At 45.1% G+C, this 72089-nt stretch overlaps 2 protein-coding genes and 1 long non-coding RNA gene across 3 annotated transcripts; 1 reads left to right on the forward strand and 2 right to left on the reverse strand.

Moving 5' to 3' along the window:
• Window positions 1-15001: 15001 nt before the first annotated feature.
• On the reverse strand, window positions 15002-18980 carry LOC140223663 (uncharacterized). Its single transcript, XR_011899035.1, has 2 exons — window positions 15732-18980; window positions 15002-15542 (listed from the first exon to the last, which is right to left on the reverse strand). It is a non-coding gene; the product is annotated as an uncharacterized lncRNA (long non-coding RNA).
• A 4329-nt stretch (window positions 18981-23309) lies between these two features.
• On the reverse strand, window positions 23310-29950 carry LOC117866345 (protein NPG1). Its single transcript, XM_072295730.1, has 3 exons — window positions 28739-29950; window positions 24699-24954; window positions 23310-24619 (listed from the first exon to the last, which is right to left on the reverse strand). The coding sequence occupies exons 1-3, from the start codon at window positions 28943-28945 to the stop codon at window positions 23358-23360; spliced, it is 1725 nt and encodes a 574-aa protein (XP_072151831.1). The 5' UTR covers window positions 28946-29950; the 3' UTR covers window positions 23310-23357.
• An 8-nt stretch (window positions 29951-29958) lies between these two features.
• LOC140223662 (myosin-2-like) lies at window positions 29959-31339 on the forward strand. Its single transcript, XM_072295731.1, has 3 exons — window positions 29959-30186; window positions 30279-30503; window positions 30628-31339. Exons 1-3 carry the CDS (start codon window positions 29959-29961, stop codon window positions 31150-31152), a joined length of 978 nt encoding a protein of 325 aa, XP_072151832.1. The 3' UTR covers window positions 31153-31339.
• The last annotated feature ends 40750 nt before the right edge of the window (window positions 31340-72089 follow it).

The raw sequence follows: 72089 nt of genomic DNA on the forward strand, positions 1-72089 counted from the left end.
GCATGCGTTCGTTGCGAAAAAATCCACCCGAGTTTCGCTACCCGGCAATAGTGCATTCGGGTGCCGAAATGCACCCGTTTTGCATCGTTTTTCGTGCCGGAACCGAATGCCCAAAAACACTCCCAAACATGTTCTAGTGCATATTTAGGAAGATTGCATGCGTTCGTTGCGAAAAAATCCACCCGAGTTTCGCTACCCGGCAATACTGCATTCGGGTGCCGAAATGCACCAGTTTTGCATCCTTTTTCATGCCGGAACCGAATGCCCAAAAACACTCCCAAACATGTTCTAGTGCATATTTAGGAAGATTGCATGCGTTCGTTGCGAAAAAATCCACCCGAGTTTCGCTACCCGGCAATAGTGCATTCGGGTGCCGAAATGCACCCGTTTTGCATCGTTTTTCGTGCCGGAACCGAATGCCCAAAAACACTCCCAAACATGTTTTAGTGCATATTTAGGAAGATTGCATGCGTTCGTTGCGAAAAAATCCACCCGAGTTTCGCTACCCGGCAATAGTGCATTCGGGTGCCGAAATGCACCCGTTTTGCATCGTTTTTCGTGCCGGAACCGAATGCCCAAAAACACTCCCAAACATGTTCTAGTGCATATTTAGGAAGATCGCATGCGTTCGTTGCGAAAAAATCCACCCGAGTTTCGCTACCCGGCAATACTGCATTCGGGTGCCGAAATGCACCCGTTTTGCATCATTTTTCGTGCCGGAACCGAATGCCCAAAAACACTCCCAAACATGTTCTAGTGCATATTTAGGAAGATTGCATGCGTTCGTTGCGAAAAAATTCACCCGAGTTTCGCTACCCGGCAATAGTGCATTCGGGTGCCGAAATGCACCCGTTTTGCATCATTTTTCGTGCCGGAACCGAATGCCCAAAAACACTCCCAAACATGTTCTAGTGCATATTTAGGAAGATTGCATGCGTTCGTTGCGAAAAAATCCACCCGAGTTTCGCTGCCCGGCAATAGTGCATTCGCGTGCCGAAATGCACCCGTTTTGCATCATTTTTCGTGCCGGAACCGAATGCCCAAAAACACTCCCAAATATGTTCTAGTGCATATTTAGGAAGATTGCATGCGTTCGTTGCGAAAAAATCCACCCGAGTTTCGCTACCCGGCAATACTGCATTCGGGTGTCGAAATGCACCCGTTTTGCATCGTTTTTGGTGCCGGAACCAAATGCACAAAAACACTCCCAAACATGTTCTAGTGCATATTTAGGAAGATTGCATGCGTTCGTTGCGAAAAAATCCACTCGAGTTTCGCTACCCGGCAATAGTACATTCGGCTGCCGAAATGCACCCGTTTTGCATCATTTTTCGTGCTGAAACCGAATGCCCAAAAACACTCCCAAACATGTTCTAGTGCATATTTAGGAAGATGGCATGCGTTCGTTGCGAAAAAATCCACCCGAGTTTCGCTACCCGGCAATAGTGCATTCGGGTGCCGAAATGCACCCGTTTTGCATCGTTTTTCGTGCCGGAACCGAATGCCCAAAAACACTCCCAAACATGTTCTAGTGCATATTTAGGAAGATTGCATGCGTTCGTTGCGAAAAAATCCACCCGAGTTTCGCTACCCGGCAATACTGCATTCGGGTGTCGAAATGCACCCGTTTTGCATCGTTTTTCGTGCCGGAACCGAATGCCCAAAAACACTCCCAAACATGTTCTAGTGCATATTTAGGAAGATCGCATGCGTTCGTTGCGAAAAAATCCACCCGAGTTTCGCTACCCGGCAATACTGTATTCGGGTGTCGACATGCACCCGTTTTGCATCGTTTTTCGTGCCGGAACCAAATGCACAAAAACACTCCCAAACATGTTCTAGTGCATATTTAGGAAGATTGCATGCGTTCGTTGCGAAAAAATCCACCCGAGTTTCGCTACCCGGCAATAGTGCATTCGGGTGCCGAAATGCACCCGTTTTGCATCATTTTTCGTGCAAGAACCGAATGGCCAAAAACACTCCCAAACATGTTCTAGTGCATATTTACGAAGATTGCATGCGTTCGTTGCGAAAAAATCCACCCGAGTTTCGCTACCCGGCAATAGTGCATTCGGGTGCCGAAATGCACCCGTTTTGCATCATTTTTCGTGCCGGAACCGAATGCCCAAAAACACTCCCAAATATGTTCTAGTGCATATTTAGGAATATTGCATGCGTTCGTTGCGAAAAAATCCACCCGAGTTTCGCTACCCGGCAATACTGTATTCGGGTGTCGACATGCACCCGTTTTGCATCGTTTTTCGTGCCGGAACCAAATGCACAAAAACACTCCCAAACATGTTCTAGTGCATATTTAGGAAGATTGCATGCGTTCGTTGCGAAAAAATCCACCCGAGTTTCGCTACGCGGTAATAGTGCATTCGGGTGCCGAAATGCACCCGTTTTGCATCATTTTTCGTGCCGGAACCGAATGCCCAAAAACACTCCCAAACATGTCCTAGTGCATATTTAGGAAGATTGCATGCGTTCGTTGCGAAAAAATCCACCCGAGTTTCGCTACCCGGCAATAGTGCATTCGGGTGCCGAAATGCACCCGTTTTGCATCGTTTTTCGTGCCGGAACCGAATGCCCAAAAACACTCCCAAACATGTTCTAGTGCATATTTAGGAAGATTGCATGCGTTCGTTGCGAAAAAATCCACCCGAGTTTCGCTACCCGGCAATACTGCATTCGGGTGCCGAAATGCACCAGTTTTGCATCCTTTTTCATGCCGGAACCGAATGCCCAAAAACACTCCCAAACATGTTCTAGTGCATATTTAGGAAGATTGCATGCGTTCGTTGCGAAAAAATCCACCCGAGTTTCGCTACCCGGCAATAGTGCATTCGGGTGCCGAAATGCACCCGTTTTGCATCGTTTTTCGTGCCGGAACCGAATGCCCAAAAACACTCCCAAACATGTTTTAGTGCATATTTAGGAAGATTGCATGCGTTCGTTGCGAAAAAATCCACCCGAGTTTCGCTACCCGGCAATAGTGCATTCGGGTGCCGAAATGCACCCGTTTTGCATCGTTTTTCGTGCCGGAACCGAATGCCCAAAAACACTCCCAAACATGTTCTAGTGCATATTTAGGAAGATCGCATGCGTTCGTTGCGAAAAAATCCACCCGAGTTTCGCTACCCGGCAATACTGCATTCGGGTGCCGAAATGCACCCGTTTTGCATCATTTTTCGTGCCGGAACCGAATGCCCAAAAACACTCCCAAACATGTTCTAGTGCATATTTAGGAAGATTGCATGCGTTCGTTGCGAAAAAATTCACCCGAGTTTCGCTACCCGGCAATAGTGCATTCGGGTGCCGAAATGCACCCGTTTTGCATCATTTTTCGTGCCGGAACCGAATGCCCAAAAACACTCCCAAACATGTTCTAGTGCATATTTAGGAAGATTGCATGCGTTCGTTGCGAAAAAATCCACCCGAGTTTCGCTGCCCGGCAATAGTGCATTCGCGTGCCGAAATGCACCCGTTTTGCATCATTTTTCGTGCCGGAACCGAATGCCCAAAAACACTCCCAAATATGTTCTAGTGCATATTTAGGAAGATTGCATGCGTTCGTTGCGAAAAAATCCACCCGAGTTTCGCTACCCGGCAATACTGCATTCGGGTGTCGAAATGCACCCGTTTTGCATCGTTTTTGGTGCCGGAACCAAATGCACAAAAACACTCCCAAACATGTTCTAGTGCATATTTAGGAAGATTGCATGCGTTCGTTGCGAAAAAATCCACCCGAGTTTCGCTACCCGGCAATAGTACATTCGGCTGCCGAAATGCACCCGTTTTGCATCATTTTTCGTGCTGAAACCGAATGCCCAAAAACACTCCCAAACATGTTCTAGTGCATATTTAGGAAGATGGCATGCGTTCGTTGCGAAAAAATCCACCCGAGTTTCGCTACCCGGCAATAGTGCATTCGGGTGCCGAAATGCACCCGTTTTGCATCGTTTTTCGTGCCGGAACCGAATGCCCAAAAACACTCCCAAACATGTTCTAGTACATATTTAGGAAGATTGCATGCGTTCGTTGCGAAAAAATCCACCCGAGTTTCGCTACCCGTCAATACTGCATTCGGGTGCCGAAATGCACCCGTTTTGCATCGTTTTTCGTGCCAGAACCGAATGCCCAAAAACACTCCCAAACATGTTCTAGTGCATATTTAGGAAGAATGCATGCGTTCGTTGCGAAAAAATCCACCCGAGTTTCGCTACCCGGCAATAGTACATTCGGGTGCCGAAATGCACCCGTTTTGCATCATTTTTCGTGCCGGAACCGAATGCCCAAAAACACTCCCAAACATGTTCTAGTGCATATTTAGGAAGATTGCGTGCGTTCGTTGCGAAAAAATCCACCCGAGTTTCGCTACCCGGCAATAGTGCATTCGTGTGCCGAAATGCACCCGTTTTGCATCGTTTTTCGTGCCGGAACCGAATGCCCAAAAACACTCCCAAACATGTTCTAGTGCATATTTAGGAAGATTGCATGCGTTCGTTGCGAAAAAATCCACCCGAGTTTCGCTACCCGGCAATAGTGCATTCGCGTGCCGAAATGCACCCGTTTTGCATCATTTTTCGTGCCGGAACCGAATGCCCAAAAACACTCCCAAATATGTTCTAGTGCATATTTAGGAAGATGGCATGCGTTCGTTGCGAAAAAATCCACCCGAGTTTCGCTACCCGGCAATAGTGCATTCGGGTGCCGAAATGCACCCGTTTTGCATCGTTTTTCGTGCCGGAACCGAATGCCCAAAAACACTCCCAAACATGTTCTAGTGCATATTTAGGAAGATTGCATGCGTTCGTTGCGAAAAAATCCACCCGAGTTTCGCTACCCGGCAATAGTGCATTCGCGTGCCGAAATGCACCCGTTTTGCATCATTTTTCGTACCGGAACCGAATGCCCAAAAACACTCCCAAATATGTTCTAGTGCATATTTAGGAAGATGGCATGCGTTCGTTGCGAAAAAATCCACCCGAGTTTCGCTACCCGGCAATAGTGCATTCGGGTGCCGAAATGCACCCGTTTTGCATCGTTTTTCGTGCCGGAACCGAATGCCCAAAAACACTCCCAAACATGTTCTAGTGCATATTTAGGAAGATTGCATGCGTTCGTTGCGAAAAAATCCACCCGAGTTTCGCTACCCGTCAATACTGCATTCGGGTGCCGAAATGCACCCGTTTTGCATCGTTTTTCGTGCCAGAACCGAATGCCCAAAAACACTCCCAAACATGTTCTAGTGCATATTTAGGAAGAATGCATGCGTTCGTTGCGAAAAAATCCACCCGAGTTTCGCTACCCGGCAATAGTACATTCGGGTGCCGAAATGCACCCGTTTTGCATCATTTTTCGTGCCGGAACCGAATGCCCAAAAACACTCCCAAACATGTTCTAGTGCATATTTAGGAAGATTGCATGCGTTCGTTGCGAAAAAATCCACCCGAGTTTCGCTACCCGGCAATAGTGCATTCGTGTGCCGAAATGCACCCGTTTTGCATCGTTTTTCGTGCCGGAACCGAATGCCCAAAAACACTCCCAAACATGTTCTAGTGCATATTTAGGAAGATTGCATGCGTTCGTTGCGAAAAAATCCACCCGAGTTTCGCTACCCGGCAATAGTGCATTCGCGTGCCGAAATGCACCCGTTTTGCATCATTTTTCGTGCCGGAACCGAATGCCCAAAAACACTCCCAAATATGTTCTAGTGCATATTTAGGAAGATTGCATGCGTTCGTTGCGAAAAAATCCACCCGAGTTTCGCTACCCGGCAATACTGCATTCGGGTGTCGAAATGCACCCGTTTTGCATCGTTTTTGGTGCCGGAACCAAATGCACAAAAACACTCCCAAACATGTTCTAGTGCATATTTAGGAAGATTGCATGCGTTCGTTGCGAAAAAATCCACCCGAGTTTCGCTACCCGGCAATAGTACATTCGGCTGCCGAAATGCACCCGTTTTGCATCATTTTTCGTGCTGAAACCGAATGCCCAAAAACACTCCCAAACATGTTCTAGTGCATATTTAGGAAGATGGCATGCGTTCGTTGCGAAAAAATCCACCCGAGTTTCGCTACCCGGCAATAGTGCATTCGGGTGCCGAAATGCACCCGTTTTGCATCGTTTTTCGTGCCGGAACCGAATGCCCAAAAACACTCCCAAACATGTTCTAGTGCATATTTAGGAAGATTGCATGCGTTCGTTGCGAAAAAATCCACCCGAGTTTCGCTACCCGTCAATACTGCATTCGGGTGCCGAAATGCACCCGTTTTGCATCGTTTTTCGTGCCAGAACCGAATGCCCAAAAACACTCCCAAACATGTTCTAGTGCATATTTAGGAAGAATGCATGCGTTCGTTGCGAAAAAATCCACCCGAGTTTCGCTACCCGGCAATAGTACATTCGGGTGCCGAAATGCACCCGTTTTGCATCATTTTTCGTGCCGGAACCGAATGCCCAAAAACACTCCCAAACATGTTCTAGTGCATATTTAGGAAGATTGCGTGCGTTCGTTGCGAAAAAATCCACCCGAGTTTCGCTACCCGGCAATAGTGCATTCGTGTGCCGAAATGCACCCGTTTTGCATCGTTTTTCGTGCCGGAACCGAATGCCCAAAAACACTCCCAAACATGTTCTAGTGCATATTTAGGAAGATTGCATGCGTTCGTTGCGAAAAAATCCACCCGAGTTTCGCTACCCGGCAATAGTGCATTCGCGTGCCGAAATGCACCCGTTTTGCATCATTTTTCGTGCCGGAACCGAATGCCCAAAAACACTCCCAAATATGTTCTAGTGCATATTTAGGAAGATGGCATGCGTTCGTTGCGAAAAAATCCACCCGAGTTTCGCTACCCGGCAATAGTGCATTCGGGTGCCGAAATGCACCCGTTTTGCATCGTTTTTCGTGCCGGAACCGAATGCCCAAAAACACTCCCAAACATGTTCTAGTGCATATTTAGGAAGATTGCATGCGTTCGTTGCGAAAAAATCCACCCGAGTTTCGCTACCCGGCAATAGTGCATTCGCGTGCCGAAATGCACCCGTTTTGCATCATTTTTCGTGCCGGAACCGAATGCCCAAAAACACTCCCAAATATGTTCTAGTGCATATTTAGGAAGATGGCATGCGTTCGTTGCGAAAAAATCCACCCGAGTTTCGCTACCCGGCAATAGTGCATTCGGGTGCCGAAATGCACCCGTTTTGCATCGTTTTTCGTGCCGGAACCGAATGCCCAAAAACACTCCCAAACATGTTCTAGTGCATATTTAGGAAGATTGCATGCGTTCGTTGCGAAAAAATCCACCCGAGTTTCGCTACCCGTCAATACTGCATTCGGGTGCCGAAATGCACCCGTTTTGCATCGTTTTTCGTGCCAGAACCGAATGCCCAAAAACACTCCCAAACATGTTCTAGTGCATATTTAGGAAGAATGCATGCGTTCGTTGCGAAAAAATCCACCCGAGTTTCGCTACCCGGCAATAGTACATTCGGGTGCCGAAATGCACCCGTTTTGCATCATTTTTCGTGCCGGAACCGAATGCCCAAAAACACTCCCAAACATGTTCTAGTGCATATTTAGGAAGATTGCATGCGTTCGTTGCGAAAAAATCCACCCGAGTTTCGCTACCCGGCAATAGTGCATTCGTGTGCCGAAATGCACCCGTTTTGCATCGTTTTTCGTGCCGGAACCGAATGCCCAAAAACACTCCCAAACATGTTCTAGTGCATATTTAGGAAGATTGCATGCGTTCGTTGCGAAAAAATCCACCCGAGTTTCGCTACCCGGCAATAGTGCATTCGCGTGCCGAAATGCACCCGTTTTGCATCATTTTTCGTGCCGGAACCGAATGCCCAAAAACACTCCCAAATATGTTCTAGTGCATATTTAGGAAGATTGCATGCGTTCGTTGCGAAAAAATCCACCCGAGTTTCGCTACCCGGCAATACTGCATTCGGGTGTCGAAATGCACCCGTTTTGCATCGTTTTTGGTGCCGGAACCAAATGCACAAAAACACTCCCAAACATGTTCTAGTGCATATTTAGGAAGATTGCATGCGTTCGTTGCGAAAAAATCCACCCGAGTTTCGCTACCCGGCAATAGTACATTCGGCTGCCGAAATGCACCCGTTTTGCATCATTTTTCGTGCTGAAACCGAATGCCCAAAAACACTCCCAAACATGTTCTAGTGCATATTTAGGAAGATGGCATGCGTTCGTTGCGAAAAAATCCACCCGAGTTTCGCTACCCGGCAATAGTGCATTCGGGTGCCGAAATGCACCCGTTTTGCATCGTTTTTCGTGCCGGAACCGAATGCCCAAAAACACTCCCAAACATGTTCTAGTACATATTTAGGAAGATTGCATGCGTTCGTTGCGAAAAAATCCACCCGAGTTTCGCTACCCGTCAATACTGCATTCGGGTGCCGAAATGCACCCGTTTTGCATCGTTTTTCGTGCCAGAACCGAATGCCCAAAAACACTCCCAAACATGTTCTAGTGCATATTTAGGAAGAATGCATGCGTTCGTTGCGAAAAAATCCACCCGAGTTTCGCTACCCGGCAATAGTACATTCGGGTGCCGAAATGCACCCGTTTTGCATCATTTTTCGTGCCGGAACCGAATGCCCAAAAACACTCCCAAACATGTTCTAGTGCATATTTAGGAAGATTGCATGCGTTCGTTGCGAAAAAATCCACCCGAGTTTCGCTACCCGGCAATAGTGCATTCGTGTGCCGAAATGCACCCGTTTTGCATCGTTTTTCGTGCCGGAACCGAATGCCCAAAAACACTCCCAAACATGTCCTAGTGCATATTTAGGAAGATTGCATGCGTTCGTTGCGAAAAAATCCACCCGAGTTTCGCTACCCGGCAATAGTGCATTCGGGTGCCGAAATGCACCCGTTTTGCATCGTTTTTCGTGCCGGAACCGAATGCCCAAAAATACTCCCAAACATGTTCTAGTGCATATTTAGGAAGATTGCATGCGTTCGTTGTGAAAAAATCCACCCGAGTTTCGCTACCCGGCAATACTGCATTCGGGTGCCGAAATGCACCCGTTTTGCATCATTTTTCGTGCCGGAACCGAATGCCCAAAAACACTCCCAAACATGTTCTAGTGCATATTTAGGAAGATTGCATGCGTTCGTTGCGAAAAAATCCACCCGAGTTTCGCTACCCGGCAATAGCACATTCGGCTGCCGAAATGCACCCGTTTTGCATCATTTTTCGTGCTGAAACCGAATGCCCAAAAACACTCCCAAACATGTTCTAGTGCATATTTAGGAAGATGGCATGCGTTCGTTGCGAAAAAATCCACCCGAGTTTCGCTACCCGGCAATAGTGCATTCGGGTGCCGAAATGCACCCGTTTTGCATCGTTTTTCGTGCCGGAACCGAATGCCCAAAAACACTCCCAAACATGTTCTAGTGCATATTTAGGAAGATCGCATGCGTTCGTTGCGAAAAAATCCACCCGAGTTTCGCTACCCGGCAATACTGCATTCGGGTGCCGAAATGCACCCGTTTTGCATCATTTTTCGTGCCGGAACCGAATGCCCAAAAACACTCCCAAACATGTTCTAGTGCATATTTAGGAAGATTGCATGCGTTCGTTGCGAAAAAATTCACCCGAGTTTCGCTACCCGGCAATAGTACATTCGGGTGCCGAAATGCACCCGTTTTGCATCATTTTTCGTGCCGGAACCGAATGCCCAAAAACACTCCCAAACATGTTCTAGTGCATATTTAGGAAGATTGCATGCGTTCGTTGCGAAAAAATCCACCCGAGTTTCGCTACCCGGCAATAATGCATTCGCGTGCCGAAATGCACCCGTTTTGCATCATTTTTCGTGCCGGAACCGAATGCCCAAAAACACTCCCAAATATGTTCTAGTGCATATTTAGGAAGATTGCATGCGTTCGTTGCGAAAAAATCCACCCGAGTTTCGCTACCCGGCAATACTGCATTCGGGTGTCGAAATGCACCCGTTTTGCATCGTTTTTCGTGCCGGAACCAAATGCACAAAAACACTCCCAAACATGTTCTAGTGCATATTTAGGAAGATTGCATGCGTTCGTTGCGAAAAAATCCACCCGAGTTTCGCTACCCGGTAATAGTGCATTCGGGTGCCGAAATGCACCCGTTTTGCATCATTTTTCGTGCCGGAACCGAATGCCCAAAAACACTCCCAAACATGTCCTAGTGCATATTTAGGAAGATTGCATGCATTCGTTGCGAAAAAATCCACCCGAGTTTCGCTACCCGGCAATACTGCATTCGGGTGCCGAAATGCACCCGTTTTGCATCGTTTTTCGTGCCGGAACCGAATGCCCAAAAATACTCCCAAACATGTTCTAGTGCATATTTAGGAAGATTGCATGCGTTCGTTGCGAAAAAATCCACCCGAGTTTCGCTACCCGGCAATACTGCATTCGGGTGCCGAAATGCACCCGTTTTGCATCATTTTTCGTGCCGGAACCGAATGCCCAAAAACACTCCCAAACATGTTCTAGTGCATATTTAGGAAGATTGCATGCGTTCGTTGCGAAAAAATCCACCCGAGTTTCGCTACCCGGCAATAGTGCATTCGGGTGCCGAAATGCACCCGTTTTGCATCGTTTTTCGTGCCGGAACCGAATGCCCAAAAACACTCCCAAACATGTCCTAGTGCATATTTAGGAAGATTGCATGCGTTCGTTGCGAAAAAATCCACCCGAGTTTCGCTACCCGGCAATACTGCATTCGGGTGCCGAAATGCACCCGTTTTGCATCGTTTTTCGTGCCGGAACCGAATGCCCAAAAATACTCCCAAACATGTTCTAGTGCATATTTAGGAAGATTGCATGCGTTCGTTGCGAAAAAATCCACCCGAGTTTCGCTACCCGGCAATACTGCATTCGGGTGCCGAAATGCACCCGTTTTGCATCATTTTTCGTGCCGGAACCGAATGCCCAAAAACACTCCCAAACATGTTCTAGTGCATATTTAGGAAGATTGCATGCGTTCGTTGCGAAAAAATCCACCCGAGTTTCGCTACCCGGCAATAGCACATTCGGCTGCCGAAATGCACCCGTTTTGCATCGTTTTTCGTGCTGAAACCGAATGCCCAAAAACACTCCCAAACATGTTCTAGTGCATATTTAGGAAGATGGCATGCGTTCGTTGCGAAAAAATCCACCCGAGTTTCGCTACCCGGCAATAGTGCATTCGGGTGCCGAAATGCACCCGTTTTGCATCGTTTTTCGTGCCGGAACCGAATGCCCAAAAACACTCCCAAACATGTTCTAGTGCATATTTAGGAAGATCGCATGCGTTCGTTGCGAAAAAATCCACCCGAGTTTCGCTACCCGGCAATACTGCATTCGGGTGCCGAAATGCACCCGTTTTGCATCATTTTTCGTGCCGGAACCGAATGCCCAAAAACACTCCCAAACATGTTCTAGTGCATATTTAGGAAGATTGCATGCGTTCGTTGCGAAAAAATTCACCCGAGTTTCGCTACCCGGCAATAGTACATTCGGGTGCCGAAATGCACCCGTTTTGCATCATTTTTCGTGCCGGAACCGAATGCCCAAAAACACTCCCAAACATGTTCTAGTGCATATTTAGGAAGATTGCATGCGTTCGTTGCGAAAAAATCCACCCGAGTTTCGCTACCCGGCAATAGTGCATTCGCGTGCCGAAATGCACCCGTTTTGCATCATTTTTCGTGCCGGAACCGAATGCCCAAAAACACTCCCAAATAAGTTCTAGTGCATATTTAGGAAGATTGCATGCGTTCGTTGCGAAAAAATCCACCCGAGTTTCGCTACCCGGCAATACTGCATTCGGGTGTCGAAATGCACCCGTTTTGCATCGTTTTTCGTGCCGGAACCAAATGCACAAAAACACTCCCAAACATGTTCTAGTGCATATTTAGGAAGATTGCATGCGTTCGTTGCGAAAAAATCCACCCGAGTTTCGCTACCCGGTAATAGTGCATTCGGGTGCCGAAATGCACCCGTTTTGCATCATTTTTCGTGCCGGAACCGAATGCCCAAAAACACTCCCAAACATGTCCTAGTGCATATTTAGGAAGATTGCATGCTTTCGTTGCGAAAAAATCCACCCGAGTTTCGCTACCCGGCAATAGTGCATTCGGGTGCCGAAATGCACCCGTTTTGCATCATTTTTCGTGCCGGAACCGAATGCCCAAAAACACTCCCAAACATGTTCTAGTGCATATTTAGGAAGATTGCATGCGTTCGTTGCGAAAAAATCCACCCGAGTTTCGCTACCCGGCAATAGTGCATTCGGGTGCCGAAATGCACCCGTTTTGCATCGTTTTTCGTGCCGGAACCGAATGCCCAAAAACACTCCCAAACATGTTCTAGTGCATATTTAGGAAGATTGCATGCGTTCGTTGCGAAAAAATCCACCCGAGTTTCGCTACCCGGCAATAGTGCATTCGCGTGCCGAAATGCACCCGTTTTGCATCATTTTTCGTGCCGGAACCGAATGCCCAAAAACACTCCCAAATAAGTTCTAGTGCATATTTAGGAAGATTGCATGCGTTCGTTGCGAAAAAATCCACCCGAGTTTCGCTACCCGGCAATACTGCATTCGGGTGTCGAAATGCACCCGTTTTGCATCGTTTTTCGTGCCGGAACCAAATGCACAAAAACACTCCCAAACATGTTCTAGTGCATATTTAGGAAGATTGCATGCGTTCGTTGCGAAAAAATCCACCCGAGTTTCGCTACCCGGTAATAGTGCATTCGGGTGCCGAAATGCACCCGTTTTGCATCATTTTTCGTGCCGGAACCGAATGCCCAAAAACACTCCCAAACATGTCCTAGTGCATATTTAGGAAGATTGCATGCTTTCGTTGCGAAAAAATCCACCCGAGTTTCGCTACCCGGCAATAGTGCATTCGGGTGCCGAAATGCACCCGTTTTGCATCATTTTTCGTGCCGGAACCGAATGCCCAAAAACACTCCCAAACATGTTCTAGTGCATATTTAGGAAGATTGCATGCGTTCGTTGCGAAAAAATCCACCCGAGTTTCGCTACCCGGCAATAGTGCATTCGGGTGCCGAAATGCACCCGTTTTGCATCGTTTTTCGTGCCGGAACCGAATGCCCAAAAACACTCCCAAACATGTCCTAGTGCATATTTAGGAAGATTGCATGCATTCGTTGCGAAAAAATCCACCCGAGTTTCGCTACCCGGCAATAGTGCATTCGGGTGCCGAAATGCACCCGTTTTGCATCGTTTTTCATGCCGGAACCGAATGCCCAAAAACACTCCCAAACATGTTCTAGTGCATATTTAGGAAGATTGCATGCGTTCGTTGCGAAAAAATCCACCGGAGTTTCGCTACCCGGCAATTGTGCATTCGGGTGCCGAAATGCACCCGTTTTGCATCGTTTTTCGTGCCGGAACCGAATGCCCAAAAACACTCCCAAACATGTCCTAGTGCATATTTAGGAAGATTGCATGCGTTCATTGCGAAAAAATCCACCCGAGTTTCGCTACCCGGCAATAGTGCATTCGGGTGCCGAAATGCACCCGTTTTGCATCATTTTTCGTGCCGGAACCGAATGCCCAAAAACACTCCCAAATATGTTCTAGTGCATATTTAGGAAGATTGCATGCGTTCGTTGCGAAAAAATCCACCCGAGTTTCGCTACCCGGCAATAGTGCATTCGGGTGCCGAAATGCACCCGTTTTGCATCGTTTTTCGTGCGGGAACCGAATGCCCAAAAACACTCCCAAACATGTTCTAGTGCATATTTAGGAAGATTGCATGCGTTCGTTGCGAAAAAATCCACCCAAGTTTCGCTACCCGGCAATAGTGCATTCGGGTGCCGAAATGCACCCGTTTTGCATCGTTTTTCGTGCCGGAACCGTGATAGAGTCGGAGTGCCCGATCTTTCGGTGAGTGGAGATAAATTCGACTTGGTGGAAGTAGACCCTCACGATCCGACTACGACGAGCGAACCCGAAGCGCCAATGCAATCGCTGAACCAACTTCCTGTGGTTACCAACCTTGCTGGCGCAAGATCAGCCTGATCACGAAGATTAATTCCTGTCCGCAATCGAAGAACGAACAAGAAAGAGAGGCGAGCAACCTAAATATCAGTCGAAGGTGGAGTTCTGAATCACACAAGGACAGCGCGTATTTGCGCGTGTTCAAGAGTAGCTAAAGCTAGATGTAAAACAAAACTCAAGTTGTAAACAAAAAGGACTCGGACTAAATAAAGGGGGCGCAGCCCCTGGAGTCCGAAGGGGTCACGCGCGCCCAACCCTAGGCGCCCCACCTGGGCTGCCTTGTTGGGCCATCTTCTTATTCCGATGGGCCTTCGTTCCTTAACACCATGATGAAGTTTAATTCTCTTGCACGGGCCTGAGTGACTGGCCCAACTGGATGACCAACTGTAGGCGCCTGAGGTGGAGGAGCAACTGGAGGCGCCTGAGGTGCTGCTGGTGTAGATGTACTTGTGGTGTCCTCATCAAACACTTAAGCACAAGGGTACAATATACAACACCCCAAACATCACATAGGGTATTACGCTACTCAATAGCCCAAATCTGTATAAATCCGTGTCATGTGTCCTTGCATTTACCATCAGGCTTCAGGTTTGGAGATCCCCAATCGACCAATCTACTACCTCAGAATACCCATGCATAAAACACTGATAGTTTTGCACCATTGCCAACTCATGAAGTTATTGGGCCAGCCTATCTACTTTCCAGGTAGACAAGCCTCTTAAAAGCACCCACGGATCTTTGTCCGTCAAAAGAGTTAATGAATTAGATATTGACATGATGGAGTTCTAGTGGGTGAACATTGTTTCATAATGGCACTTTAGGGGAACCTAAATACGGAATGCCATTTGGATGAAACTAAATTTTGATGATGGTAAAATTCAAAATTTCTCTTCATATTTCATAGTGCAAGAACAATGTGTTTTCTGATGTTCCACTTACTGCCATAACTGCTGGAACCATAAAAAAACTAAAATGTTTTATTTATACAAGAAACATTAGAAAGTTACAATTATGCAAAATGGTGAAACTAACTGATAGTCGACACTTCTAAAAAAAGGTTAAGTGTGAAATATCAAATGCAATCCACATCTTGCATAAAAATTTGAATTGACCTCACACGAAAAGATAATTGAAGAATAAATCAATATGGCAGGAGCTTCATGCCATGACCATGACCATATCATGAAAGTGAACTCAAACTTTCCACGGGATCCGATTCCTCAAGCATCACTGCTGCTTGGAAGCAGTCTGCAGCATCAGTAATCCTTCCATCAGACCAGTGAACTTTTCCCAAGTAAAGCCAAGCCATCCGGTTTGTGGGCTCGACTCTTAGGGCATCTGAGAGGAAGCACCTTGCCGCAGGCAGAAACCTAGGTCCTTGTTTGGCGAGAAGTGCACCAATGGACACCTTGGATGGCACATGTTCAAGCTCTGTTGAGAACGCATTCACATAGGCAGCCAATGCATCCTTCGTATGCTCACGCGCTTGATGCATGTAACCTAGAAGAGCAAACATGAATTGAATTTTTAGTTCGCACGCTATGAAAACATGGAGGATTTTACAAAGCTGTATATTTTCATTTTTTTGACCTTTTACCATTAATTACTAGCTTGGTGTAAGGATGTCGTAGATTAAGAGGATTATTCAAAAGTCCATACTGATAAAGATGATGATGCATTTGGACTCACCTTCTGCATGAAGTGTTGTAGCGGAGTATGACTTTAGGGTTCTTGCCTTCTGCAAACATATCTCAGCATCTCTCCAGTATGAGAGACTCGAATACAGATTAGCAAGACCTTGCCAGATTTCAAACTCGCTGACACTACCATCTATTAACTGAATAGAAAAGATAGGTCAGTGGAGAAACTACGCACAATTTTTAGAGGTTCAATTATTGGAATGCCAGGATTGAGCACCAGAAAACAGAGTAGCTACGTGACCATCTATAGCCTAGTGAGACTAAATCGAGTTTCCCAAATCCAAAAGGCAAAAATCTATTTTTGGTCCCTCAACTCTAGCATTTTTCTAATTTTCATCCACTACTATAGATCATCTTATCTGTGCCGGCGTTGAAAATCTCATCCATGCCAGTGATCATGCCGGCACCATGAAGCCGATGCAAATGGGGATGGTTATTCATGGTAGCTTCGAATCCGACACTAATAAGGGATTATGCCAGCCAACGAAAAATAGCACTAGCACAAATAAGGCATTATGCGAATCGGTGCTAATATGTGCCGAAGGATAGTCAGAACAGAAATTTAGGGTCTGTTTGGTAGAGCTCCATCTGATTCTGATTCTCTATGGGAGCTGATTCTCTACGAGAAGTGATTCTGTGGCTGAGAGGGATTCTCTAGCATAAACTTTTAAAATCAGGATGGATAATTACTTCACAGAATGTGGAGAAGCTACTTTTTTCAGCTCCCAGCCTCTTAATTCATTTCAGAGAATCACTTCACCGAATCAGCAGAGAATCACTTCTCTTGGAAAAACTGTTTGGCAGAGCTCCTGATGGAATCAGTAGAGAATCAGCTCTAGGAGCTCTACCAAATGCACACTTATTAAAAAAAAAGCAAAAGCACAAATTTTAGCCTAGAGGGCCACCTCGAGCTACCCCTCACGGTCAAAGGTCACAAGTCACGAATTTTTAACATGAAATACGCACGCGTGCGGTATCCAACCTTCAAACCCACGACCTCCCCCTTTTCACGACCCATCATTACCACCCACTTGTTTGTCATTCGGAGTCATATTCCTTTTGACCCTTGCCGTCCAAAAATGTAATCTATCATTTGGGCATCCAAATAGGTTTAAATAAAAAAATGGCAACTACAAAGTTGTAGATCTCATCAAAACATACAATTTTTATATAAAGTTTATCTCCATCCAAGTCTGTGTACAAAAGTTTCAAATTTCTGAATACTAGCTAAAATTCAAATTGCATAGGCAGGAAACTAATCTAAGCCGGCACAGATATTGCACCGACATGAAGAAAGAAGCTAGCATGGATAATCCATTATTTGTGCCACCTTGTTTTTGATCCAGCATGGATGACTTATTCATGCTGGCTTATTTATGGCCAGCACGGATGAGCTGATATGAATGAGTGTTCCAGTAGTGATCCAAACTCAAAAAATCATCTTAATTTCGAACCTTAACTATCAATACTCGATTTTGACCCGAGCCTAGGTTTGGCATTTTTTGGAAATGTGTAGTTTTCTAGTTCAATTAGGTTAGTCTCAATGCATGGTTTCATTGCAATATTACCAAGACCGCATATTATCTTTTCAATGAAATAAAACTGTCACTCTCAGTACATAGTTTCATAGACAGCTTGCAGCATTTAATTTTTGCGTGGAGTTATGATCAAATGTGTCTTGCGATGAATCTATAACATCCTCAGTGCAAGTTTCATTGGGTTTCATAGGGATGAAACTTCCCTCTCCTCTCTCCTCATAGGATTTAATATCCATAAAACCCTCCATGACACCCGACTGAGACTAGCCTTATAACACGTAGGCTAGCAAGTGGCATGGCCTACCTATCAAACAACACCCTTCTCTCTATGCCACCTCCCAACACGGCCGAGCGCACAGCCCCAATCAAACGCATACCAACCCAATCCAACGCATTTAAGTCTATGCACAAATCATAGAATGAGCATGATGAAGACAGAAGGTTCTCATCACTGCCTCCTTGATTTACCAATGTCTCCTAGCGGGTGGGAGGGCAAGCGCCGACGCTGGCAACCAGAATTCAAGGTTGTGCTCGATGATGGGAATGGCTGCAGCTGCGGGCAAGTGGAATCCAGCGGGGAGCAGGCTTGTTGTCGCTGGTCATTGATGCCTCCACAGGAGCTGCGACAGTGAGCAGGACTGTGGCCTGCATTCGAGTAGCTGGCAAGAAGTGAGCCCGCATCCTCAAGCTGGAGGGAGAGGCGGATAGGTACGATTGAAACTGGGCAGCAGAAGATCGGCGGCTCGGCACTCACATCGTGAGTTTGCGACTAAAGGAGTGGTGATGACAGGTTTAGGCTTGGAACAAGTGGGAGTGGCAGATTGGGAGCATTAGGGTTACATAGAGTAAAATACACTAGTGGTACCTAATCTTGGCAGCAAGTGTCATCTAAGTCCCCGAACTTCAAAAATGCACATCTGGGTCACTAAACTTGCTAATCGGTTCACATCAAGTCCAAATTGCATTTACTTAGGTTAAACGTGCACGTGTCGACTAACATGGTGCTGGGAGGGACCCCTTACCCTCTCTTTGTCCCTTATCACCATCTTTGGTGTTGGCCTTCTGTTCACGATCAAAATTTGCAGATCTGGGCAAATGGTCTCTTAACTGGTCTCCAAACTGATCGGACCGGTTTGGTCAAAGTGCTCAAAATGCAAATTGGACTTCACCATTGTGTATCTCTCATTGAGTAGATAAAAATGCATATATAGAATGTCTGATTCGAAGTTCGGATGAGGAAGTTATAGCTTCAGGAAGATCTGCACCTAGGAAAACTGGTCAGACCGGTTTGGTCTGTGTAGTCCTAGTTAGAAGTTTTATTTTGACAAGATATCTGTAAGTGAGTTGACTCCTAGTGAGGAAAGACCTATCATCCCTATATTATAGGGGCATCCAATCGATCAAAAACCAATCTATATTTTATTTGTACCTTTTTTCCTATTTTCCCTACTTTTGCAACCCCATATGTTGTTCTGATACTGTCTCCATGGCATGAAGAGACGCCCTAACTGGCCTAACAAGCCTAGGGAAACCCAAGGTGCGCCTACCCCGATGGTGTCCCTCCCAGGCTGGCATTCGTTGGATCCTCACCGGGCTCTTCGGCGAGACCAGTCTGGCTGGCCTGCCATGCCAGTCTGACTGGACTCCGCATCGACGCAATAAGGAGCATATTTGTGGGCTGCACGTTTAGTGCTCAGGTATTTGGCATGGCACGTTTCCACGTCAAAATACTTTTTGGCGACCTTGCTAGGAAATGAGAATCTAACTATCATGGCTGATCTATCAAACCTTAGCATTGAGTTACTTTAGGAGTACATACAAGAGCGTCGCTTGGCAGATGTCAGAGCAAGGTGTCATTTAGATAAAGGAGTGGTAGCCACCGTCCACCATCAACACATTTAAAGAGATGAAATCCTTAGGTACTTTATTTGATGTTCTATATGACTTTGTGAATGTTTATCTCATGTCTCTGATTGATAAAGAGGATAGTTCAGATTCAATTCATGATAGTCAAAAGTTGGCTATTGAAAAGCCAGCTAATGCTATTATTGATCCTTGCAAAAATCTACCAACTAATGATGTTCTTGGCCAAGATCCATTTCGGCAATCTCTAGCCTAAGTTTCTAGTCCAAAGCCCTCTAGCAAGAGCATAGAAACTATATCCAGTACTTCCATGCTCGGGGGGGGGGGGGGGGGGGGGAGGAGAACAAAACAAATATAATGGTGCCAGTTCTGCTAAAACTGGTCTGACCTAGTTCTAACCGCTTCTTCTAGGGTTTTGCAGAATAAATCAAAACCAAAGATGGTCAAAAGCAAAAAACCCATGTTTGGTGTTCGAAAAACCGTTGAATCCAATGGCTATAGCAAGCATCAAAACGAAAAGCCGAAGCCCAGTACAAAGCATCCCACTAAGTCCCGAACACAAAAGGATATCAATGATGCTAGTCGGCCTAAAAATTCCAAGCATTCAAAATCTATTCGAAAACAGAAGTTCCATGATCAGAATTGGTAATAGAATAATTTTCCTACATCAATGCCCTTTCCTTCACATGCATCACCTACGTCTATACCATGGGAGTTCTATTTTAGTATGCCTTATTCTTATCTGTCATGGTATATATGCCGTCTCTTCCTAGATATTTGTGTCCAGATTACATTATCTAGAGCTAGTAATTAATGAGCCACCACCTATGCATAATGATCATTTTGGTCAAAGAAATCGGTCTATGCAGAAAAATAAGCGTAAGAGGATCAAGCAAGTCCATCATGTCAAAAACGATGGTAGATTAAATCAAAATTCAGATCTTACACTAGACATACAAAAGCTGACCATTATAGAAACATCAGCTAGTTTTGTTGATCAGATTGCCCCTGATGTTGCACATGTTTCAAACAAAATAGCTGAACAACAACTAGGTTCGGTCATCTCATTGGTCTTCATCATTTATTCACTCGATGCATGTGCCATGGATTGCATATTCAGTAGAAATAATTATAATTCATACTTTTGGTATAATCCTTGGTTCTCATCTTATGATTATCAATATTATGCTTATGCTTTACCAAGGAGCCATAACTTGTATGATCAGCTGCCATGGCCACATCAAAATTTCTGCTATTGAGTGTGCTTAGAGTTTCAAAGCCCAAAGTAGATGTTTCATACATATTCATATGATGTTGTACTGGCTAAACTCTTATTTCGGCTACATTAGCATCCATAAAGAGTTTAGAAACCGTCATATGGATGATGTATTGTTTATAATCATCTTTAGACAATTTTTTTTATCATTGAGAATATTTTTTCGCATCCAAGCTTTGCCACAACATAGGGGCGCATATGTTCATGGTCAAAATTGGCAGATCTAGCCGAACGGTCTTTGAACCGGTCTCCAAACTAGTCATGCTCAAAATAAAAATTGGACTTCATCATTGTGCATCATTGTGTAGCTCAAAATATAGAACGTCCGATTTGGAGTTCAGACGAGGGAGTTATGACTTTGGTAAGATCTACACCTAGGAAAACTGGTCAGATCAATTTGCCTGGACGGTCACACCGGTTTAGCCTGTGTAGTCTAAGTTAGGAGTTGTATTTTGACACGGGAATTGTAAGGGTTTTGACTCCTAATAGGGCAAGACCTCCCCTCCCTATAAATATAAAGGGTCACGGCCGATTGAGGGCATCCAATTGATCTTTTTACCTTTTTCCCTCTTTGCCCTATTTTTCCAACCCTAAGTACTATTCTTCTCCTGTCTCCATGGCTTGAGGAGGTTACATAGCTGGCCTACTGAGCCTATGGCAACCCAAGGTGCGCCTGCCCCGACGAAGTCCCTCACAGGCGGGCATTCATTGGAGTCTCACCAGGCTCTCCGGTGGACCGGTCTAACCGGCCTACCATACCGGTCTGACTAGCCTCCGTATCAATGCAGCAAGGAGCATCTTTGTAGGGTGGTATTTGGCTTGGCACGTTTTTGCATCAACACCTTCGTCGCTGTTCATCTGGACTTCGGCCCCCTCCACCCGTCACCGCTGGGTACTGGGCACAACCGCGCTCATCCCAACCTCACGCTGCCGAAGCTGGCCTTGTCCACAGTGCCGCCTGACCTTGCTCAGTCCACCATGCTACCAACATTCTCCTCGACCTTGCTCTCGTTCCCCTCCCCATGGCCATCAACGAGCACCTCCCATCCCCGATTGACTCACTTGCGCCCTCGTCCGTGCGTCGTTGCAGCATATGAAGAAGGCTGCCTCTACCTCGTCCATGCCCGCAGCTGACGCACCACCAAGGTTCGTGTTCATCACCCTAGGTCAAATTTTGGCAGTGAGCGAATTCTAGGCCAACGGAAACCAAAGGGGAAAAAATGCAAGCATCAATCTTTACCGTTCACCAATGCCTGCAAAATCGAATGATTGACATGAGCTCGATTGAACCCTTTAACCAATCAATTGATTGCAGCCTTGCAGCGGTAGGCAATCTCACTAGTGCTCTGGTAGGGCAGGACATCAAGCAGCACCATGCGCATCTTCGAGCCCTATCGCTGGCAGCGCATCCACAGGATCACGGGAGGGTGAAAGGGGAGGTGCTGGACTGCAGGCCCGAAGCATAGAAGAGAGAGAGCAACGGGAAAGGAGAAAAGGTAGGATAATGATTGCTCCACGAATTTCTGGTGATGCTGGCGGTGTTCACGACACAACATGGAACGACAGTGAGGACTACCGCTAGGAGGACCGAGACGCCTGGGTGGGAGCGGGGGAAACAATGCCTCCGTGCAGCGCGTCTTGGCGGAGCACCGAGATGCATCAGTGAGAACAGACCTGAGTGGTGTGCCTCGAGTTTCAAGAAGCAGAGGAGTGCCTCATGGTGGCTCGGTCGTTGCTGGTCTAGCCTTGGCCTTGGGCGGCGCTGCATGGGAGGACGGTGGTAGCCTAGAAGGAGTGGACGATGGTACTAGTGCAGGTGGATGGTGGGGGCGGCCGCAGCCCTGTAGGAGTAGATGGAGGCTGAGACCATGCGTGGGAAATTGGCGGCTGGGGTAACGGGTCGACACAGGTGGATGGAGGAAGATTGGGCTAACATGGGGGATCCACATGTCAGGTCCACGTCATCATCTAGTCAGCCTGCCACGCGTGCAGTTTAACCTGTGTTCTGGAGATTTGGATGTCATGTGAACCAATTAATTAGTTTAGGGATTTCGATGTACATTTTGAGAGTTCCGAGACCTAAGTGACACTCACTGCTAAGTTCATGTGCCTCTAGTTATTTTACTCGGTTAGATATGTGTAGTTGCGGCTTCTGGGCCAGCCTGCTCTGGTGGCCTGCTGGTTTGCAATTAATAAGCCGTAGAGGTGCTTTTGCATTAATTGGTTCTTTCGGTTAATCTGGTTAACCGGGACCCAAAACTGAATTGACCGATATTATTTCAGTTAGTAGGAACTTAGGATCGAGCTGGTGACCGATTTTCTCGATTTCGGTTTCAGTTCGGTTCTCAGGTAATTCGGCCCCTACCCTTCAACATAGCCGAACTACAGAAGGTGGCCACCACTGCAAGTCTGCAACCTTGCGTTGGGCTGCACCAAATGATGTTACCTCTCGCCTGCCCCTCAGCAACCACGGCTTGTGTCGAGGAATCAGCTATAGAGCTCGTCTGCAGGCGAGGTGATCTGGAGAGGGAGCTCCAGCAAACGGTGGGGCCCACCTAAGGGCAGGCAGCCTAGTGCGATTCAAGCTGCTCCGATGCCTATGTTCTTATCCTATTTTGTGAGCTTGACTTGCGCTCAATTTGGCTGTGTGCTATGGCAGCTGTGGGTGGCAGAGACAAAGAGAGGGTTAAAGAGAGAGATATTTGGTGTATGACAGGTGGGCCATACCATGTACTAGCGTGCGTGGCGTGGTACAGTTGGATATAAAACCACTTACATGTCACCAGAATAGTACCTCTACTAAGTTGGGGTCACAACTGAATGGTATGATAGTCAAGGTGCCAAATTCTGACCGTTAGGGAGTTGGGATCAAAATTAGACAAATACGAGCTGAGGGGCAAAAAGTAGAATTTATTTCATATCTATATGCATCAATGTATTACAAATATAATAAAGGTTTTATATGAGTAAGTCTCATAGTTTGAGGACAAATGAAACAAACCTCTGAAGTATCCTTTGTGGATCCTGAGAAATTCTTTTGGGCTTGAACTAGAGAAAGAAGAGTACGGTATGCTTCAACTGCTTCCATGGGTGATGACTGAGCAACCTTCAACTTAGCCTTTACCCTTAGTAAAGATCCTTGATCCCACTTTGCTGTCTCATCCAAGGCAGCATCGATTGCGACTTCTGCTTCGGAAAACCTTTGTTGTGCAGAAAGAACCAATGCTAGCAACCTCCAACCTTTTGAAACAGATCCACCAGTTGCTTCAATAAACTCCTTTGCACATCTCAGTGCAGAGTTCATGTTCCTTTGCTCAGCATATTCAACTCCCATGTCAAATATTAGGTCTGCGTTGTAGCGGTTAAGAGTGATTGATTCTGTAAGTGACTTCAATGTTTCTGTCTGCAATAGAGATCTTTGGTAATCCGACGAAACAACCTTGGACTTCTTACCAAGGCAACTCCCCAGGAAATGGAGGCCCACGCTCTTCAAATGGTGTGATTCAGCAAGTGCAATTACTCTTCTTGCATATTCGACACCCTCTGAAGCAAGATGACACTCCTTACTACATATCTTAGCAGCTAATGACAAGGCAAGAATATCATTTGGATTCTCAAGCTTATTTAAAGACTTCCTCAAAAAATTTAGAGCAGTATCTTTCTGCCCAGCAGCATGGTAGCAAAGTGCTAGTGTGCACCACCTCTCGGTACGAGGATATATTCCAGGTAAAACCTCTTCAAGTTGCTTTGCAAGAACCAAGGGTTCACGACAAAGCGACAGGGCGTAGGTAAAATGTTCCATCACAGAAGGATCCCAATGGGTCTTGCCTTGGTACCAATTCCCCAGTACTATCATCAAAAGTAAAATCGCCTCTTCCACATTATTCTTTGGAACAAAAGTACCTTCAATTTGCTGGGCCATGCTGGGAGGGCTCCAATCTACATTGACATACAACAGAAAAGCGACAAATCTCTTTTGAACCCTGCTGCGACATTCGTCATCAAGATTCCATGGACTAAGAAGAGCTCGCCGGTAAGAAGCTAATGCTTCCTGGTAGGAGCCTGCATATTTCCAGGCTTCCGGAAGAAGTTCCACAGACTTATTAACAGTTTCCTGTAATTTTGGTTCGATATCCGGAGTACCATTTTGGAACATACTTTCAACAGAATCAAGTACGCTTTGGCATTGGTTGGCGGCTTCTGCTTGTTCAGAAAGTATTCGCACCGTTAATCAAATAATCCAAAATAAGAATAACAAAGGGTACAGATATAATTGTACCTATCGATTTCCCTAGCTTTTGAAGGGACAGTGATTTCAAGTAAATGGCTTCCAGAACAAGGCTAGCAGGATTATTTTGCGGCACGGAACTGGGTAGTTCTGATTTTGTCCTCCCTTTCTTCGATGGTGTCTTATCAGAAAGCGATGGCTGGAACTGCTGAATGGCAGCTTGAAGGTCTATTCCATCAAACACGCGGAGGGCAACTTCCACATTTCCTTTCTGAAATTCTAGTCTTCCAAGGAGAGCTCTTGCTTCCTGGTATCAATATACATGAAAATAAAGTTGGTGTCAGCAGCCAGAGAAAGCATAGAAGAAAATTAGAGATATAAGCAAGCCGTGGTTACAATTTGCAGGTATACAAGTATATAAATCAATGACTAGAACAGAATTTTAATGCAACCACTCTGACTTATGAATTAAAAAATAACTACCTTTCTCGTAGCAATAATAGTAGTACACTATATAGTTCTAAATTCCCATAGTAACTATTACAAAATTCTGTGAACCTATTGTTAGTTTAAGGACTCCTGCATGATGAACATGAAGTCTCCACATTCTTTAAATATTAACCACACTTTAGTCACAACAAATCAAAGTCAAACCTGACACAAGTTCAGCCCGTTTTTCTCGAAAAGGAAAAAGAACGTTGCATTAAGATTGGCCAAACCATACACAAATCTCCACTCATGTGTTGCCCAATCTAGGAATCAATCTTAATATGACTCAGTCAATTAGAAACCAATATTAATTTACAAGCCATAACAATCTATTTATACTTACACTAATCACAAACTCTCAAGAAAATTCCAAGCGAAATTACTCGGCGAAAAAGAAAATTATTTTACCATCTATATATCCCCTGTCAAGCTGACTTATAATGGTTGAGATCAATCAGCAAACCGATCAGAAGCACGAGAAACTCCTGGACTCCTTTCAAGAAGCACGGAAAACTCATGGACTCCTTTCGTTCCTATCTATCCACGTCCTCCATTACCCAATCAGTGTCCATCTCATCGTTAACCTGTTCTTTTCTCCAGAACGTTTCATGGAAGGAAAATGCAACTTGATGCATGTCTCATTCTACTGTTCTTCTCTAAGAGAAATTTACGCAGGCTCAAGAATTCTTCAGGTAAGGAAAGGGAACCGCTGATCCTAAACATGGCAGCATGAAGGATAAGAGCACAACTGCACAAGAGGCCGCGTCACGACCATCCGGCCGGCTATAGCATTTCCAGTGTCACGCCGCAAATGATGTATGCCACGGTGGGCAGATCACCCTAATATCATCCACAGAAGCGTTTAAAAGTAAGACTCAACGCACACGCAAGAAAATAATCTGAAAAAAAGAAACATATATAAATCCCGCTTCATGTTATAAGGTAGAATTTTCATGTTCAAACTTGTCAGATTGCGTGGGTGTGAATAGGTAACTGTAGCCTTTATATATTTTTTTTGCGAGTAATTGCCTTTATATTTGACAATGCAAAACCGACATCAATGTTTCCTCGCTTGCCGTCTGGAGTGTGCAGGAAGCTCGAGGTATGAGTGTGACCCAATAATTCATCGTCAAGCCATCCATGCGCTACTGCCTCGGACGATGCTTCAGTCAGATTAATGGCAGGTTCGGACAACAACAGGCAGGCTTGCAAATTGGGTGGCGGTGATCGAGAACAACAGCAGCCAAGGCCTCCAAATCGAGCGACCGATGAGATTCATGCCAGAGGATGACTTCAGCGACTCCGTATTGTAGCCTCTTCTCAGTTCTCACAGGCCGCAAGATTCCTTTTCTTCTTGCTCAGCCATGTTGCATGCTTTCTGGAAACGTGGAACAGTGAGGAGAAAACCTATATGGAGTCGGCAAGATGATCACCAAGAGTCTAATTAATCAGATTGCGCAAGTAGTCAAGATGAAGCTTCGCTGTTTGATCAGGGACACGAATCCTGCCGGTAAGACCCGATGACACATTAGGCCAAATTTTTCCTTTCCTTTTAATAAATTACAGGATCATACCAGAGAAATATGCTGGAAACGATAGTACTGAGCGAATGAGTGGCCATACGAACATAAGGTCGAAGCAGATGCCACTGTGTTTTGCATGATGGTTTACAGTGCAAAGGATTACGGGACGAAGTCATCAAAGACGGCAATGGTTCAGCTGCAGAAGTTGTACATGCCTCAAATAAAGGAGAAGCTGTTGTTTTGCAAGTTGTGCAATGCAAGTACAGGTGGAGCTGAGGAGATTAAGAAGAAGAATTAATGACGCTACTACAATATTTACTGAAACACCTCGGTATTGAAGAAAACCCAAGCTAAGTCATCGACTCAAATCTGGATCGACAGATTTCACCAAAACTGGCCTAATTAATTAACTGAGCGGTGCATAGTTATATTATTACTACCTATCTGCTTTTAACTATAAAAACTTTAAGATGTGTATGAAATCAAGTACATGCGAGTATCTGCAGTAGGTGATAACGGTAGCAAATTAGGCATTTGTTAACCTGAATATTTGGTTCCTTAAATTTATAAGATACTACAAGTGCATTAGATTGAACGATGTATTACCGTACTTCCGTTGGTAACATTTATATACTAATACTCAAAGCGAAGTTGGTGATAGTGTTTAAGACGGACTGTGAATCACATCGTTTTACAACTAGATTATTTAAATTCTACTCTCTCCATTCGAAAATATTGGTCATTTTAGCTTTTCTAAATATATAATTTTTCTTATATATCTTATATCTAGATGCATTACCAAAATTATATGTCTATAAAAGTAAAAAATGATATATATAATTTAAGACGGAGGGAGTATAATATTTCAGTGCTTCTGAATTCGTATTGTAAACAATGGATTTCTTGCAACGGTAAACATACAAACCACCCAGCCCCAATGCACCCCACAAAGTAACACCCACTACATGACAACTCGATTTAGGTAACAAGCAAACGTGATCTATAACAAAATAACACTAGCAGTAACGGGCGTTAACAAAGCCTGTTACTAATAAGCGTCGCCACAACGAGGCTCGTTACCAATAATTCACTACTAAGTATAATGTAGGAGTATGTCCTACATTTTTTCATTGATTATAAAACTATTGTCTTTGACTTCAAAGTTGAGTGTAGTAAAAGTTAATTCAGAGGATTACACTAATCTGATGGTTCAAACCCTAAGTACAAGACATAGGGTATTACACCAATCTGGTGGTCCGAACCTAGTAAAGTCCCCTATATCCTTGTGTTCATCCATTTAGCTCCAGGTACAACAATTCCCTCCATACCTTGGGTAGCCCCGTGGTCCCCTTGACAACATAGGAAGGAGCGAGGCTGTTGCTATCTAGTTGGGCATAGGACATTGGTAACAGGCAACATTCCTGGCCCGTTACCAATGACTCTATATAGGTAATGAGCTACATTCATACCTATTACCAATGACTATATATAGGTAATTGGCTACATTCATGATTCATCGCCAGCTAACAATGAGTGTAGTCTGCATCAGGCGCAGATGAAGTTCGTTAAAATATTGCTACATAGGTAACGGACTACATTCAAAGTCTATTACTGTTGATCTAATAGGTAATAGGCGTTATGTACATCCGTCACCAATAATGTTATCCAGGGTGAGTGGCCATAGTGAAGATGGTTCGACAAGTAATTAATAACCCATCTCTGGTAATAGGCACGATACCTGTTACCAATGTGGTGTCCTTGATGTTGTTTTAACGTAGCGACCATTTTAACATGAAGACTATCCTTCTTCGTACAAAAGGAACTCCAACGACTACCAAACATTTGCAATAATAATAATAATAATAATAATAATAATAATAATAATAATAATAAATGCAGTTTTAGCAAATGGTAGAAATAGAAACCACCACTGTCGCCAAAATACATCCAATTGGCGCAGAATCTAACCAAGATCGTAACCATATATGGCGTAGAAAAAGTGAAAAAGTTCCTTTGTATTTCGCATCAAGGGCACCACATTGTAATGACACAAACAGAAAAGATTGTAAGGTTTCTGACCTCATAATTCAGGGAGAGGCCTTCTGGGGACGACGACTCTGCATCAACAGCTAGGGTGCTATCACCGCCCGGCTTCTGCGATTCACCCTCGGTTGTGAGCTCAACCACCTTTTCAAATGGTGCTTGATCCACCTCTACCTCCATCGATGGTGTGACCTCTTTCTGGATGGTCTCGCCGCTTTCCTCCGTATCTGGAGCCATACCCATTGTCGAGTTGAGAAAGTTTGTGAGAGAACATTGGGAGGGGATAACGGGTGATTATAAATGAAAGTAGGAGGCGGACCAGATGGGTACCGTATGCCATAAATAGTATTGTTGGAAATCATTGGTCAGGAAGCATCCTAGCGCGCGCTAATCAGCATCACCCGACAGTGTCTTTGGATATTTTCGCCGACAAGGGATGGAGAAGTAATAGTAGAATTTGCCTTTGAGTTTACCTTTTAGATTGTGTGCTCATTCCATTTTATTTTGTAATCAGCCTACATGCCGTCGCATAGGTCAGAACTATTTCTATTTTCTAAAAAAAATCCAAGCAGTTTGGTAGTAACACGCAGGCTAGGAATTGACGGACCGTAACTATATTTAGTTGATTGAACGTCCAAATTTATGGCAGCAAAATAGAACAACCCAGCATCAAGAAACGGCATTCCTTACAATACGGCCAGCCAGCCAAGCTTCTCTTGAAAGGGCAGTTGGGACCTGCACATACCAGACCACCATGCCAATACATGCAAGCCAGCTAAAATGTTACAGCCAAGAAACAAACACAACAGGAAAAACCCGGGAAGGCCGCGCTGGCGGGTCCGTTGGATACCCCGCGGCGGCCTGGTTTTCCCGTGGTTCTTCCCCCAATTCAACCTCAGATTGTTGCGGGACCAGGGACGAAGATCGTTGCTGTGTGCCTGTGTCCACAACCGAATTCATTTGGTTTGGTTCTCCAATCTTGAATCAAAGAGGATCTTGTTTCTGATCCATCAGTTTTCAAGGTTTGTTCATTGGCATTGCTTGTTTCCATCATTTTCCTGAAGGAGGCTGATCGCATTATAGTCCTTCATCGATGTACTCATCCAGGTCATCAAACAACACGAGTTGGTGTAAATTTGCTCTCACGTAAAAGAAGAAGAGAATCTTTGGGTGAGAGAAACCCGTTTCTGTTGCAAGAACAGAGCTCAACTTTACACGAACGGCCGGCCTAGCAGTGGTCGGCATTACCGTGCACAATGGCGTCGTCTCTAACGTCGGCACTGAGCTCCATGGAGGTTATGCTGGACGCGCTCATGCAGCGAGGGATAGGGAAGCCAGAAGAACAGAAGCCCAAAGAGGAGGAGCCACCGGCATTGCCCACACGCCCCACTGGAAGAGGCAGGCTCCCGTCGTTGCAGAGGTCCGGCGCAGCAGCTCCGTGGATTCATCGCCCGCCCCTGCCGTCGCCACTATCACCACCACAGGTGCCGTCTGCCCTCTATTTCAATATTCGGATGCATTATTTCGTATTCAAGATGATTTGCAGGGAATTGATCGATTCAGTTGTGGATGTCAGGAAGAAGATGATGAGGAGAAATGTTTGGTAAATCTGGAGCTGGAGAGAAGGGCCGCGAAGGCAGAGGAGGAGGTGAAAAAGAAAGAGGAGGAAATGAGGCAGAAGGAGGAACTTATCGCCACGCTGCGACAACAGGTTGAGCAGTACGAATCCCGGCTTTCTGAATGCGAGGTCAGGATGAAATCCGTGGAGGAGGAGTTGCAGAAGCAAATCACTTCATTACAGGTAACTACGACTGCAAGTCTGCAACTCATATCGTGGCATTGGTTGTTGATTCAATGCTTATGTTTGTGTGCAATCTGTAAAATTTATCGAGTTAACGAGAATGTCACACACCTCTGCGTTGCAGATGGCACAAACCGCCGGGGGCAGGAGAGGTGGATTGACGACAACATCGCAGCATCGCCAAGAATCGTCCAGTGGAAACCTGCCGCCCTCCCAGTCATCAGCGAGGCGGCAGCAGCGAGGCTGCGAGCCCGCCATCATCGCCATTGATGAAAGTTCATCAGAGGTGAATCAACTGGCCAGGGAGTTCAAGAGGCAGAGCGAGGCGTTCGAGTACAACGCGCGCGCGGTGGCGGAGGCTAAACCATCCTCCCCTAGCAGCGCCAAGTCGGTTAAGGAGCTCAAAACACTCAAGCGGCAGTTCGCCTCGTGGAAGAAGGAGTATGAGGCCCAACTGAAGAAGACGAAGGCCGAGCTCAAGAGGCTCGTGCACACGGAGAAGAAGAACCACGGTGATAGCGACAGCCACCAGAGGCGGTGCGGGTGGTGGAGGATAAAAGCGTCGAAATGCTGCAGGGCACCCAAGTGTTGTAGCTTCAAGCTACCGAGCCCGAAATCATGCGGCTGCTGCTTCCGTCGGTGCTGGTAGCACTGCTGAGTGCTAGCTAGTGCGCAATGATAATCTCTTCATATGAATATGGCATCAGAATATTCACGTTTGACAATCAAGTGTTTGTCTGATCACTGCTTCAAGCTTCTGCTGTTTCTTGTGAAACTAGCGTTTGACAAAGTGTTTGTCTGATCACTGTTTGAAGCCATCCATATGTTCACGTACTACCCTTATTGCAGAGGCGGGCCCAGGATTTTGGGTATGGGTATTCAAAATTTTCAAAGGGTGAATTTTTTTGACAACCTAAAGTGCATAATTGAATACCGTTATCATAAATTGATCACTAATATATTGAAATTGGATGCCCATTTAGCAATTCTACTTACGGACTTGCTAGCTAGCAACTGTGTCGGAGAGGCAAAGAAGAGAGGGAAGATTGGGAGAACCAGAGTTTCACGGAAGTGAATGGAAGAAGCGCCGGGTGCGCCACGTGCTGCGTGCCTGCACGGCTCCTGTGCGTCGGGCCGCCGGCCACCGGCCACCGCTGCCGCGCCTCAGTGGTTGTGGTTGCGCGCGGCGCGCCGGCTAATCTCCGCCTCTGTGAGGCGCGCTGACCGCCGCTCATGCTGACATGGCCACGGATGCCTTCCGTCGACCGCCGCCTAGTGTTCATGGCTCCGCCGACAGCCACTAACGCATGGGTCTCGGGAGCCAGGAGTCGGATGGATAAGCTGAGGGGCGGGCCGGTGGGATGTTTGGCCCATTTCGGGAAGGAAGGTGGGCTGGATGATGGAAGACCTTGTTTTTGTCATATGTGTTTGATACAGATACATAGTATATACTACATAATTTTTTAGCAAAAATAATGGATATTCAACTGAATACCCTTAATTTAATGGGGCCTGCCCCTGCTTGATTGCGCCTGTCTGTCATGTGCACACTAACAGTACATCTATGCATGACCAATGGATTGTCGTTAGAGTGCTGAAATTCAATCTGTATACCGAATAGGGACGGACGCAGTATGTGAACATGGGTGTAAAAGTAATTATGGAACGGCACAGGCCCTTAGGCTGCCGTAGGGGCCGGATGGTGGACATGAGTGTACAACTGTACACCCAATAATTTTTTGAGAAAAATTACAGGTCGTAAAATAGATACATGCCTACACTAGTTGGTGGTCCAGATTTACATGTATCTATAAGACCAAAACACTCGAAATAGCCATTTTGAAATATATCCTCTGCTACGTAACCTCATCGTACACGAATAGAAAAATGATTTTCCATCCTCAACAAAAATTTTGATCGTTTTTGACTCGGGACTAAAGCCTCAAAAATTACAGGTCGTAAAATAGATACATGCCTACACTAGTTGGTGGTCCAGATTTACATGTATCTATAAGACCAAAACACTCGAAATAGCCATTTTGAAATATATCCTCTGCTACGTAACCTCATCGTACACGAATAGAAAAACGATTTTCCATCCTCAACAAAAATTTTGATCGTTTTTGACTCGGGACTAAAGAGGCTTTAGTCTCGTGTCTAAATTTCGTGGTTCGTGAAGACCCCTTTGTCCATCTTTAGTCCTGATTGGTGTTTGTAACACCAACCGGGATTAAAGCCCCTTCAAGCTTTAGTCTCGGTTGGTAACACACCTTTAGTACCGGTTGGTGTTACCAACCGGGACTAAAAGGTCCCCTACAGTGAATTCAAAAGGATAGCATCCCCTACTCAATCGGATATGATGTGTACGTGAGATGGTAAGGAAGCTACGCGCAAGGTGATTCTTTTATATTCATTTAAGTTTCCGTATTGGCTGTTTTCTTTTGTCAACTGTGTAAAAACCTGAGCAGTTCTTGAGGTGATTCTTGTGGCATTGTGTTCTTTGTGAATTCATCTTTTTAAATGAGTATTTTTGGGAGATTTTTGGGTTCCTGTAACTGGGTCATTTGAGAGGGGAAAGTTGAATAGTTTAAACTCGGTCGGGCCCACGCATCAGCCTCCTCTTCCTCTTCTCCCGCGCCTGCACGCTTGCCCGTTGGGCAGCGTCGACGGCGCTAGTAGGCCGCTTGGCACCAGACTGGCCACCGTGACCAAGCACACGCGAAAACCCCCTCCTACCCTCACCCCGCTCCTCCTTTATAAGCTGCAGTAGTGCTTCCCGAAACCCTGACCACCTTCGTCCTCCATTACCGCCACCACCAGTACCACTTGAGCTCCAACTCCACCGCAAGCACCTCACCGTCGCCGGTCTAATTCATCGCCGTTGGTAAGCCCCGCACCAATCCCTTGTGGCCATGGCTTCCCCTAGAGCTCCCGCGTCCGTTTTGCCGCTTACCGGTCGCTCTCCTCCGCCTTGCAGGTCCCCTCGCCGGTGCCTCTGTCCGCCGGTCTGTCGCCGCCTCCTGGAGCTTTCTCGCCACCTCCTCCTGGCCACCTGTGCTGCCATTGGTGAGCCCCTTGGGCTTGGGGTGCGGCCCCGCCGTTCTCCCTGCCGCACCGCGCCGCTTTCCACCACCTCCGCCGGCCCGGGGCCACGGCCGTGCACCATGCCGTGCCGCTCGTGCTTGTTTGTGTGTGTGCGTGAGGATGGGTTGTGGGAAGAAGAAAGAAAAAGAGGGGGTTATGGGGAAGTTTCAGGGACCTAAATGAGAGAATCAATAGATGTGAGGGTGGTTTTGCAAGATGATCTCGGTTTTGTTTTATTTTCTAGATTTAAATAGCTGCAAACTTTGAAAATGCATAGAAGCGTGTAGAAAAATACTAAAAATGCGAATCTTATTTTGTTGAGTTCCTGATGATATCTAGTTTATTTCAAAAATGTTTATGTGCATGTTCCTATCCTGTTGCTATGATTTATTTTGCTTTAAGTGCTGTGAAAAGCTTTATACATCATGTGGTGGTCCAAAAATTGTGAAACCAATTTTGTTAGCTTACATTTATCTGTATGTTCCAGATCTGCAACTTGTATTAGTAAAATCTATGGTTTTCATGCTATTTTAAATCTAATGCTTGTTTGCTGTCTTGATTTTGTTATTTGCATGATAATTAGTGGAAAATTGATAAAATGTTGAAACCACTTCTTTTAGATTTTTTTCCACATAGAATCCAGGAAAAATGATGTTGATGCTTTCTAATTGATTTACAAGCCTTTTTGGATTTAATGTGCTTAGTGGTAGTTTATCTTATTTATTTTATATCTCCACCTTAAAAATTGATTTTGATGTGAATCTAATTCTCATGATTTTGTATTGGTGTCTTATGTTAGTGCAAATTATTTTATAATTATTTCTCAACAGATGATTGTAATCTTGCTATTTCATGCTTGCTTTTGGCTTATCGTACAGAATAGTTTCTCTCATCATTCTTGTATTCTTTTAGAGAGCGATTTGCCAAAGAATGTGACCTTTGAGCCCAAAGCCGAGGCCGACGTAGAGGTCGAGGTTGAGCCCGAGGAAAACCAAGGCAAGTAGTTATGCATACTTATCCTACTTTTCATAATAAATTTGTTACTATGTATAGCTATGGGATGCATGTGGGTTATCTTATTGCATTATTAGGACCTATGCTTTTGTTATTATAGCCTCCCTTGCTTTGTTATCATGTACCTTGTCGCTCGAGTAGTATGGGTTCTAATAAATTAATCTTGTAATTGCTTAGCCATTCTTAGTCATATAATGATCACTTGGTAATGGAATGGTTATAGGTTAATCAACACCGATTCTATTAAGGATCTTTTATGTTGTTAAATAAATGAACATGATGGTTAATTTTGGATACGAGATTTGAGCGGTGTGTAGGGTCATGAGAATGGAGTCTCGGTGACATAGGCCGCTCGAGTCGATTAAGGACCGTCCGTTGTTGACGTCGGTTTGAGCACCTTTTTCGTGCTACCACATGTTCCCATATGGGAAGAACAAGCCTAATACCTTACTTGACTTGCTCTATGAGGCACAACCCTAGATGTGTGGTCCATGGACTATGTAGAGGAGACTAGGAGTGTCCCCGGTGGACCTAGGTCGTCCTCCACACAAGCTAGGCATGTTTTACTCATAGTCCGAGGTGGTTTGGAAAGGGTTGGCATGAGTACCCCCTTGCGCACCTTTGGTCGGGTGTGTGAGCCGCAAGGTCCTCGAGTTGTGTGGGTAAAGAGTATAGCCTTGCAAGGATAAATCAATTCTAAGTGCCGTGCTCTCGGTTATGAGCAAGCTCAAGTCCCATGAATTCATCATAGAGTTATTGGATGCTTTTAATACTTGTTCATATATTTATGCTCTATGTTACCATGTGATGCAATTGTTTCCAACTAAAATTTGAAGTGGGTTTGGGCAAGATTAATAAAACTTGCTAGCTGTCCATAGGGTGTTATTCACATGCTTATGGTCAAAAATTAAGGATAGGATGAGATAGGCTTTTGTAAATTTACTTAACCTTAAAGCCTTACTCCTTGTTCCACCCTATGCATGATCCTTGTTATATATTCGCGTAAGACTTGCGAGTATCTTTTTGTACTCATGTTGCTATCGCTCACTAAAGTTGCAGGTGAACCGGAGGCCGTGTTTCATCACTTTTACCCCACCGATCCGAGGGTGGGTGATGAGTGACTAGAGTGGTCGTTTGGTGCTTCGATGGTGTTCTTGGGCAACTACACCATCGTGTCTTTTGCGTTTATCTATCGTTTCCGCTGCGTAGTAGTGCTCTTTTTATGGGTTAGATGTCGGGAAAACTCAAATCTTAACATTTAATTTCATGTTGTTGTTGTCATGAGTCCAAGACTTGTATTTTGGAGCTCATTTAATTAAATTTTGGATTTGAACCATGTGTGTAATGAACTTGTAACCTTAATTGTTGAACTTGTGTAATATTTAAAATTGCTCTTTTATGGTTCATGTGGTGATGTGCAGTTTGTACGATTGGTGTTGCTCGATCTTGGGCATGTTGTGAGACACCTACCAGGACTGCCAGATCTGTCTCTTGTTAAGTCGAATTGCACCGAGTCTTGCATCTCTAGGTGTGGGTTGCCACTTTACACATCGCAAGATGCGTAAGCGTTGGCTCTCATCCTATTGGCATGACCGCCAATTCACTTAATTCGAGATCAAATTGGGCGGTTCTCACAACAGTCGCTTGTGATTCTGATTGTGTCTTTTGTTTAGCAGTGTGAGGAATGTAGCAGAAACCCAGTCCATCAATCGCGTATCCACACAACTCCGCTATTGATTTTATTGCCTTTGCTGGTGGACAAGCTTTTGTGACATGGGTATCAGTAACACAGATATCACAATGAATCTGTGTAGTACACTCAGTATGCTCCTTAGTTAGACAGAGGTAGCAGTAACGTTTTTTACCACCAGCTCTCACCGCTCCATGGGCTGAAGTTTCTGCATGGTGCTTGTCTTTGCCAACATCTAGTTCAGGAGCAATAGGTGCATCTGCCTCCTTCATTTTCATGCCAGCAGCTCCTTGAACCTGCTGGTTCACCCCATGGTTGACGCCTTGCCCGCGACCAGTGTGGTCCTATCCCTGGCTGCCGCGACCAGACCCCCAGCCTTGGTTGTTGTAGTAGCCACCATCATAGAATCCACTATTGTTGTTGCCATACCCACCACCGTAGCCACCTCGGTTGTTGTTGTAGCCTCCCCAACCATAATATCTACCGTAGCGGCCGCGGCCATGCCCGCCATAATTGTTGCCCTGGCCATCATGACCTAGGTTAAAACCAGGTTGGAACCCTGGATTGAAACCTTGGCTGCCACCACCATGTCCTTCCTATTGTCCATGGCCACCTCCTCAACGAGCCTAGAAGGCACCTCCCTCCCTTATTGACAAACTCCTTATTCGCCATGGATGCAGAAGGGCTGCCGCCGCTGGTACAAACTACCTCTGCGTATGACCGAGCAGTTTGTGGTAATTTTTGTTGCATGAGGTGGGGATTAGGTTTGATGCGTGTACCAGTACAGGAAAACAAGGCCACCAGATTCGGTGTTGTCCTTAACCATCTCCCTTGCCTGATAGGAATTTTTTTCCTAGGCCCGTTTGTTTCTGAAACGGCAGCAGGTTCGAATTCCAAAACTCCATAGATTTTGCTTCCATTAACAGCGTCATCAATTCGGAATTGGAAAAAGGAACGACTTTGGTCATGGTTTCTAGCGTCCCCATCTCCTGCCGAGCATCTCCGGTGATCGCCGGAAATAAGCCTAGAGCAGTCATGGCTTGCCGTGGAAACCGAACCTAGTAGCCTTGTTTAGCATGTCTCCAAAGGTACGTGTCTTGACAGTTGTTAGCACGTCAATTTATGAACCGCAAGCACACGGATCAGTTTTAGCTCTTCCCTCAGAGTACTCCCCCAAGATTTAACAATCCGTGGAACTTATAGCACAAGATCTATTTCAACTCGTATGAACTTGGTGTTGATGAGTGATTCAGATCCAATCTATTAAGCATGTATAGACAGACAATAGATAAAGCAGAGGTAACCAATCTAGAGCAACCTAGACTATGCAAAATGGATAGCAAAGCAACACAGATATGATCTTAGTAAACAACATCTTTTAACCTACACTTCAGGTCTGGCTCCCGAAACCCCCTATCTTAGACAAGAAAGGTCCTATCACGATCCCCTCTATCCGCATAGGTAGACTAAGGGCACGATCATAAGAACATGTTATACTCATCGATAGATCAAGCATGCAAATCTGGTCACCATGACCACAAGAACACCCTAAGCAATCTATCATCGATCATAGATTGAAAAGCAAGCAAACCTGATAAAGCATAAAACCATAGAAGGAGATAGCTAGATCGCTAAGAACAAGAACGCATCTATTACTTCACCATGAATGATTGTACATCACAAGATCACCACCGGGATCCTACCTTGATCTAGATGACTCCTGGCTCCAGAAATCCAGCGTGATCTTCCTCGCAGGGTGATCACATCGGTAGAGGTTTAGCTACGCTAACCCCTGACAACTTCAAGATCCTCAGCTCTCCGAAGAGGTGTCCCTCAAGCTCCTTCTACTTCTTTGCTGCTTCATGTCGAGTACGTCATCTTGGATATGGGGCTCGGTGGATTTTTGGGGTATTGATAGTCTAGAGAGAATGTGGAAAAAATTGGAAGGCAATGAGGGCGAAGGAAACCCCTAGGTCGATCGGCTTGGGAGGGTCCAGGCCGATCAGCCTTGGCCTTCCTTTTTCCCTCTCACATCCTACTTCGTCCCCAAGTCTTCTTAGATGCTTATAAGTCTTATTTTCACTTGCATATGGGCCTGGCACATTAGTATCTTCGAGATGAGATTAATCTTCAATAACTTTCCAAATCTCCACTTGATCTTCTTTGATTCCTCTTTGATCTTGAAGTGATCCTAGCAACTGGGAGGACGATAGGAGCCCCAGATCATGGGCTGCTGCTGGCCGTGACGATGAAGAAGATGCCAACACACATTGCGATTCGGCAGATGAGATGAAGAAAAGCAAGGAGGAAAAGGAACACCATCAAGACAATGGCAAAGAGAAAGATCTAGAAGACGATGGGCCAAAACCGGAGGAGCATAATCGTACGTGCTTTACCGCTTGGAGGAAGAACATCCACTAGCTCTTCGATGCCGTCAACAACATCATGTAGGCCTTGCAAGCTCTAGATCAGAAGGTTGAAGACAATGATCACTGTTAAGAGGACGACTTCAAGTTCTTACAGAGGAACGTGCGGAAGCTCTTCGGAATGTGCAGCAATATGAGGAAGAGCAAAGCTAATGGCGAAGGAAGCAGCAACTGTCTCATGTGCAAGCAGTGCGGGCAGCATCACTAGTGCATTTATGAGCATCTCTCCGTATGTACTTCATTCGGTTACGATGAGGACGTCATAGGTTTTAAGCGGAGGGGGGGGGGGCATCACCGTTCATGTGCAAGCAGGAGTTTTTGGATCTAGTTTATTCAAGTCAAGTCGTGTGAGTGTCTAAATTAGTGTTTTTATTTCAATCAAAATTTGATAAAGTAGTCATCTTCCTAGCTTCGGGAAGGCTTAGGTTTAGATCGCTACTTTAGCATCTAGGTTTGAAGAAGCATGAATAAAATTGAGGATCGTGTGAGTATTTTTAGTGTCTAACTTTGCTTACTTGTCTTTTACTTTGTCTTTACAACTTTTGATCATGAGCTTTGTCTTGAATTTTAAATCTTAGTTGTGGAGTTAAGTAATTGATTTATCTTTGCAAGACCCAATCCTTCATGATGATCTAGTACTTTGGTTTTGATTATGCTCTATGAGGAAGGTTTAATTTGTAGGTGACTTAAAATTTTTATTGCTTATCAAAAATCTCTGCAAAAACAAGATTGATCAAGTTCTCTACCTTGGTTGAGAGTTGTTTATGCTATCCAAAGCCTAAAAAGATTTATCCATACCACCATAAGCAAAACTAATGCTTTGAATTGAGTTAGGATCGCTCTCTCTAGGATTTTTTAATTTCGAGCATTGATCATATCCTTCTACTATCTTTTATTGCTAGCCTCATCAATATTCAGTAATGAGAGTTTTTTCATTGGAATAATCATATTTTCTACTGAATTCCTTAACCCCGAACCAAATATTTCTATATTTTATTACCTATTCCTTGAACACAACCCAATATTCAAAGATTTATTGCATTTTCTGGCCGTGGAATATGAAATTTTATGGAAGGGACAATGTATGGAAGTCACACTAGAAAAGGGAGCGAAAAAGGAGGGTAGAGGAGGCCTGGCACACTCTAGGCCGATCGGCTTGTGGCTCTCCTACCTCGGTTCGCGTGCGAAGAATTTTGGGAAGCTCTCTAGAATGTTCTAAAGCTAAAATTTGTGGTGTGGTGTTCAAAGGAGGTTCGGAGAAGAGATGAAAAATAAGAAAAATAGGGAAGAAAGAAAGAAAGTGTGTGAAATAAAAGGAAAAAAGGGGGTATAAGAAAGAGAAAAAAAGAATAAGATTGAAAAGAGGAGGAGTTTGTACTGTCATGAAGATCACTGAAAGTGCAAAGAAGGATTACATTGCTTACAGGACGGATCTTCATTCCAACCATGACAACGAGATCATCGCTTGTGCCTCGGAGTCACTATTTTATTTCCCTTTGCACATATCCACCATTTTATATCTTCCCATCCTTGAAAACCTCACATTATGTGGATATTATTATGATCAATCACTCGGAAGGTACGCAACTGCTAGAGAGTTTTCTTAATTCGATAATATAAGTGTTGATTCTTGCTAAGCCTTATCCAAGCTCCACCATATAATGAGTGACATTTTGAGAGATGAGTGCTTACAAAATAAATACGATAACCCCATTTGAATTGAGTGATGTGAAAGTACCTGGAAGAGAACCTTGGTTTTAATTCTTGTTGCAGGAAGAATGCTTTATGACAGAAAGAAAAAAACTCCAAGACGAACCAGAAAGTGAGTGTGCTTGATTCTTGAGGTAGCTTAGTTGATGAGGACATCACCTGCTCGGATACAACCATATTAGTAACTTTTGATTCACAGGTGAAACAATTCTTTATCATAATTGTATTTGATATATTTGATGAATTGATGTTGCACCATGACGTGTGTTCGTTATCAATTTTAGAAATACATACATGGATCAAAAATAGTGTTAAACACACATGGAAGGTATGGAGGACCAAAGAAGTAGATTGGGGGACAAGTCCAAGTATTCCCAACATTCTCCACCAGGCCACAACGTCACTTTTGGCCCAAGGAAAGAAAGAGATCCAATCTAACACATTTTGACGCTGGATTCGGACTGCATCTCTACCCCAACTTGCAATGGCCGCCACGGCCTCATCCGGACTCCGTTTTGGGCGTTCAAGTACTCCTTGGAATCCTTATAAAGTCTATTTTCATATGGAGCTAGACTAATATCCATATATATTTTGAGGCGGCCGCAATCACTAAAATACTACCAAGAGGTTTCTATCCAGAGGTGCTGCATCGCCTTATTTTGGCCCAATGGGGCGTGTATCAAGTTGGGTCTGTTAGGGACATGTCCTAGGGTTGGAGCACGACTGTAACACCCTCCTGGTCATCCTCCTAGGTATTAATAAGGATTAGAGCCACCACAAAAAGATTGGGTTTTATTTAGATCAAGTTTAGCTCTTGCTACTTGCTTGTAAGCGCGCGTGCTGGATCAGCCGCCTGTCTTCCTATCTTCGGAACCCCACCTTATTGAGATTGAGTTGGAAATGTTCATCTTTATCTAGTAAATTCGGTACTTGTTATACTTGTTCTTGCTAGTTCTTCGATTGTTTGCAGGACGAGTGCCCTAGTGGCCGGGTGACGCGCTCCACAAGATTGCAATAGCCATTGCAGGTGGTGTATCAGTTGCTAAGGCGCAGCTTGGAAGGCTATAGTCGGGCCATGAATGTTGTCTCCATCAACCAATCGAGTTATCCCACACCTCTCATAGAAAAAGATCGGGAATCAACCCTAGCGGGTTCATATCAGTTGGTATCAAAGCAATTGGAATACTCTAAAAGATTAAACCCTTTGGGCCTTTGCTAGCACTGCTTAGTTAGGGCTTGTTGAGTTTTCAGTTGCATCGGTTGTGTCGAGTTGCTGGTCTTAGTTTTAGTCTTTTAGAGTTTCGAGTTCTTGTCACGTTCTAGTCACAGTCGTGTGGTACCATATAAACCTTCTGTTGGTTGAATCCGAATACATCCTTGTGTTCAAGTCAGAGTAGGTCTCCGAGTTTGTTTAGGATTGAATCCTACGCGGTGCTGAGTTCGAGTTGGAATCGGTTTGGAGTCCGAATTGACAGCTGCCTTGTTACTATCTTGAGTTAGAATCTTATTTCTACCCTTTCGGAATACCCCTATCCTTTCAGAAAAAGTTTATGTGGTGTGTGACTCTTGTGAAGTCCTTTTGTTCATATAATTAGATTTGAGGATCCCCTGGAAAAAAAGAAGAAAAAAATAAAAAAAAAGAAAAGAAAGACAAAAGAAATAGGAAGAAAAGGGGTTGTTCGTTGTGCTTCTCGATAGTTTTCCGGTGGTGTGTTGTGACTTCCTTTGTGTCCAGGCTCGCATCTCTAGCACGGTCTAGGCTAGGACCAGCACAGTGCCGCTGTTGAACGATTACTCAACTTGTTTTTGTGGCTAACGTGGTGCTAGTGTATTTCCTTGCTTAAGCTCACCTACAGCTCCACATATTCGACTATAGCTTGATAAGTTTTTGTTGCTGCGGCACCGATACACTTCACTCCACGGTTGTAGACTTGTTGGTTGTCGTCACCTCCTGTTTGGCTTGGTAAGAGCTTGTAAGGGCTTGTTTGAAACAATTTAAGTTTGAGAGAATTACAACCGACACATCCTAGTAATTGATAGGAGGATACATATTATTTTGTGTTTCTATTTTCCTACTAACCATGGCAGGTGATACAGAGATTTTTGAGGTGATGAAACTAGACCCTTGTATTCAGGATGTCATTCAACACTTGCCGTTGTATGATAGTAAGTTTGATCCTAAAGCTTACATTGATTGGGAGATAAAAGTAGATAATGAATTTGATGAGCATGACCTGTCTGAGCAACAAAAGATTTATATTGTCTCTAATGTTTTGACTGAATATGCTTTGCTAGAATGGAAACGCATTTGTAGACATAAGAAAGTTCTAGAATATTGGGAAGACTTTAAATTTCTTTTTAGAGATGAATTCAATCCGGCATATTATGCTGATTATTTGCTTACAAAATTAGACAACTTGAAGCAAGATAGTAGGACTGTGAAAGAATACTTCCATGATGTTAAAATTTGTATCATGTATGGTGGATTAGATGAGTGCATGGAAGATGTTATGTGTAGGTTCATAAGAGGGCTCAATTCTGAAATTCAAACCTTATTGATTAGTAAATCATACAGACATATTGGTCAATTGTTTTGCCTTGCTCTCAATGTTAAAAAGGAGATTCTATTATCTGTGACTACTTGCAAGAATGATGTGACACATTATATCCAAAATTTGTCCACTCTCCATGCTAATGAAGAGCGACAAATAGTGGAACCCATTGCTGATTTTCCTTTGTCACAAAATGAATTGCTTGCATTTCCTTGTGATAAAGAGGACTTGTGTGCTGATGATTCTTTTACTCTAGTAGCGAATAAGTGTGATACTTTTGGTTTTGAACCATACAAATGTCCTGAAGATAAGCTTTTTCATCCTATTACCTATGCATAAGATGAACTGAATTTGCTATCCTCTTTAAATAATTTGGGTTATATTGAATTTGATATTCTATGTAATCTAAATTGTCTTAAAGAGAATCTTAAATTTGATTCTTGTTTGCCAAGTTTTAATCATTGTTCGCTTCATCCAATTGGCAAATATGACAGCAAAGGAGGATATTTGGTGCATAAAGTTTATATTTGCTCTAATCTAAAATATCCTTTTGGGCAACAATACCATGATCAAATAGAGGGCTGCACTAACACTAATAATGTCTTGCAAAGTTTTTCTAGTTTTTTCCATATGCAACAGGGTAAGGCCAAAGAAGGGGAGCATTACTGGTTGTGGCCATGCACCATGGTCGACGCTCCATGCTCCAACATCAAAGCAAGCACCTTAGAATACCATTGGTGCAAGTCGAGGACGACTTGCAGCAAAGAAGGGGAGAATGATGAGGACATCACCTGCTCGGATACAACCACATTAGTAACGTTTGATTTACATGTGAAATAATTCTTTACCATGATTGTATTTGATACATTTGATGAATTGATGTTGCACCATGATGTGTGTTCGTTGTCAATTTATAAAATACATACATGGATCAAAAATAGTGTTAAACACACGTGAAAGGTATGGAGGACCAAAGAAGTAGATTGGGGGCCAAGTCCAAGTATTCCTAATGTCCTCCACCAGGCCACCACGTCACTTTTGGCCCAAGAAAAGAAAGAGATCCAATCCAACACATTTTGGTGCTGGATTCGGACTGCAGCTCTACCCCAACTTGCAATGGCCACGACCTCATCCGGACTCTGTTTTGGGTGTCCAAATACTCCTTGGAATTCTTATGAAGTCTATTTTCATATGGATCCAGACTCATATACATATATATTCTGAGGCAGCTGCAATCACCGAAATACTACCAAGAGGTTTTCTGTTCAGAGGTGCTGCGTCGCCTTATTTTGGCCCAATGGGCCGTGTATCAAGTTGGGTCTATTTGGGACATGTCCTAGGGTTGGAGAATGACCCCAAAACCCCCTGGTCATCCTCCTAGGTATTAATAAGGATTAGATCCACCACAAACAGATTGGGTTTTGTTTAGATCAAGTTTAGCTCTTGCTACTTGCTTGTAAGCGAGCATGCTGGATCAGCCGTCCGTCTTCCTGTCTTCGGAACCCCACCTTATTGAGATTGAGTTGGAAATCTTCATCTTTATCTAGTAAATTCAGTACTTGTTATACTTGTTCTTGCTAGTTCTTCGATTGCTTGTAGGACGAGTGCCCTAGTGGTCGGGTGACGCGCTCCACAAGATCGCGGCAACCATTGGAGGTGGTGTATCGGTTGCTAAGGTGCAGCTTGGTAGGCTGTAGTCGGGCCGTGAACGTCATCTCCATCGACCAATCGAGTTATCCCACACCTCTCATCGAAAGATTGGGAATCAACCCTAGCGGGTTCATATCATTAGTTCTAATAAAAGCTGTGGGGTACTTTTGCTTTGATAAGTCTTTAAATGGCCATACTTTGATTATCTTTGCTGCTCCATTGATCCTTTGTTGAAACGTTAGGCACTTGACTCGCTTGCTCAGGTATGGTTCAAGATCTTTGTTCAACCCGTTGGAAGAGTTTATAGTTGCAAGACTTGCTCGAGGACGAGCAAGAGCTAAGCGTGGGGGGATTGTTGACGCTCATTATTTACACACTTTTAGTGTTGTTTAACTAGTGTTTTCATGCTTATTCTTACAATAACCTGCTACTTGGCACGTGAAATAACCCCATTATTGCATACATGTTGTATTTTGGTAGAAATGTGACATAATCAAGGGGGTTTTCACAAGGAGCTAAATGAATATTTGGACATGGTCATCGAGGGGAGCCAGCACGAGGAAGGAAAGTACCAAGAGGGCTAAATAGGACCCAAGCTGATCGGCTTGGGACCCTTTGGGCCAATCGGCCTAGCCCAATCCTAGGACCAATCGAGCCCCCGTTTCTTCAGCATGACATCCATGACATCCTCTAGGGTTTTTTCACCAACATTGTGTAGGGATACGAGGTAGGCTACACTAGTGCAAAACAAAATTTTTCTACCGCGTAAACCAGGAAAACTGCCGTATATGGATCATGGGATTACCACTCGACGCACTGGTGCGGAAGATGTAGAATCGCGTCGGGGCAGCAAAGTTGATCAGCGTAGTCGAACACGTAGTCGATCACATCGATATCGAGCAGCTCCTCAGCAGCTCGTCCACGTGCAGCGAGCTGGTCCTCGTGCCGCGGCTCGTCATCGGCTCGTCGTGGCTCGTCGGCGGCTCGTCGTGGCTTGTCGGCGGCTCGTCCAAGTGCTGCAGGCGCAACACCTCCAAGATATCCACATGTGCAGGGAGAAAGCGTCGCAAGCCAGACTGCTAGGTCCGCGAGTTGCAACAAGCGAGGGTGTGGGAGGCACGACAGATGTGTTTTGGCTAAAGGGATGAAACCCTAGGGCGCCCCACCCCTCTATTTATAGAGGTTCTTGATGGGCCTCTGGGTCCGAGGCCCATTAATACTTCTAAACCTGATCCAACTCGGATCACATCCGAATTGGGCTTCCAGCCCCTTAAGTGTGTGACCCTATGGGTTCGGATACATATAGACATGGTCCGAGTACTCCTACTCGGCCCAATAGTCGGTAGAGGCCTCTAGCAAGATGTGCCAACTCCTATACGCACGCGAAGATCATATCAGACGAACTATCACAATGTCACGTACATGCTATTCCCTTTGCCTCACGATATTTGGTCTAGCTCCAAGCCGACCGCTCTTTCTCGATTCTGTGATTCGGAATCCCTACGTAGCATGGCCATGCATTTTCGGATCCGATCACTCGAGGGGCCCAGAGATATCACTCTCAATCAGAGAGGGGCAAATCCCATCTTGATTGACCATGCCTCATAGCATGCTTCTTGATAAACCTGAAAGCTACCTTTTTAACTACCCTGTTACGGTGTAGCGTTTGATAGCCCCAAAGTAAGTCGATCCACATCTTGAGTACATGCGACAATCTCAAGTCTAAGGACAAAGCGTACTTGTTGTGTAAAGAGAGAACTACTTCTCGCGTTGGGTCAGTCCTAGCACATGTCTCTACATGTGCCTACATTATTAGTTTGACATGTCCATGAGTTGTGAAACATATGTACTAGTCTAATATTCATGTGTGTCCTCACATGAACTCCGACTAGGGACAACTTTAGAATAACCATACAAGTAAAGAGTTTCACATACAATTCACATAATTGCAAATCAATTCAAGTAGCATTTAATGGATATTCAAGGAACACAATATAAATCATGGATACAAATGGAATATCATCATCTCTATGATTGCCTCTAAGGCATACCTCCAACACATTGACCTAGAGCCGCTGCCTACAAGGAACTATAAATACAACCCCATTGGATCAAGGAAGGAAGAGATGAAGAGGGAGAGGAGATCACCACGAAAGCACCATCCACTGCCGCCACAAGTTGGAAAATGGAGAGAAGATTGGATCCAGAGGAGGCCAGGCGAAGAGGAGCACCAGCGGAGGCAAAAACCCTCTGAGCCGATCAACTTAGAGGTGCCCATGCTGATCGGCATGGGTCTTTCCTACCCCCATTCATCGTCGTCTTCGGTCCAGTTGAGCTACAGGGCATCCTTTACCCTAAAATTCATCAACACGTGTAAGATCATGGGGTAAAGTCTCTGTTTGTCCTCAGGGTTGTATGGAGATCTTGATTTGTATTCATCGAACCTCTTTGTGAGATTAATCTGTTATCTTTCACATCTTGATGATGTAGTTTCATGAATGGCTAGCCAACAGTACGTTGGGTTGAATCTTTGCTTTCCTAGAACAATCATCTTGTCATGTTCTTTGTTTGATAGTTGATTACCCCTGTGTAGTGACTAGTATGCGGGAGGGAAAGTATTGGACTTGGTTCACATCCCATCATGATTACACTTAGATCTATTTTGTTAACTCTTGGTGATTGCATCTGTATGTGATCCTAGATCCCTATGGCAAGCATTTTATCTATCTTGTGCACACCTTTACTCGCTCTACCTGCTTTGATCTAGATTACTTAGATTAGTTAGATCAATGTCATACACCATGTGCTTTTGGTTACTTAGATTAATACCTAGTTAAGCGTGCAAATCCACTTATTCCATGGATTGATAAACCTTAGGGGGTACTCTAAGGGAAGAGCTACAACTGATCCGTGCGCTTGCGGTTCACAAATTGGCGTGCTAACTGCCGTCAACACAGAGCGCATACGATCTGGTGCCACAAGAACTCTACAATTTTTATGCAGATGTCCTTTATTTGAGGAGGGTGGAGCGTTGCTTTCAAGCAGGATCTGACTCTACTATATGAAAGGGCCAATTAATGCGTTAGGGTCATTTCCATTAGTTTTTCTTTTTCCTCTACAGTTTTGTACTGTACATATTTATTTTAAAAATCTTATATATATTTCAGAAGGCATGTTTGCTTCAAAACTATATAAATCATGGTACAAATATTAGGCAACAAAACTCAAGTTTTTTAGCCCCATAAGACCTTGTTCGGTTGGGTTGGGTAGTACTACAAAAACAATTTGTAGGGGCACCCCTTTTTTTCTAAGGGCAGGTGAAATTGCCACCCGCACCTACAAAACGGGGGCGGTTACTGTAGTATCCGGCCTGCCCATGGAGAAAAACTTGCAAGGGGTGACCCGCCACGGGAGATGGGGGCCATTTCCAGGGGCAGGTGATGCCATCACCCGCCCGTCGGAAATGATCTTTCCAGGGGCGGGTGACGTCGTCACTAGCCTATGGAAATCACCCCTATTTCCAGGGGCGGGCCACCCATGGCCCACCCGTGCAAATGGTTCTCCAAGGGCAGGTCATGGGGTGACGCACCCCTGGAAATGGGCGAGAAAATAGCCAGCTGGGGCTTCTTCCTCCTCTCGACAGCACAATCACTGTTCGGGGAAGGTGCTGCCCGAAAATCGAAAAAAGAAAAAAAAAGGTGGGGATAGGTTTTCAAGTTGGTTTCCTTGGAGTCGGAGTTTATAGGAGGTAAGTTGATGCTAATCCCTTGTCTTTTTGAAGCTTATTGCATAGGTTTAAGGCTCAAATGAAGTTCCATATACCTCTAGATAGATCTAGATCTCCAAGGTGTGGATTAGCCATTGGAGCTCCATTTACCTCAAACTTTTGGATGAAGTTAGGTTAGTTAGGTAGGAGAACAAGATTATCTAATCATTTGGACTCAACTTTGATATTTTAGCCTCATTCATGAATGATGAATTTCCTAGATCCATGGAGGTGAGAGAAGAAGATTTGGTTTTTTCTATATTGACACATGCGTGATATAATTTTCATTTTTTCCAAGATTTCTATATTTCATTTATTTATTAGGAAATACTACATGTGTAATTATAGATTTAGTACTTGTTTGTTTAACATTTATGATAGTTTTAATCAAGTTGACATGGATAATATTTTGATTAGGAAATAGTACATGTGTGTAATTATATATATTGTTTTTATTAGGATAAAACAAGTTGACATGGATGATATTTTCATTTTGTGTAATTTGTTTTGCTGTTCAGAGAGATGATAGGATATGGATGTACCAAGCACAAAAAACGGATGCCTATTTCTATGGAGAACTTAACAAATGCATTAAAACTGTGGAGAATAATGCAATGGTCGAGAAGACAAAGATATATGGTGGCTTGTCCATGCAAAACCTTCAAGAACATGAGAGTATTCAGGGAGACAACTACAATAAGATCGCATGTGATGGTTTGAAGTTTCATTGAAGATTACATGATCTGGACATATCATGGTGAGAAAGTACCCCCTGAGGATCCACTTGATGAAGTCATGGAAGATGTCAAGCTTGATAGAATGTTTGATGCTTACGATTTTTTTATGAGGGTGGCGATGATGATGATGGTGGTGGCTTCGATGGTGATGATGGTGTTAACGAGGGTGGCGATGGTGGCGGTGATGACAATGGCGGTTATGATTAGTAGTGGCGATGACAATTTTGATCACAATGACTTCCTCAGCCAGTTGTTGCGTCACATCGAAGTGGAACTATTGGTTGGTATGGCAAAGGGATTAGCAAACTTTGAGACGGTGAAGAAATTAGCGAAGGAGAATGTGTATGAGTGTTCAAAAGGATGTCCAAAACACTAGACCGTGCTTAATTTCATACTTGAGTTGATGATGCTAAAGGCTAAGCATGGCTGGTCCGATGGTAGTTTCAATGATCTGCTGCGTATCTTTGCTTTGCTTCCAAAGCCAAATAGAGTCACTACAAGGATTTGACCTTTTTAGCACCACTTGTTTTTGCAACACCACACATTTGGTTGTAGTATTTGGTTCTGTGGCAACCAACGGCATAATTGGTAGTGATATATGGGCCTTACGGCCACAAAAATTGTGTGTTGCATTATTCATAAGCTCAGTTGCAAGAAGGAGGCGCTAATGCTACAGTGGAAAAAATGGTTGCGAGTATGGGTTCGTATTGCCACGACTAGTGTTGAGTTGTGATAATATTGATTTTGTGTTGCGATAGCTATGCGTTGTTACTACTATTGTAAAGTTGATTGCAAGTAGCTGTGCATATGGCCATGGTGTAATTACATCATCTCAATCTTGACCTGCGTTGCAAAAGCTGTTGCTATATTGCATCAAAAAAAGATTAGTTGCGAGTAGTTGTGAATATGGCCACGATGAAACTGTGTTGCTTTAATCTTATCCTATGTTGCAAACAATCTTATTATATTGCATCGAAAAAGTCATTCATTGCATCCATTGAGGTTCTATTGCCACTAGCATCATATGTGGCTACATTTGAGTATATTTAGTTGCTAGAATATTTTGTATTGCCACTAAAATTTATTCGTTGGCATTGTATATCATATACACTAGAGTTTGGAGTGCGCCCCTAGTGCGCTAATCTTTCGACCAATTACGTAAAATCTTCATTAAAAGGAATGATATTCGTGCACCAGTGTCAAGAATGTGATATATTTTGGGGAAAAAAATAAAATTGTTGGCTCTAATTAGGTCCTTGCATACGTTTATGTTTAGATCTATACTAGGATCTATACCAAAACAAATTTCATCTATAAGCATTAAATATTATCATGTGAAATATTTACTTCTACAAAGTCAAACATGCAAAATACCCCCATGTGAAATAAAAAATGACTTTGCAATGAGTAATAAAATAAGCAATGAGCAGTCGGAGTTGCTGCTGCGGCGTGCGGCATGTGGCCATCGTGCCCGTGCGTTAGGCAACAAAATATTTGTATTAAAATACACGAAAATTCAACCAGACTAATAATGTAAAAATAAGAGGTATTTAATCCAAGAACTTAGTTATGAGTGAAGGAAATTTCTTCTTTAAGCATCAAATCTTAGGCGTATGAAGTATTTCTAATGGCATGCAGTGATAAAGCCATACACTTATTTACATTACAAGGTGCGTGCCCGTACATTGCTACGGGCAAAAATAGATGTAGAATCTTATTAATGTTATGCAATTTCTATTGTATTTGACAAGCTTTAACCATTGGTCTTCAACTGCACTGGGGTTGTCGACTCCTGATTAATTATGCAGATTTTGTATGAGAAAACACACGGTGACAGTCTAACAAGGAAGCTAAAAAAGACAGATTCATGGGAGCACAATGAGTTTAATATTCTGCGATACCTCTTATTTTATTTATATACTTATAATCAGTAGGGAGACCCTCTCCCCTTTCATAGAAAAATCGGTCCACCACTAAAGAAGAATCACAACTGTAACTATATCAGTGCAGACAGATCGTGCTGCAGAATGGCCATCTTAATTCATTCATGACTCATGGCCATCTTAATTCATTCATGACTCATAGTAGAGTTTTCTTACCACATTGCATATAGCAGCTCAAACTTTGCCATTCATGTGTGTGCGCATGAGGCCAAAACTAATATGAACCTGCTAGGTTGATTCCCGATCTTTCGATGAGAGGCGTGGGATAACTTGATTGGTCGATGGAGACGACATTCACGGCCTGACTACAGCCTTCCAAGCTACGCCTTAGCAACCGATACACCACCTCCAATGGCTGTCGCGATCTTGTGGAGCATGTCACCCGGCTACTGGGGCACTAGTCCTGCAAGCAATCGAAGAACTAGCAAGAACAAGTATAACAAGTACTGAATTTACTAGATGAAGATGAAGGTTTCCAACTCAATCTCAATAAGGTAAGGTTCCGAAGACAGGGTGGCTGATCCAGCACGCGCGCTTACAAGCAAGTAGCGAGAGCTAAACTTGATCTAAACAAAATCCAATATGTTTGTGGCAGCTCTAATCCTTATTAATACCTACGATGATGACCAAGGGGGTTCAAGTCGTGCTCCAACCCTAGGACATGTCCCTAATGGACCCAACTTGATACACGGCCCATTGGGTCAAAATAAGGTGACACAGCACTAGAAAACCTATAAGTAGTAAATTAGTCATTTCGACTGCCTCAGACCAGAACTTGCCCTTCGTGACATCACCATCCTGATATTTCTCGAGGAGATCCATCACCGCCTCCACTTCTGGTTCTAACTCAATCTCCGAAGAGCTTGATGCCATAGCTCAAAGCACCGGTTAGGATTAACCGAAAGCAAGCTGAACTCTCAAAAACCAAATCGGCAAGCAAAAATACCCTTTACCTTGTCGCCTCGTGGATCACAAAGCCGATTAAAGTTGTGTGATCCTTAATGATATGAACCCACTAGGGTTCATTCCCGATCTTTCGATGAGAGAGGCATGGATAACTCGATTGGTGGATGAAGATGACGTTCACGGTTCGACTACAGCTTTCCAAGCAGCACCTTAGCAACCGATACACCACCTCCAATGGCTGCCGCGATCTTGTGGAGCGCATCAACCGGCCACTAGGGCACTCGTCCTGCAAGCAATCGAAGAACTAGCAAGAACAAGTAGAACAAGCAACTCAATTGCAAATATGGAGATGAAAACTAATCTGAACTCATAAAGTTGGGGTTCTGAATCAAGTAGAACGGATGGTCTAGTCGACACACGCGTCTACAAGGAAGTATCAATGGCTAAACTTTCAACAAAACAAAACCCAATCTGCTTGTGGCGGCTCTAATCCTTATTAATACCTAGGAGGACAACCAGGAGGGTGTTGGGGTTGTGCTCCAACCCTAGGGCATGTCCCTAATGGACCCAACTTGATACACGGCCCATTGGGCCAAAATAAGGCGACGCAGCACCTCTGGACAGAAAGTTTCTTGGTAGTATTTTGGTGATTTCGGCCGACTCAGAATAGATATGGATAGGAGTCCAGATCCATATGAAAATAGACTTCATAAGGATTCCAACGAGTACTTGAACGCCTAAAACGGAGTCTGGATGAGGTCGTGGCGGCCGTTGCAAGTTGGCATAGAGCTGCAGTCCGAATCCAGCCCCAAAACATGATGGATTGGAACTTTTTCTTTCCCTTGGCCAAGAGTGACGTGGTGGCCTGATGGAGGACGTTGAGAATACTTGGATGTGGCCCCCAATCTACTTCTTTGGTCCTCCATGCCTTCCATGTGAGTTTAACACTGTTTTTGATCCACGTATGTATTTCTGATATTGACAACGAACACACATCATGGTGCAACATCAATTCATCAAATGTATCAAATGCAATCATGGTAAAGAATTGTTTCACCTGTGAATCAAAAGATACTAATGTGGTTGTATCCGAGCAGGTTATGTCCTCATCATTCTCCCCTTCTTAGCTGCAAGTCGTTCTCGACTTGCTGCAATGACATTCTAAGGTGGTTTCTTTGATGTTGGAGCATGGAGCGACGACCATGCTGCATGGCCACAACCAGTAATGCTTCGCTTCTTTAGCCTTACCTTGTTGCACATGGGCAAAACTAGATTATAGAGCTGGAGTGCCCGATCTTTCGGTGAGAGGGATAACTTTAATTTGTGGAGGAGGTGACTCTCGCGATCCGACTACGAACGAACAGGTCGTGGTGCCTTAGCAATCGCTGAACCAACTCCAAATGGTTATTGACCTTGCTGATGGCAAGATCAACCTGAACACGAGGTTCTATTCCTGCAAGCAACCGAAGAACAAGCAAGAACAAGATGAAGGCAAAACTGAATATCAATCGCTCACGAATTGGGGTTAACAATGGCTATCCACAAGTGGCCGTTGAGCACAACTGCAGCACAGGACATTTGCATAATGGCTAAACTTATCAAAGAAAACCCAAGCAAAAGAGGGGGCGTAGCCCCTGGCTAAATAGGGGTGGAGGGGAGGCGTGAGAAAGGTAGGTGCCCAGCCTACCCACAAGGCAGGGAATAGGCGCCCAAATAGCCACACACCATCTCCTTGATCCCCTTTCCTGATTTAGGTGGCGCAGCACCTTCCTGGTTATTTCTTGACAAAACTAAAAACACATAGGTGGTGCAGCACCTAGACATTATTCTGGGTAGGTTTATCATGGGCATAGATGGCGTATGCACTTAGGAAACTTCTGGTCCTTCATTCTTCAAAATCATCATGAAGTTTAATTCACGTGCACGAGCTCGAGTGAGTGGTCCTGGTGGCGCCTGTGCTGGTTCAGTTGGAGTAGCCATTCCCGTGTCGGGGTTGATGTCCTCATCATCCTCCCCATCTTGAATCGAAGTCATCCTCAACGGCAGCTCCTCATCCTAGCCCGCATATGGTTTCAAATCTGTGACATTAAAACTAGAGGAAACACCATATTCTACCGGCAGGTCAAGTATATAAGCATTATCATTAATTTTCTTTAACACCTTGAAGGGACTAGCAGCACATGGCACCAGCTTAGACCTGCGCAAAGTAGGAAACCGATCCTTGCGCAAATGCAACCAAACCAAGTCACCAGGTTCAAAAGTAACAAGTTTACATCCTTTACTACCAACAGCCTGATTTTTAGCATTAGTGTGCGCAATGTTTTGCTGCGTTTGCTCATGGATGTCCAACATTTGTTTAACACGTGCAACAACATCTACAAGTGGGGCGTCCAAAGGATCAAAGGATAGGAAGTCAATTGGTGCCCATGGAATGTAACCATAGACAACTTGAAAAGGGCACATTTTTGTGGAGGAATGTGTAGCACGATTGTAAGCAAACTCTACATGTGGCAAGCAATCCTCCCAAAGTTTCAAATTTTTGTCTAACACAACCCTAAGCATGGTAGGTAAGGTTTGGTTCACAACCTTAGTTTGCCCATCTGTTTGTGGGTGACAAGTGGTGTTGAAAAGTAATTTAGTTCCTAGTTTATTCCAAAGAGATCTCCAAAAATGACTTAGGAACTTAGCATCGTGATCTGAGACTATTGTATTTGGAACACCATGTAAATGAATAATCTCACGAAAGAACAATTCAGCAACGCTGCTAGCATCATCAGTTTTATGGCATGGTATGAAGTGAGCCATTTTAGAGAATCAATCAACAACCACAAAGATACTATCCCTCCCCTTCTTTGTTCGAGGTAAGCCCAAAACAAAATCCATAGAAATATCGAGCCAAGGAGAAGTAGGGACAGGTAACAGCATATACAAATCGTGGTTGTTCAGGTGTGACTTAGCTTTCTAGCACGTGGTGCAGCGTGCAACAAAGCGCTCCACGTCGCGGCACATCTAGGGCAAAAAGAAGTGTGCGGCCAGAATCTCCTGTGTCTTGTAAATGCCAAAGTGTCCCATGAGGCCGCCACCATGCGCTTCCTGCAACAGCAAAAGATGAACCGAGCTTGCTGGAATACATATCCTGTTAGCGCGGAACAAGAACCCATCGTTTACATGGAATTTACCCCATGGTTTACCATCCTTGCAATGCATCATGATATCCTTAAAATTAGGATCATCGGCGTATTGTTCACATTTGTCACTCCACACAAACTTACTCCCTTTCCTCAGCAGTTCCGTCATTGGCTTAGCTATTTTTGAGAAGTCAGGGATGAAGCGACGGTAGTAACCAGCTAAACCAAGAAAACTTCGAACCTGATGAACTGAAGTGGGCGGCTTCCAGTCCATTACTTCTTGCACCTTGCTTGGGTCTACTGCTATACCGTCTCTGGATATGGTGTGTCCCAAGAATTTAACATTGTCCAGCCAAAAGTCGCACTTAGAGAACTTGGCGTAGAGTTGGTGGTCTCTTAAGCGTTGGAGTACATTATGTAGGTGCTCTGCATGTTCTCGTTCACTCTTCAAGTACACCAAGATGTCGTCAATGAATACCATGATGAATTTGTCGAGTTCGGGCATAAACACCGAATTCATGAGGTACATGAAATAAGCCGGTGCGTTAGTAAGCCCAAACGACATGACTAAGTACTCGTAGAGTCGATATCGTGTAGAGAAGGCAGTCTTTGGAATGTCGCACGGGCGGATCTTGATTTGATGGTAGCCAGAACGGAGGTCAATTTTGGAAAACACTCTAGCTCCAGCTAATTGGTCGAACAAAACATCAATGCGGGGTAGGGGGTACTTGTTCTTTATCGTCACCGCATTGAGAGGTCGGTAGTCCACACACATTCGCAGACTATCATCCTTCTTTTTCACAAACAAGGCGGGGCAACCCCAAGGTGATGTACTTGGGCGAATAAAACCTTTTTCCAACAAATCATGCAACTGAGCTTTCATTTCTGCCAGTTCGGCTGGTGGCATCCAATATGGTCTCTTTGAGATTGGGGCAGTACCTGGTTGCAACTCAATGGCAAACTCGATGTCTCTCTCAGGCAGCATACCCGGCAAATTGTCTGGAAACAGATCCGTGTACTCGCACACTATTGGGATATCTTCCAAACGGGCTTCAGACACGGGATAGGCACAAGAAGTTTGGCACTCTCGGGGAGGTAAGTGTATAGTGGAGCTACCATACTTGGGTGAATTTATATGGATTGCCCTGGTAGGGATATCTAGGGTCACTCAGTGTCGGGTCATCCAATCCATTCCCAAGATAACATCTATTCCTTCTATCCCAAGGGTAAGCAGGTCTTCCTTAAGAAGGGTTCTCCCTAACTGGATAGGTACTTTGCGGCTCACTTGGTGTGAAGCTACCTTTCCACCCGAGGTAGAGATTATGTAGGTACCTTTGGTGTGACAGAAATCTAACCCACACTTAGCAAGCACTGATTCTAGTCCCAATGAAACTATGAGATGCTCCCGAATCAAACAGAATAAGGACGGGTTGATCACAGATAGAAAAGGTACCCATCATCACTGGTGCGCCCTCTGGAAGTTCAGCAAGGGTAGTGAAGTTCAGCCTGCCTTGTCGGACCTGCACCTTTGGCTTCTTCCCCTTGTTGCCCAGTGTATTGCTTTGACCGGGTCGTTGATTCTGGTTGCGGGGGCAGTCCTTGGTGAAGTGTCCTGAGTTCCCGCAAGTGAAACAGCGGTTTCCAGTGACCGGGCGCAGTGGCATCGGTAGAGCAGGACGGGGCCCTTGCGGCTGGAAACCGGGGAAACGAGGTGCTGCCTGCGGTGGAGGTCGAGCAACCCATCTCCCAGGCTGTGCAGGCCTGCGAGGCGCTTGTGGGGGAACCATTCTATACTTCTGGGCAGGCGGGCTGGGTGTCGGCATTGGGGCCTTTCTCTTCATGTCGGCCTTGAGAGCCTTCATGCAATCTTCCTGGGAAATTGCCAGGTTCACCAGTTCATTGTAGGAACCCACTTTGATGGGGTTCAGCCTTTCCTTGAGCTCCAAACTCAAGCCCCTGCAGAAGCGGTCCCTCTTCTTTTCATCGGAGTCCGCATGATAGCCTGCATAGCGACACAGGTCGTTGAAAGCCTGCGCATAGTGCAGGACATCGCGGCCTCCCTGGGTGAGAGCTAGGAACTCGTTGAGCTTGCGCTCCAGAAGACCCTCAGGGATGTGATGGCCCCTGAACGCCATCTTGAATTCCTCCCAGCCGACGATGTGGTCGGCTGGCTGCATGGCGTGGTAGTGTTCCCACCACAGGAGAGCAGAACCACGCAACTGCTGCGCGGCGAACCGAACCTTGTTCTCATCCGGGCAATATGCGGTGAGAAGGGAGAACTTGGACTCGATAGCGCGAATCCAGGCATCGGCGTCAAGTGGGTCCTCCGTCTTGTGAAACAGAGGAGGCTGGGTCCCCAGAAAATCCTCATAGCGAGCAACATGTGGCTGATGATGGGCCCTTCCTCCTTGGGGCTGCTGCTGCTGCCCCTGAGCGATGTGCCTCAACAGCTCGGTCTGGGCTGCCAAGATCGACTCGAGGGTGGTCGGAGGCGGAGGTTGGGGAGGCACCTCGCTGCCACTGGGAACGGAGCCGGAGCGTGTGCGATGCGCCATCTGCAAGATTCACCTTTCCATCAGTTCCATAACCCCAAAAGTATTCCAAGAAAAGTGGGAATGTATGTGTTAATTCGGCAAATGCAACTTTTGCAACACAACACATATCCTTATCAAGGAGGTGCACATATCTTAGCTAGCAACTAGCCCGTTCCTGCAGTGTCACTTTATCCTTGCTACCAATCGGAAAGGTATTTTGATCCACGTTTTGTAGGGTCCACAAGATCCGGTGTCTCCCTGGTTGGTCTGCACACACCCTTGGGCGAGCCAAAACCTTATCCTCGGGGTCCCACTAATTCCGACCTCTGGTGCCGAGGTCGGGCGAAACGGAGCTTCTCAACACGGGGTCGGACGAGGCGGAGACCTGCCGCGAGGGGTCGGGCGGGGCGGAGACTGTCCGCGAGGGGTCGGGCGCGTCTGACCTCACGACTCGGGGTCGGTCAGCTTTGGACAGGCCCACAGGAGACGGGTGTGTGGTCACAGCACTAAAACCCACACAACTTGGCATCCACGGCGTGTCGCAAGGGTCAGAAGTAGAGTCAAGAGTGCTTTCACCAAGATCATTTCATTGCTGGTCTTAAAATACAGGAGGAGTACTCAACTCAACGCTAACCTATTACATCATTGGCCAAAAATATAGGTCGCCGAGGAGTACAATCAAAAACAAAATAGAACCGCTCAACCTAGTTTGCCAAAACTAGAAGTCGTCGAGGTTGCCCACGGAGGCAAAGCTAAGGACCAGAGAGTGAGCATCACCAACTGGAGGCTACGGTGAGGCATTCTCATAGTCCATGCTCGAAAAGCCTTCGATCTCCTCAGGCTCCTCCTCCTGGGCCATTGGCTCATCCAGCTGCACCTCTAAGGCGTGGATGGCATTAAGCTCATCCTGATGCTCCTGCAAGTGCTCATTGGCGTTCGCCAGCTCCATGTTCACATCATAGAACTGGTCAGCCAAGATCTCCATATCGTGCTCCATATCCACAATCTCTTCCTCCAAACGAGTAATCTTGTCCTGCATCTCAGCAATCTGAACATCCTTCTGTACCAGCTCGAGCGACTGGTCCACCATGCCACTCTACACGGTAGACAAGGCAACCTGGTTGGCCACTGCCATCCCAATCACCGTAGCCATCGCTCGGCTGTGCAGCTCAACCATCCTGTAGAACACATTCAGGCAACGAGCTGAAACAAAAATCATGCGTTGAGGATCCATAAGCCCGAGCAAGTCCATATGCTCCATACGATCCAACCAGTTCGGGTCCCTCGTATCCCGGGCAGGGAACAACCCAATCGGGTCTAGCACGATCTCAAGAGGATGTGCCCGGCAGAACTGGGTCAAGGTCTGCAAGGCTGCGAACTCCCAGGCGTCGTGGAGCGTGTGTCCCTCAGCCACTACCTCCAACAGCGGCCACTGTGGCTGATCCGGAGGCGGGGGTACCCGCACGTGTATGTGGCTCCGCGGAATCCCGTGGTCCTGGTACGCACAGCCCGCATAAACCAGCGGCGACTAGTACCCGAAAGAGCGCAGAGTGTCCCACAACATAGCTGGAAAACCCTTGTAGTGAAGGCACCGTGAGTAGGTGGTGCCCTCTATACCGACTGCCACGTGCACGGGCTACGCCATCTGTAACCAAGGGTCATGTGACAAACGGGGTTAACACTTGGAAACCAAACAGATTTCTGGCAGTTAGAGAAAAGCTCATAACTCAGCAAGTATTCCTCCAAAAATTTCTTAAATTTTACCAGCATGTTCTTTAGATAGTGGGTAGCAAGTTTGGTATTCAAAGGTAGGGCTAGAACAGAACCTAATAAGGTGATAATCTCAGATTCCCATTAAGTGTACCTGCTGGAACTCTTCAGACCGAGTCAAGATAAACTGAATACAACTTCCAAACCAGAGACTTAACAAAGCTGAAACTCTACCAGTAAGCCCTTCACTAAGTTCTGAAAAACTCTGCTTAAAGGACTCCTCACAGAAAAGGTCCTTAAGGTGGTCGAAACAGCAGAAACTCCGCTGGTGTGCACTTTGGGCTAATAGCCAACAGGGGGTCACCAAGCTGATCACAACTCTCAACCCAAATGGTAGTACCTTGTGGCAGTTTTTACTTGGGAGTTTTAACACAACTTTCTTATACAAACCTTCTGGAGTTCGCATGGCGGAAAAAGGACAGCTAGACAATCCTTAACGCGGTGCATTACTTTTTACGACGTACTCGAGTTTGGTTTTATTTCTGAATGCATGCACGTCCTAGTCGTCCTCTCAACCAAAAATAATTGCCAAAAATCTTTGGACTTACGTGGTTAGTGCCGGTGGCAAGGCAACAATACGGCTCTCACTATAATAACTAGTCGAGTTACTAGGCATCATTTCGAACGCAACGTTTGTTAGTGTACCTGCAGAAAAACACAACACAGCTTGAACCTTCCGTGCCAGCACTCACGAAAGCATCCACAATCATTACCGTTCACTATAGAAACGGCACCCATGCGTTTAACGCTGCATGGACAGCGCAACAACTATGGAAATAGGTTCCTTTGAATAGAATCCTATAACCCTTCGCATTCTCGTGATGCGGAATCATGCACACGTGTAACAAACGTGGGCGAACAACCGTGATGATAGGCTCGTTGGAATCGAACCATACCATCCTTCGCATGTATTAACATACGAAACCTACGCACGTATAATAGACGTGGGCGAAACAACCGTGATGATAGGCTCGTTGGAATCGAATTCCCATCACCCTTCGCATACTCGCGATGCGGATTTCGGCACACGTATGATAGACGTGTCAAAAAGGGCTGGAAGTTAGAAGATAACCAATAACTTTTAGCCACCTTAAAAACAACCCTAAAATCCCCTAGGGCTCCTCGAACTAAACTCATCCTTAGCGAACTTACGAACTTCTCGATTTTACTTCTTGCAAATTTTAGTTAGAAAAAGAGTTTTAAGGTTTGTTGTTCTCCGTATCGTGCTTCGAGCTCTGATACCAGCTGTGGCGGAACCGCCCAAATTAACCTGACTAAAATGCACTTAAGTCGCCGAACACGCGATCATGCACTTTAAGCAAGTCAACTTGGTCGACCGTCGGATTTCACCCGATAAACCACATAAACAGGATCGAGAAGCATCGTTCACGCGAAGGTGAGTAGCACGGAGATTACAACATTCCATCACAACAACAAGTTCCACATTTTATTACATCAGAGTTTTCAAAATTTAGACCGAAATTTGCAAGGTTCGAAGTCAAATAAAACTAGCGGAAGCTAAACGTCGATACATGACATCATGACGGAGCCGATCATGACATCAAAAACTCCTTCCTTCGCCGTCCGAGGAAGGATCCCACTCGACGGTCCAGCCTGGGGGAAGCTGGGTCGGCCAAGTGGTACCTGCAACCAAACTATTGACATAACCTGAAAAAGATTAGCCACAACAAGGCTGAGCAACTAGTACTCAGCAAGACTGACCCGTCGGAAAGACACGACCGAGACCTAGACATGCAAGGCTTTCTGGCTCTGGGGTTTTCTTTGCCAAAAGCGTCTGAAGTCAGTCCTTACTTTCAACATTTTAGCTCATGTTCTATGTTCTTTATCCATTCTAGATTAGCAACTTATACTAAACAAACATGGTTTCCAAGCAATTATTGAACAAGCATCAAGATTTAAAATTGTCATCATGTTCCATCTTTACTCAATGCAGAATAGTGATCAAGTAGTCCCAATCTGTGAGAGGCAGACGAATCGATTCGAATTTATTAACCATGCATGGCAAACCTAATCTCACGACATCCGCGCACCACGAAGGGTCGCTTCATTTGTCAGCCGTCCCAGACACGTGTCAGGGCCAACTTCCTTTGGCATGCAATGCTCCACAGTCCCGGCCTATTGCTGCACTGTGACCGCACTTGCACCCACATGATGCACCATGGGAACGACGTTCCAAGGACAGCCGGAGGGTATGCCACACCCCAGTTCAATCAGGTACTAGGCTTCCCCATCCCATACTAGGTATGAGATTAGTACTTTCAAACACTTGATCACGAACGCCGACACGTTTCGACCTTAGTTCATTTTCATTTAGACAGACAGGGCAATCCACCAAGTATCGAACACAAGCCTGACCTCGTCCGTCATCCTTATAGTGCAGGGCTCTCCTCCGAAGGGGTGCAGTTCCTCGGCGGGGTCTTCTTCCGGTGCTGGATGAAGCTCGTACGTTCCGTCGGCGAGATTCAACTCTACACGAAAATGCAATGCAGGGGTTAAACATTTTAGATGGTTATTTCAACACACTGATGTTTTAACACGAACACTTGTAGCAAAGCTACAGGAAAGGTGGGGGAGTTCAACTCCTGTTGGTGGAGAGCAGGATGAGAGGGTCGGATTGGGGAAAACTTAGGGTCTGACCCTCAGGTTTAAGGAAAACAGTACCGAGGTCCTCATACTCAACACAGAGGAATCCCCGAAAATATTTCACCGATACCTTCGGGTCAAAGAAAAAGTTACAGCCGAGCCCTCGGGCGAGGCGGAGAAAGGGTCGATGACACTTGGCAGGGTCGGGCGAGGCGAACGGGAAAAGGTCGGGCGAGACGAAAAGAAAAGGGGTCGGGCGAACCGAAACAAAAGGGTCGGGCGAAATGAAAAAGGACAGGGGTCAGGCGAAATGAAAAGGACAGGGGTCGGGCGAAACGAAAAGGACAGGGGTCGGGCGACACGGAAAGAAAAAGGGGTCGGGTGAGACGGAAAGGATAGGGAGGTTAAGTAACTTACCTCCAGGTCTACCGGTGAAGCCTTGGGGCCGAACAGGAGTAGGCTAGGGCGGGAAGTCGTACGCGCTAACACTTGGGCAACGGCGAGACTTCGACGGTGGTTCGGCGGCGGCGGTGCTTCTTGCGGACACCAGCAAGCTCGAGTACCGCGCGGAGGAGCGGGTGGCTGGTGTGTTGGAAGAAGCGGCTGGAGCAGAGAGGGGAACTTTCTCAAAAGGGTGGCGGCGAAATCGCCGGAGTGTGGGGTGGCGCAAAGGGGTGAGCTCCACGGAAGCTCAGCGGCGGCACGGGGAGAAAGCGGTGGCTCAGAGGAGAAAGCGGGGTGCAGATGCGGGCGATGGCAAGGGGTGGCATTGCCGGTGAGGGGGTTCCCTTTTATAGGGCCAGGGTGGCGCGGAGGGTCGAGGCGGGGCTCCGGTGGGGAAAGGATAAGGCCGGGAGCGGCGAGTGCTCAGGCGAGGCGGCCATTGGCCGACGACACCATTGGGCAGAGGAGGCGGAGCTTCGGGTGGCCTTCGGCGGCGATTGGCCTTGGGCGGCGCACGTCTGGGGCACAACTCTTATTTGGGCAGAAACTTAAGTTTGTATATAGAATTTCAAGCTTTAAAATCAAACTCCAAAAGGAGCTTCTTAGGTTTATAAAGGTCATTTCACTTCTTAAATTAAGGATTTATCACTGGTTTAGAGTTAAAAGCACTTAATTTAGGTAGAGTTGTTACATCAAGCTATACTCACATGGAGATAAAAAAAAAATTAGAGAATGATTGGTGAACTTTGGGTTCCCTTGCACATACCTAAGTGAGCTTACCAGCAGCATGTGAGGATGGATGCCTTGGAATTACTGCAACAGCGTCATGGTCTCTCTTGATTGTTGATGACTCCTCCGATTTAGTGAAGAAAGGCACTGAACCATGCCAACTCGGGTAAGCAACACACCTAGGTCTCATACGAGCCTTGTGTGCAGGAAGCATGGGCCTCGGTGGTATGCTCCATTGGCACAATGCTATGGGATTGAAGGCATAAAGTACGTCTCCTCTCGTGCATGTGAGCAAGTGCCAAATGGAGGGCAGCAGCAAAGGCTTGCAAAGGGAGAGGAAAAATTTCTCTTGCTTATATGCGCGCAGGAGCTGCTGAAGCGAAGCTACGCAAATCTGGGAGCGGATTAAGATTATGCCAAGGCTTTGCAAACGTATGCAAGAGCAAGGCTGGGTGGAGCTAGGTAGTGAAATGGTGTCTACCAAGGTGCAATGGCACAGCTTGAAGGCACACTCATAATGCAACTCTTGCTCCATGTGGACCTCGCAGGCTCTCTCATACTCTCTTCTTGTCCTTCATTTTTGTTTTTTTTCTCTCTTCTTTTCTTTTGTTTTCTTTTTTATCCTTTCTTCTTATTATTTTTTATCTCTCTTCTTTTTTTTCTTTGTTTCACTCTTTTTTTCTTATTATTTCTCTCTTCCTTTTTGGCAAGACAGAACTAACACCATTTTTGCTACGAATGGATCCTATTGCGAGGTGCTCACCAATCTCCCCCACACTTAGACTTTTGTGTCTCACGACATCAAAAATCGAGTGTGTGGTGTTGGAGTCTTCTTCAGAGTGTGTTCCATCACCAAAGGGTACCAAGTGTACTATTGATGCCGCTCCCATATTTTTGGGCGTGGCATGACCCTCATTCTTTTGAATCTCAACCTGAAGTGGTTAGCGACCAAAAATACCCGAAGGTACATACTATCCTAATAACAACATGTTCTTTCTTTTATTACTTATAAGAAAGGATAATCTGGCCCATCTCCCGGTAGTGCTTTTTCTTATGGTCAAAAGCTCGACCATGGGGAAATCTTCACATTGCAGCTACAAATGGTGGTATAGTTCCCAATTTCACCACCATTTATTGATTTATCATCGAAGTTCAAGCTGCAAGGTTAGTGACATAGTGCAACCATGAGATTTGCAATATTATGATAAAGTAGAAACACAAACAACCATATATTCTAGCTTCTATAAAAGAACACCAAAAGATGGTTGTACGACTCGTAGAGCTTTGCTACAACAGAATGATGGACCTCGGAGAGGATGAGCATGATTCTTGTGATGAACGGGATAAATCTCCGGTAAGCATAACTCAAGAATGTCCATGACCCCTAGTGATGTGAGAGCGAAACTCTGTGGGCCAAATGGAATCATCCAAGCAAGAGTCACAAGGGACATGAGTTTCTTTCAACTCATCCCCACCTTAGGTGGAAGGCCTTGTGTTCATCAAAGATGAGTGCAAGGGCAAAACGATCTAACCCAAGCTTCCAATAAAAGTTCATTTAATTAGGATTGTGAACATAACTTCTATTGGGCATCGATCGATAATCCAGGATGAAGATGTGAGTTTGAATCACTCAATTTGATCGGCATAGCCCCTATGATTTGTTGACCTGACACCATGGCTTCTTACGACAGTTCCCCTTAAAGAACAATGAATGGTTGTAGAAGGTGAGCTAATCCAAATTGCTTTGGAAGAGCGTCTCACTTCCTTTGACCATTCCTTCTGAGTCGACATAGTGAGAATGTCCATGGCACAAAGGTTATCCTTCTTAAGAGATTCATCATGAAAGATCGAGGTTGTTTTCTCGACCGCTATCAAGAACAACATTTTGAGGGCCAGAGGGACATAGCTAAGGCTCGATCAAGGGTGAACGGAGATACAAATATCACCTCCCTGAACGGATTATGCTTGGGACAAGGCTTCGCCATAGGATTTTCTAAGCGAGAGATAGCGGTTGCGGAAGCAGTTTTCCTACACTTTTCATCAAGACTCCCTTGAGATGAACTTTTTGAAGAGGGGAGCCTATGAGCTAATCGAAATCGAGGATAAAAGTGGAAACTTTGGGTATCCTTTGATTTGATCGGTATGGCCCTTGTGATCCCATGACCAACAAAGAATTGAGCCTCAAAGAAACTTTTGTTTCTGTTGGTCGACGTCAAAGGCTTAACGTCTACAACAGGTATGATAGCAGCCTTGATGGTGGGGGTATGAAGGCCTTCTACGGTAGATCTCCGAAAGAAAAGGTGGATGAAAAGAATTGTTTTTTTGGGAAAAACATCCCACCTTTCTCAACCATCTCTCCTTTATGGCCTTCTTGAGGGATTTTTCTTTAGAAAGAACAAAGAAGGGGAGCGTCGTAGGTTTAGGGAAAGGTTCTGTCCAGAATTCTTTGGAATGAGGGTTGTGGACAGAAGAAGGTTCCTTCCCTAAATGGACATCGAGCTTTCCTAGAGTTGGATCATCTAAGAGAAAGTTCTCTATAAGATGTCCGATCAAGGTATCAAAGTCTTGGACTTCGAAGACATAAAAGTCTAGGGTAGCATCGACATCTCTATGTCCTATAGACACGCTCTGCAAGACCCAAACTCTTCTAGGAGACATCCTAAGGAGCTCTAGAAGGTTCTGTCAGTTGGTGCAAATGGCTCGTCTCCCAAAAAGGTCAACGCCAAAGGGCTGGAAATGGTGTTGGCAACGGCAGTGGGTTTATAGAGAGCATCCACCTCCATCCTGCGTATGATGCATTGAATGATTAAGTAAGGGGAGATAGCTCTAGGTCCCTTAACCGCTCTTTGCTCATAACGCTCGCTGACTCAAACGTGGTTTCACTAAGGAAACTGGCTCTAAAGGGTATAGAAGAGTAGCAGAGACCGGTGGTTTCTTTTTGGCTATAAAGTCAGAATGGGGTTCATAGCCAGAACTTGTGATTGGCTTTTGAAAAAGGTGGTAGCTCAAAGAACTCGCCCTTCGGAGTATAAAGTTTTTGAAGTGATATTGGTTCCATGGTAAAAAGGATAAAATAAAGGCAAAGATAAAATAAAAGGATACACGGGCGAACTAGGTTCAAAGACAAATACAACAATTGTTCCCTGGCAACGGCGCCAAAAATGCTTGTTGGTATTTCTTAACGTTCATGAATAAATCTGCAAGCGCACGGATATACCATTGTAGCACTTCACCCGTGAGTATTCAGGGTATCATATTTTCTCAGGGAACAGGAGTGTAAAGGTCTTCTAGCTAGTTCAACCCAAAGATGACAAGAGATAGAATGGCCTGGGTAGCGAGGTTGTCTAAGGATAGAGATCATGGAAGGGTAAACTTAGCTACTACCTGCTTACTTTAGAGCACCAGTTTACACCTGGTCTGCCAAATGCCTCTGGCCTTTAGCCCTACGCCGAACCCGAACGTGGAGGGATACAAAGGACGGATAGGGCTGTCACCACCTACCGCCTACCTCTCAAACCGTGGGGAAAGGTAGAAAACAAAGGTAACCTCTAGCCTAGACACCACGTCTACTCTATCAATTACTACTCTAGCATTATACAGGATTATCCGTCTTATCAAGAGTCCTCTACTAGAGCATCCACTGCAAGGATGAACAATGAATCCGCAAGCCAATAACAACAAGAGCTTAGCCTTACCAAGAACTCACCACCATAAATGAACTTGGATACTTACTCAAGTTGATTGTATCCAACGAGATACAAGCCGAGGAAGGTTGCCGACAAACCCAGGACTGCTCCTCTGGGCTACATCCTCACTCTCTCCGTATCCTATGCTACCGAAGTAGCTCTAGTGGTGGAGTCCCTCTCTTCTCTTATGTGCCTTCATGTGTTGGGTGCTAAATGGAGGAGAGGGGTCCTTTTATAGTGGAGAGGTGCCTTGGAGGAGTGGAGGACCTCCTCTTGGTCCTAGGGAATATTCTCCTCTATTCCCTCTTTCCTACATCCAAGTACATCTTCTGCACACCAACGCCACACAACCGCCATAGGGAGATCTGGAGGGAGTGACCCATGGAGGATGAGCGTGGGATGAGCTGCGAGTGGTTTGGCCGAACTGGGGGTTCAGCCAAACCCCCAAGGTCGCCCCTTGCACTACCTTTCATTCGGGACACTATCCAGTGGGCCCTCAAGTGGGTACACAGGGTTTGGCCACCAATAAGGACCACCAATAGGAACCATCCTCTACCACCTATAAAGAGAGGAAGAGACCCCAACCGACTTGGTAATCCTTAGGCTAGTGGAGCTAGGCTAGAGCTCTCTTCTTGTAGTGCTAAGCTTTCCTCCAAGTTGGTTGGGGATGTAACCTTCGGCTTTTGGTATATCTTTGTACTCAACATATAGGTTCCTTATTTATAATATAGAGTATGGTTGTTATGCTATTCCCATAGTATATATCATGCCATGTCTTGCTTTATCACAAGTTATGCAACGTATGTGGGTAGGCTAGTTTATCTAAGTTACGGCATCGGTTCGTTGTGCCTTTGGGCTTGCCCTAGCTCTATGCTTGTCAATCCGAAGGGTCGGAGTCCCGGGGGAGCTACGGTAGTTATCACGTACACGAGCATGGTGCTCGGGTACGGCGGCAACCTTCGGATATGACTGTGCCCCATGATCTACAGGGGTAGGCCTGTCCGTCCTTGTATTTCCCCATGTTCAGGTATGGCATAGGAGTTCTGAAAGATACCTTGCCTTACCAGACTAGGGACGGGTATTCTCCCTGTAATATTGTATGCTTAGAGTTAGTTCTAACTGTATGCTTGTATGTCCCTTGGTAGCATGAATAGAAACCACTAGACCCCTGAATGCCTTTGCTCCCACTAACCTTAGGATTATTTGTTTATTCTTTATTTATGAGATTGGCTTGTGTGCGTCACATTACCCCGTATATCTTTATAATGGCTTACCCCTGTATGACCTTTGGTCTATAACTTAAGCATATTGTCCTAAATATATATCTGATATACTCTTTTACACCAATGCCATCCTTTGGGAAAATATAAATAGCGATACCTTAAATACTCTCCGATTGAAATGCTACAATGGTATATCCGTGCACTTGCAGATTTATTCGTAACGTTAACAAATACCAACACACAACCCAGAACAAGACGTGTCGCACGTAGGCATTCCATGCCGCACAGGAGCCAACATACAGGCCCTACGAGACAAGGCACCGATGAAGAAGAACAAGACAAGCAGGCCCCAATAGGAGGGGGCCCACGCTGCCTGCTCAGGCTAGACTCCTCCGACCATCCCACGGCTCCCAACCTCGGAGGTCGGGAGACCCGTCCTTTTTTACACTGTCGCCGATCCCTAGCCTTTATAAAGGAAACCGGGCGTCCCTTCTCTCAGTCTCTCTCTCAATTCCACAACTCACACACCCTCACACATGCTCATTGTATGAACGCTTGCTTGCAAGCACCTCGTTGTAAGCCCCAGCACACTCGAACTCAAGGAACAACAACTCCTGCCGAAAACTAGATGTAGGGATCTTCCCAAAGTAGTATAAACCCTTGTTCTTGTGTGCTAGCCATCGAAAGTGAGGAGAGCGCGGCATATAATCACTAGTCAGCGGTACGAAACATCGACAAATATTAACACAAAAGGACATGTTACGTTTAGTTAATTATGTATATATTAATTTTTCATGTTTAAAAGTTTTCTATGAAGCAAAGAAATAGATACTACGACAAAACTTGTAATACTAGTTTTTTAGACAGATCAGTGGTGGCGTGAAAAAATTTAATATCCTAAATCGTTGGCCCATACATTTAATTTTGACATGCAAATCAAATCTGGATCCAATTTTCTATTACACTTTATGTGGAATTTTTTTCAAACAGCCGGATTATACTGTACATAGGTTGGAAGGAGTAACTTGAATACTCCTACCTATAAATGTAACATGGCCCACTAATTGGCAATCACGGTATTAAATTGCAACTAATGTAAAGCATGTACTAGCATTCAATTTTCTTATATACTTTAATTTCGGAACCTGAGATGAGACGATTCCAGACAAGGATGACAAGATGAACCAAGGCACCTGGAACGAACCCACACAGGGATGAGAAAACATACCAACGCATTCACTTCTAAGTCCTATAGCATTAACCCACTCACGTGTAGACCTGGCCTTTCTCAGGAGGTTACCCATCATAAGGTCACCCATCTACTACTCTCATCCAAGAACGCTTAACTTCGGAGTTCTGATGGTTCCAGTGCTATAGTGCTGGTATGATAACATCCGACATACTAGCCACTCCCCTTCCTCTTATGCCCGTACCGCGACGTGCCGTCCAATCCACATGGGCTATTGGTATTTCTTACGTCATGAATAAGGGGGTGTTTGGTTCCACCGACTTATTTTTAGCACCCGTCACATCGAATGTTTAGATACTAATTGGGAGTATTAAACGTAGACTATTTACAAAACCCATTACATAAGTGGAGGCTAAACGGCGAGATGAATCTATTAAGCCTAATTAGTCCATGATTTGACAATGTGTTGCTATAGTAAACATTTGCTAATGATGGATTAATTAGGCTTAATAGATTCGTCTCGCCGTTTAGCCTCCACTTATGTAATGGGTTTTGTAAATAGTCTACGTTTAATACTTCTAATTAGTGTCTAAACATTCGATGTGACACGTGCTAAAAATAAGCAAAGGGAACCAAACACTCCCTAAATCTGCAAGCACACGGATATACCAATATAGCACTTCATCCGGGAGTATTCAGAGTACTATATTTTCTCAGAAAATAGGAGTGTAAAGGTTCTACCTAGTTCAACCCAAATATGACAAGAGGTAGAATGTCCTGGATAGCGAGGTTGTCTAATGATAGAGATTCTAGGAAGGATAAACTTGGTTAGCGCTTAGGGCATTGGCTTACACCTACTCTGCCAAGTGTATCCAGCCTGCAGCTCATCTACACCGAACCCGAACGTGGAGGGCTACGAAGGACGGACAGGGTTGTCACCACCTGCCACCTACCTCTCAAACCGTGGGGAACGAGGCAAACAAAGGCAACCTATAGCCCAGATTCCACGTCTACACTATTGATTACTACTCTAGATTCGGCCAAGAACATCCGTCTTTAACAGGAGTCCTTAACTAGAGCATCCGCTACGAGAATGGACAATGAACCCACAAACAACTAATAGAGAAAGATTTACCTTACCAAGGAACTCACCACTGTAGATGAACTTGGATACTTACTCAAAAGATTCGCATCCAACGAGGTACAAGTTGGAGGAAGGCCAACAAGTCCGGCACTTTTCTAGACTTCTCCTCACGCACTCCCTAAACTACGCTACCGAAGTAGCTCTAGGCCTACTAGCGGAGTCATTCTCTTATCTTCTTCATCATTGTGTGTTGGTGTGAAGGCTCTCCTCCTCCTTATAAAGGTGCTAGAGGATGGTTTCCGAGAGGCATATTCGTGGAATCTTCAGCAACTGCCTCCAGGAATGCATGAGGGAGCACCACGTGGAAGCTGGGCCTGGGAGGAAAGCATCCAGGTTCGGCGGAACCCCTGGTGTCACCTCCTTCCTGCGACCGCCTTTCTCCAGGTGGCTGCCAGGTGGGTCCTTTTGATGATCCTTGGTGATTCCCGCGGGATTGTGCTGAGTTGGTCTAACTTGTGGGTCCTTGATCCTTGTGCTCTCTTAAGATAGTCTTAAAGTGGTGTTTCTTCTTTGTTTGAGCATGTTTTCTCCCTGTGTGCACTTGTGGATTCCTGTATACAACAATTCACCAAAGCTTGTTGTATACAACAATTCACCAAAGCTTGTTGAAATAGTTAGGATTAGATACCTATCTCTAGGTTTGTTGGCGCTAGAAATCGGTCAACCGAATCCCCAGCGTCTGACACACGACCCGGGAGAATCTGCTTAACTCCTGTTCGGGTGATTGCCCTGGTGCGGTTCGCGCGGCGTGCTAGCCAATCTGACCTGTTGATTGGCAAGGAAGAATACGTGTCAGGTCCAGAAATCACGATCGGCTAAATTTCCGATCTCGAGAGAGCTTATCAGCGAATTGGCTGATTTGCCGTAATAAAGAAATCGGCTATGAAGTAGCCGATCACTGTAGCCGTGTAGACAAGAAAATACTGGAATAATCGACACAATGCTATAGTAACAACACTAGGAATAGATCTAATCGGCTATATGTGAAATAAATGAATTTAATAGCAGAATGTAAAGAAAGCCGAAACCGCCGATTCCTAGCTGGATAACTGGTGATAAAACTAGAAAAACAGGTAAAACCTATGATTCTAGTAAATATCAATAACTAGTGAATAAATCTAAACGAAACGACAGCGATGCGCCCGAAGTTAAAGCTTAGAATTTACTCGGTAAACGGAACTTACAAGATCGGCTGGAGGTCAAGTTGATGCAGCCCCACCAACTCGTACGAACTTGTGAAAAAGGAGAAAGTATTTGGCGAAGTCGCCTGCTTGAAAGTAAGTACGAGGAAATAGTAGTTGGTTGTATTGATTTGTTGATGATTACAGATTTACAAAGGTAGCTATTTATAGCCCCGTACAGATGACTCCTTAACTGACTAGAACTCTATCCCTAATTCAAATAGAAAACGAATATTTACAAGTACGATTCGTGCTAGGTTGGTTATTATACGCTTCACGGGCTGATCTCCCCTTCATCCTTCTATTCCTTTCCAAGCCCATATCGGCCCAATTATCCCAACCTCCTAATCGGCCAATTCCTTATTGGCAAAAGGTAACCGATCGGGAACCTGGTGTGTCTGATCCGAACCCCAAGGGTTAAGTGAGGCAGAAGTCATCGGCCGATCCCGTACTGTAGCATTGGCCGATCTTGGACT

Source organism: Setaria viridis, chromosome 8, assembly GCF_005286985.2.
Source record: "Setaria viridis chromosome 8, Setaria_viridis_v4.0, whole genome shotgun sequence".
NCBI classification, from domain to species: domain Eukaryota; kingdom Viridiplantae; phylum Streptophyta; class Magnoliopsida; order Poales; family Poaceae; genus Setaria; species Setaria viridis.

Coding starts and splice junctions, on each gene's coding strand:
- LOC117866345 (XM_072295730.1), bottom strand. CDS start 28,945: ATGGGTATGGCTCCAGATACGGAGGAAAGCGGCGAGACCATCCAGAAA. Junction 24,955..28,738: donor GCCTCTCCCTGAATTATGAG/GTCAGAAACCTT, acceptor TATTGATACCAG/GAAGCAAGAGCTCTCCTTGG. Junction 24,620..24,698: donor AAAGCTAGGGAAATCGATAG/GTACAATTATAT, acceptor CTGAACAAGCAG/AAGCCGCCAACCAATGCCAA.
- LOC140223662 (XM_072295731.1), top strand. CDS start 29,959: ATGGCGTCGTCTCTAACGTCGGCACTGAGCTCCATGGAGGTTATGCTG. Junction 30,187..30,278: donor CGCCACTATCACCACCACAG/GTGCCGTCTGCC, acceptor TGTGGATGTCAG/GAAGAAGATGATGAGGAGAA. Junction 30,504..30,627: donor AGCAAATCACTTCATTACAG/GTAACTACGACT, acceptor TCTGCGTTGCAG/ATGGCACAAACCGCCGGGGG.